Source organism: Hibiscus syriacus, unplaced genomic scaffold (genome assembly GCF_006381635.1).
Source record: "Hibiscus syriacus cultivar Baekdansim isolate YM2019G1 unplaced genomic scaffold, ASM638163v2 tig00112261_pilon, whole genome shotgun sequence".
Classification (NCBI taxonomy): Eukaryota; Viridiplantae; Streptophyta; class Magnoliopsida; order Malvales; family Malvaceae; genus Hibiscus; species Hibiscus syriacus.
Window position 1 is genome coordinate 1,494,540 of NW_024063289.1, and position 72,089 is coordinate 1,566,628.

A 72,089-nucleotide genomic window follows, 5' to 3' on the forward strand; every position below is an offset into this window, starting at 1 on the left:
AATAATTTTTCCTTAGTATATGAAACTTTGGACCCAAGTGTTTTGATTTGGGCTTGGGATGAGCCCAACTAGATTAAAAGGGGATGATTTTAATTATACATCAAATGGGGAATGACTAGGTGGGTAATTAACCCATTTTTCAAAGCAAATGTTGAATTCCCATTAAGAGGGATGATTTCACATATGCTTTTACTCTTCTCTTTTTCATACAAAGCTTGTCTTCTTTCTCTCTACTCTTTGTATCTTATCCTCTCCACTCTTTGTATCTTATCCTCTCCCGTAACCAAGTTAAAGTTGAGAACTTTAAGAGTTACAAGAACCCATTGTGAATTCTAAGGTAAGTTCACAATCTTCATCTTTCAATCTTTTATTCAAAACCATTTTTACAAGTTTTGGCTTAGCCTCCATGAAAATGGGTTTGTGTGGGGTTTTAAGAAACTTGTGGTTTTAATCTATTTTGGGATAGTTATGGGTTGTATGATTGTTTTTAACACCTTAATAAGATTTAAAATGAGTTAATAACTCATTTTATTTGTTAAGGGTGAGAGCTCTAAGGCAAGGGTGAAAGAAAAACTAACTCTTGGGTGAAGTTGGGACGTTTTTCAACAAGCTAGCACAAGGTAACACGTTTCTAACTTGGCCATACCATATGTAGGTCATTGTATGTGCATATTTGGTATGTTGAGTTCAAGAAAGCATGCTAGAGTTAATCCATGGCATATTTTGTATTTGTTATTTGTAAGCATGAAAGTTAGTACCTTTTGACCTCTAAGACATTAAATAAGACTTAAAAACATTTACTACTCTTATGGGAGTGAATACGTGAGATTTGGGTATGTTTTTGTGCTCAAAATAGAGAACTCTGGCCCATCAATATCGATACTAGAAAAAAATATCGATATTGTTCTTTTTGAGATGCCAAAATTAGATTGATTTATAAGGGAAATATTGATACTCCTGTAGGGAGTATCGATACTCGGGGTCTGGTATCGATACTCAGATGGCCCGTATCGATACCGAAGTATTTTTGAAAAAATTGAAGCAAATTTGGTATTGATACTCACGGGAGTATCAATATCCAAGTATTTTTCAAAACATCGAATCTGATTTTGGTATTGATACTCACCTGAGTATCGATAAACAAGTGGGGTGTATCGATACTGTTCGCCCAGTATCGATACCCACAGTGATTTTTGGGTAATTTTATTCAACTAGTATGGGTGATCAGGCTTAAGTGTTTTGATTTTGTATGAACTACAAGTATTCGATACAAGTGAAAACAATTATGATAACTCAATTCTCACATAAAAATCAAGCATGATAGGATGCCATAAGATTGACCTTGTATGATGCTCAGGAAATGGATAGGACACTCAAGTTACTCTAACATTACGATGATCGTCCTTTTTTTTAATATCAGGATATTGTTTATTCATACGTATCCGATGCACGTAAATTCTGGGTCATATCGGTACGATTTTTGATGCACCTAAATTATGGACCTCACCTAGACCTTTCGAGGATCTAAAATAGATTAAGGGATATAAGTTTCGATCCATGTAAATTCTAGTTCTTACCATGAAGCTATTCCGTTCTAAACAAGCTAGTATGTTATCCGAGATTCATGCAAATTCCTCGACCGCACCACTGGGCCTATCTCATCTTTGCTATATACTTATGCATGTTTATGACTTGCACATCACCAGGTTTATGTAATGAATCCATGTAGTATTGCGTAGTTATTTTTGTGCCACTGAGCTTGTGAGCTTAGTGTATGGAATGTGTTTATGTGTGCAGGTTAGTAGAGGATTACTGAAGGATCCTATCGCATCTGTCCATTCCAAACTCTATTTATAGAGGGCATGTATTCTATATGGACGTTATGTATTTGAGTGATAACTCTATTTTGATTTTAAACTATATGGTTGCATTGTACATATTTTTGGAGACTCCCGTATTTTGTAAACTTTATTTCAATTTTGCATATGATATGATGGATGATTTTGATAATTATAAACTATTTTAAAAAGAAATTTTTGGGTTGACCATTTTGGTGGTTCTGTGTGGCATTGTAATCCAAGGATCTTCGTGTGGGACGGGATTAGGGTGTTACATTTTGGGTCGGATAAATCTTGAATCTTTGGATCAATTCGAGTTGAGTTGAGTATGAGTCCGATCATATATATAATTATTTATATATTTGTGTTGAAAATAAGTCTTTTAATTTCTCAATCTTATCATTTAGACACAGTTTCATTCAAATTCAATTATCATTTAATGACGATAATTTAACTTAAATCTAACCTATAAGACGTGTTACAATTTAGGACCTTTTTCATATTAGTTGGTATGAAAATTTTATAATGTGATTTATTTGGTAAACATATATTATAAAATTTATTATCAATTAAAACTTTCAATGTTTAATTAATAATATAATATTTTCCTTGAATCACAACAACAAGTCCATGTGTGGTAGGTACATGGATCCTATTATGCCGCAAGCTTCATGCATGTTTAGAAGCTTCATGCATGTTTAGAAGCTTCATGAATGTTTAGATTCTAGGATTTCCTTATATATATATACCAATTTTATGAATTTATAATTTTATTTTATTTTTAGATTATACAATTTTAATTTATAAATTCCACTTCTATTATTATTATTATCATCACCATCATCTTTGATTTAGAATATATATACCTTCAATAATTTCAAATATAATTTCTATCAATTTGAAATTTCTCTTATTAATATTATTAAATAATATATTTCTTAAAAATAAATAAATAATTTGAGAGATAAATTTAACTCTATTTTTAGAAGAAACTGGTATTTAGAGGAAAATTATTTTTATTTATTTTATAAATAATGAATTTTCAAATCCTAATTATTTTGTGTAACCGTTTGAAATCATTACCCTAACCTTGGCTTTCTTCTTTCTTCGGGGAGGAAAAACACAAAACATTAATTTATATATATATATATATATATATATAATCTAATATGATCTATAGTTTATGATTTATTCTTGAGTTTTTTTTAGACAATCATGCATAAAAGTAAGAGAGTGAAAGCCATATCATTGACTTTGGCTCCATTCAAATGATAAAAACAATCAAAATCTAGTATGAATGATGAGTCAATGAACAATTAAGGTAAGGGAAACCATGATTTTATTTTATTTTTTACTGTTAATTTTAGTAATTTGACTGCTAATTTTAGATTTTTTGGGTAAGAAATAAAAAAATAGAATGATAACATGTTGATTATTGCTTGTGTATAGTGTGAACTTTAGGTTAGAGGGAAAAAGTAGTTTCATTATAAAGGATATGCAAAAATATATGTATTCAATAATGCTAAAGTCGTTTTCATAAACGAAAGGCCATAACAAAGGTTTGGTTAATTTTTCTAGTTAATTTTCCGGTTGCCAGGAGAATTTTAATTTCAGTTTTTTCTAGTTGATTTTTTGATAGTCAAATGGTGTTGTTTGACAGTTGAGAAAGTGAAGGATAAGTACAAAGTTCATGGTTCTAATTGGAAATTTTTCGTTTCCATGTTATGATATATTTATCAATTTGTTATCTTTCTAACACTTATTTACTATAATTTTGATAGGTTCAGAGAATGTTATTTCCAACTTGCAAAATATGCCAACCGAGACAACATCAATCGAGTCATTTGATAATGAAGGATGAAGATAAAGTACCTATGTTTCAAAAAAATTAAAGTTAGAATATTAATAACTATTACTTTTAAAATTTTTATTAATATAATTTTGTTTATACTCTTAAAATATTAAATTTGTATTAAATTTCTTTGTAGGATATATCTTTAGATGATCCACATACAAAAAATTAATAGATAAAATGATGGCAAGGAGTTTTACGATCTTTAAACACAAATGCCACATGTATTTTAAGAAGTTTACTTCTTCAGAAGAAGCACAAGCTAATCCTCCTAGCAATATGAAAATAGATTATTGGAAACATATGCTCAAGCATTTTGGAAGTGAAAAATTTCAAGTAAAATAGTTTCTTATGTTGATTAATATAACCCCCTCAGACCGATGCGGGTGACCAGATTCAATCTGATATGAGGTGTCACATTATGGTCACCGAAGCGACCCACCATAAAATCTCATAAAATTTAAAACTTTTATTAAAACATGTAAACTCATAAAATGATTTATGAATACAAAAGTAAAATTTATCAATATTCCAAAATAAAACAGATTTTCAGACTCGTATATATAACAAAATACAACCTACATGCCCCCGAATCACATGTACCAAACTCTGCAAGAAACGCCGGAGGAACTCTCTTACTCATGTCGATAGCTGCATGGTTCAATTCGATAGCTGCATGGTTCAATTCTCTTAACCTGAAAAGGTGAGTAACAGAGTGAGCTTTATGAAGCTCATTAATACAAAAATACCATATGACGTTGAAGAACATGTAGATAACAGATAAACATATGTTTCCTTATTGGTTCAGACATCTATAGATTTTTAGATTGAGTTGAGGTCCCACTGATATCTCTGGTAGTAACAGACAATAAGCTTTCAGTTCAAATGGAAATATTTCGAATGATTGGGTTCAGGAGATAAAGATAGCTTATCTAGTGTGTTCCCGTACAACCAGTGAAATGATATAATTCTTTTTTAAAACTGTAGCAGTTTAAAACGTATTTTTAAAAGCCATCGTAAAACCTCCAACCGAATGCCATATGATGTTCCCCAGAACTGCATAACCTAAGGGAGCACCTTGGGGCTTGAGAGCCTACTTAAGAAATATTCTTGGGGCCTCAGAGGCTACCCAAGGGTTGCCTTATGTCCATAAGGAATTATCAGTCGGTGCAAAACCTATAAAAGGAATTACCAATAGCGATTGAACCTACCAGAGTTTTAATACCAGATCCCATAGTACCCCAAATAAAACATTTTTAGTCAGTAACCAGAGATATCAAAAATCAGAGCAGAGATCAGAAAAAAATCAGAGAAAACATCCATGTGATAAGGGAACACACTAGAGGTTCCAGATATGGTTTAGAGATATTAGATAATCTTATCGGGCAGAGAAACACGTATCTTTAATATACCGATATAATGACGGAAGTTAGTATCACTATCGAAAGAGTTTATTAGCTGACATAATCATTAGTTATTCAGAACATGATTTATCAGGATCATATAGTATTCAAACATATTTCGGAGGCAATAAGTAATCAAAAGGGTATTCAGAATCCTTTGCATCTGAGTTACTCGTGTTTTCAGATATGACCAGAGTGACTCCATTATTTAGGAAAATCAGAAGCAATTTGGGTTTTAGATTATTGGAAATTTAAGTGATTTGAGTTGATAAGGGAGAAACAAAGATTTTTGAACATTTATAGTCTATGTCGATCGATTGGATTATCGAACAACTCGAGCTGAACAACTCCTAGAACTGATGCCTATCGAATAATCAATTCATTGCCCTTCCAAGGTACTCTTTCTTTAATACAAAAATTCTCATCCATAGATCATCTTTAGAATCGTCGCTGAATAGATCTTAAGGAGACTAACAAATATTCCAATTATCTTAATTTCATTTCCACATTGCAACACTATCAAGAATTGTCGACGTACTAAATTCGTGGTTCATGAGTCTTAAGAACAATACAACATCCATGTTTATTTGGATTCCTTAATTAATCCAAGACATTTACTTATTCTAGGCCATAAGGGTATTTTGGTGCTCAACGTTATTCCAATCATTTCATAGCTTGAGGATATCCAATCATTCCTGGGTTTGGTGATATTCTTAGGTCATTTGTATTCTAGGGGTATTTTGGTCATCTTATAGATCCAGGGTATTTCAACATTTTGTTCCATTTGATCTTATTTTTAATTCAAACTTATCATCTATTTCAGTCCTTTCAAACAATTCTGACAAAAGAACGCCCTTGATAAATTATTCTTCAGGTATTTACTCATAACTCGGAGATTTTTAGGTCAAGTTCCTTCTCAGATGTTACGAACGGATTATCAGGAATTTTCTGTACAAAAGCAAGATATTAATAATTAAATTAGTAATTTATCAGGTTAGGTATGAATTCTCAGGGTACTTTCTTATTCAGGGTCAACTCGGACTATTTTTACCTCTCAAGGGCATTTTCATAATTTATTAGCTAGGTAATTTCAGTATTAAAACTCTTACAAGGTTAAATAGAATTTATAGATCCTAGGGTTAATTGTTTTTCTGAATAATCTCATAACTTGAAATTTTTCCTTATCAAACTTCTACTTTCTTGTATAAGCCATCAAAATTTTATTCAGTTAGCGATTTTTTACCGCATTCAGATCAATTGTAGGAATTAATTAACTACCCAGATGAGACCAAACATTTTCATTCATGCATTTACAAATACCAACATGTTCCATATCGATCGACTAATTAATCTCCACTCAATCACTCTCAAATTTGAAATCAACTTCCAATAATTCCTTAGATACATATCAACAGAAATTTCATAAAAAATGGAGCTTAATTGCAAAAAAAATAAATTAAATCGGGTGGTTAATCAGTCAAAAATAACTTACCGGGTTCGAATTTAACGAAACAGACCTCAAAAATGCATTCAGGATGTTGAAAAAAATCAGAATAGGTGTACCCATAAAAAGTCAACTGCCGGTCAACAGTCAACGGCTCGGTCAACGGTGATCAACTTTCATTGGCTCGGTCTAGGCGCGGTTTGGTCTAGGCGGCTTGGTCGGCTCAGACTGATCCAGCCGGTTCAGATCTGTACAGCCAGTCAGCATGCTCCCTGGCTAGCAGACAACGCCCACGCACAGGGAGAGGCGCATACGGCGGCGCTGGTCGTCGATCCGGCACGAAATTTTCCAAATTACTAGATCGGGACCTCTTGATTCTAGTGTAAGTGTTATTTTTCAATGAAACGTAATGGATTGCATAATTTTAAAACGTACAAACTTCTCCAATGGTGGCCGGCGAGTGACGATGACAGGACAAAAATGACGTAACGATTTCAGTCATGTTTTGAGTGCACGATGACAGTGAGTCCAATGGTGCAGGCGATATGATGAACGTGTGGCAGGATCGACCAGAATCGACGAAAATTTGAGCATTGGGGAGGATTTTACCGCCCACTATAGAGCCAAAATTACGACGAACAACAGCGTTTCACGACACGATAAAACTTGGGTTTTGGTCGTCGGTCGACGACGAACACGATGATGATGGCGATGAGCTAAACGGTGGTCGGACGGTGGAGAATCTGGGCGATAAAGATGGACCGACGGGGTTGGGAATTTGAGAAAAATTGTGGGTTTTGCTTTGTTTCTTGTTTGAAACCAGAAACCAAACTATAAGTTATATTTATTTTTTCTCTGCCGACAAAAAATGGGAAAATTTAGGGCTAGATCCTTGAATTTCCTGCAACTTCTAAAATTGATTATAAGTTTCAAAAACTTATAATTTGACCCCTAAATTAGGGTGTGACAATTAATTATTTAATGTTTTATAAATTAAAATGATGGAAAAACATTATATATGCAAGGTCAAGGCAAAGAGAGTAAAAACAATATAGGAAAAAATGATGATACCACATATTTCAAGTTCAAAATCATTTATCCAACGAATTTATGAATTGGTATATTTTGAATTTATTTATTTATTTTATATTTTATTTATATGTAGTTAGTTAATAAATTATTTTTTTCATTAATTTTATATTTGAGTTTTTTTAATTCCCTAAATTTAGGATAATATCCAAGAAAACATATAAGAGAATTCATATTCTACAATTGCTTCAAAGATTTGGAGAAAATGCTTCTCATTGAATAATCATGGTAATGCTATAATTTAATTTTGAAAAAAATATATTTTTATATGCTATTTTTAAAATATTACAAACATAATATAATTTAACTTTTTTTGTATTTAAATGTAGGTGTGGAAAGATTTATGGATCGTCATAGTGAGTGTCAATTTGTTTTTATTTCTCGAGAGAAACTTTATGTTTTTAGCAAATTTTATTCTAAACGTTTTATTTTTATTTTTATCATATTTAATATTAATTTATTTATTCCCAATAACATATTAAATTTAGTCAAAACGAAAAAATATGTAAAATTTATTTAGTCACAATATATTCTCAAGGTAATAAATTATGAAAAAATTAATTTATTTATAATAATAATTTATAATAAATATTAATTTCTCAATATAAAATTTATGATAAATATTTTTTTTCATAATAATAAATTGTAACAAATTTATTTAGTAATAATAAAATATTAAATTCATTCAAAATAAAAAATTATTTCAAATTTATTTAGTCATAATAGTTTCTTGGAATAACAAATTATGACAACTTTATTTAATCATAATAACAATTTATAACAAATATTAATTTTCAATACAAAAAATTATGACAAATAATATTCTTTCACAATAACAAATTATAATAAAGTTATTTAGTCACAAAAAAACATTTTATAAGTAATATTTAGTTATGAAATAAAAGTAGTGAGAAATTAAACTTTGTTATAATATGTCTTTTGATCACCAAAACTGTTTTTATTCAATGTGATTAAATAAATATTTTATTTTAAGAACTATTTTATCTTTGAAAGTTACATTTACTGATGAAAAAATGGTGAGAAAATAATTTTTATTGTAATATGTATTTTTGTCACAAGCACCACTTAAATTTGATGCTAAAATACAAGTTAATTAAGAAAAAAAAATACCTCGTGACAGAATAGTTAATTGATTGTGAAAAATATTTTGACGTAATAAGTTAATTATAGTAACGAAATTTCGTTGTTACAATAAATAGTATAAAATAGTGATGCAGGGAGATCCGAGATAGATGATGCTGAGCTGTCAGATTGCACCTTGATGGCGCTGAGATACCATGAATTGGCAGATCAGCGCAAAGGCGAGAATTGATTGTGACATGTTCCTCATTGGGGTCGTTTTGAGTATGTTTCAGTCTTTTGGCCATAACTTTGGCTACAGGTGTCAGAATCGCGCATAAGACCCTAATCCAGAAAGCTCTTTTCAACGCGCACGCTGTCCACAATGCTCCATGTAGCTTTTTTTTCAACCTCAAATTCTGCCGTTTTCCCCTCCGAATCACTAGATTTAGATATTTTTTACTATTTATGATAATAATTCGATTGTCAATTAGGAAGTCAATTTAAATCCGATTTAGGCCGGATTTTTTGGAGATTGCTTATTTTATTTCGAATTTCAATTTAGAGTGATTTTCGGGATTTTGCTATTTTTGGCAAAATTCGAATAAAGACGATTTTTGGCTATAACAGTCTGGCTTGTGGACTGATTTTCGGGATTGTTTGATTTTATAATATTTTATTAAACCCTAGAGACTTTTTTCTCGGGTTTTTTTTGGTAAATTTTCTCTTGTGAATCATCTGTTGGAGCGCCTGCAAGATAATCATTATTCTGTCCGACGTGAAATAGTAATGTCAAAATTTTGTCACAATATACTTTACATGACGAGGTTCTTCTAACAAATATGATAATAAATTAAATTTGTAAAAAAAAAATATTGTGACAAATTTACTTAATTTTCAAATAATAATAGCAAAGGCATGCAATGGAATTAAAGTGAACAGAACTTTAGCCCAAAGTGAGCGTGACAGTATTAATCGCAAAGAGAAATCTGAATTATCGCATAACTTGTTTTATATACGAATTTTTAATTCCTAAATTATAAACCTTAAAAACAATTGATATTCAATGATTCAACATGACGAGGTGAAATCCTACCTGAATTAATCATGTCAAACCATCATGAATAAATTAATACTAGATTAGCGAAATCATACTTGAATTAATTTATATGTTGAAATCATTGAATCTTTCTTTGGTTGTGATCACTACTAAAAAAACCTCTTTAATGATGCGCATTGCGGTCATCTATGGGTGCAGATGACACACAAATACGCGTCATTGAAGCCATCGTCATAAATCTCAAATGACATGCAATTGTGTGTCATAAATCTATGACGCACATTTATGACAGGCATTTATTACACGCATTTATGACATGCATTTATGACGCGCATTTATGACCCGCATTGCGCGTCATTGAAGCCCCCGTCATAAATAACGATGACACATATTTGTGTGTCATAAATTTATGACACGCATTTATGACTTACATTGCGCGTCATTGAAGCACACGCTATTAAAAAAGATGACACACATTCGTGTGTCGTGATTGTATGTCGTAATATATATTGTAGATTGACAAATAATTAAACTAAATAACATTTAATGCTTCATAATACTAAATATATATATCATATTATATATAAGCAATCCATTTGCATACAATATATTAACATTAAGTTATAAAAAATATTGTAATCATATCGATTAGATCAAAACTCGAATCAAATGAACTCGACTCAAATTCTTAACTAGTCGAAACAAACTACTTGATACTCGACTCGAAAAGGTTGTGAGCTACTCAAAAAGATTAATATATTAGAATTTTAGATTTTTTAAATTAAATTATTAATAATATTAACATTTATATGTTATTTTTTTAAAAATAAAGTACAAGACTTTCATGTATTTAAGTTTCGGATTCAAGTTCGAGTTGAGTTTTAATTTGTTATTTTGAGTGGAGCTTGAAAATTTTAAGATCGTGGGCTTTCAAGTCGAGTCAAACTTTAATTTTGTATTGAGTTCGAGTCAAACTTGACAATTTTAAGCTCGTAAGTTTTACAATCGAGTCGAGCTTATTTTTAAAGTTTTTGAGTCGAGCTACATGCAACTCATTTATAGCCGTAATGAAGACATAATTCTTCTCTTAATCTCCCATTAACATCAAATGTTATGAAGAAAACATTAATGTGATCTAATAATTTTACATATAAGCTATATATTAAGTTTTCTGAAACTTAACCCAAGTCTGCACTACTCACCACTCCGCCCCACCCCGCTCCGATGTCAATCCCACCACCCCACTCCACCCAATTGTCAAACCCAAACAGAGAAACATCCAGACAAATTCATTCCGAAAAGAGACTGAAAAGTCTAATAAGGTAAACGATGATACTCTTAAAGCCTAAAAGTAGAGTAGCCACTTACACTAGAAGATCCTCCGTATCCGTCGTAGGTTTGGGACAAAAGGGAAGAAGTGTTGCTGCCCAACTGCGAAAAAGGGGACCTATAACTCGTTTCTTTGTAGTTGCTCCTTCTAATTGGATCTTGGTGAAAGCTTATGAACTCCTGCATTAAAAAAAAAAAAATCATCAGTCTTGGTATCTAAATAAATCCATCTTAATAACTCAAACTCGGGTAAGTGTCGTATACGAGTACGTTTAAATTTTCTCAAGATTTCCATGTATTCAGAAAGTTCTTAGATCACATATCCAAACCCATGTCCGGGTGTACATTAGACAAAGATGGCAAACACAAGTACTTTAATAAAAAATGAAGCCTAGGAGCCATATAGAAATCCATAAAGATCAAAAACCCATTAAAGGAATACAAACCAGGTAAGTTATAATTAAATTAAACAAATAAGGTTATTTCTTACTTGAATCAATTGTTGAGCAAACTGAACCTGCGTTGAGGTTCCTTTAATTTCGACAATTATTTCATCAAATAAGGCCCCACTTTCTTGCACGGTTATGACAGCCCCACTGGTGCGACGAATGTGAGCAATATTAACTCCTCCAATCCCAATGATGTCCTCAGCATAAGAAAATTTGCATAGTTTGAGCAATCTGGTTGATAAATGCAATAAGAGAAATGATGATACAGCAGCCAAGTATATACAATTATACATACATATACCAAAGTCTAGGCAAACATAAGAAAGTTCCACTTCAAAAGCCCAATTTAAACCAAAAAATATCATTGCCAAATCTCCAAGCCAACTTAAATGTATATAAGATGAGCATTGTCATAAAGATAAAAATTGCTATATTCAAACTTTTTGACCCAAGCAGCAGTGATGCAAACCATGCAGGGCACCAATGACCTACGATAAGGCTCGAAATGATTTTCTTCTCGCCTTTTCTAATTAACTAATAACTAAAATAATACTAATTTCATGGAGAATCACCACGGGGATTTATATTTTATGTATAGTTTTATGCTTGTGTATATAAATACATCATTCTCATTGGTTGCCTTCATTTCTCTCCCCTCTTATTCTATTTATGTTATGACCTCTAATTTTCAGTGATGTATTTATATACATGAGATTTCCCTCTCATTGGTCCCCTTCATCCATCCCTTCTTATTCCTATTTCTGCCTCTAATTTTTAATATTATCTACATATGCACCCTTTCTCTTCCTTGTTCGCCATCATAAACTCTAATTTCGCTTCACCATTTCTCATTTGGGAAGAGGAATTAAGAATAGTAATAATAAGTGCACACAAACAAACCTGAGTAACTATAGGAACAACAGATCGATGAAGCCCTGAACTAGAATGTACTATCGAATGTGGAAGATCCTGTCCATAGAATGGAATTCCAGAAGATGGGATTTGTGACTCAAACTGTTTTTCATGTTCAAGAAACAAAAAGTCTCTCCTCGCAGTAACAGGAAGATCGACTCCAATTCCACTTTGAGAAACAGTATGTAGAGATGACCTTTCAGCCCTTGTCTCTGCTTGAAGCTCTTGATTGACTACCGCATTGATATCACCGCTTAACATGAAACAATTGAAGGATACATAACAGCAGTTCATTAGAAAACAGACTTACTACTGTCTTTTCAAAGAGAGGAAGAACAATTTGATCAACGAAAAATTTCCTCAGGTGCCTCACCACAGCTTCAAAAGCTTTAAGAACCTTCAGGGCTTCCCCCTCCAACTCCACCATCCTCTCATCTGCTACCACATAAGGTGGAGTTTCCTCTGCAAAAACAGTACCACGTTCACCATAAACTTTACAGGATCCCTAAACCTATGATTTATAGGGCACTTTTTGAACAAAAAATAAGATACAAAAGCTTGGATTTATTGTAAGTTTATATAACTATGATTGTCAAAATAATCAAAGGAAGCAACAAAATTTATTTACTTTTAGTATTGCAAAGCATTATTTACAAGCAAGGAAAAAACGCTTCTGTATCCAGAACTATGCAATCACAACAGTTCGAGTTAAAACAGTAGCAAAATTCAGATGAACTATCAAAGCATTGAAGCAGACAATAACACCAATATTTTGAGTGTTTTATATTGCACCCTAAGGCATACACTTATTGATTCTTTAATGTGACAAAACTCAACATAAGATCAGCCATTTAGAATACATCTTATTTCACTCTCGGAAACGTGAATTTTAAGCTATGCAGATTCGAAAACTTTGTGCCCCATCAAGGAGGTAAGCCCTTAAATTTACAGGGATGGAAGCATGCACAAATAAAAGTTCTATTTCATAATTGACATGTAAAAGTTACCAAGAGAAGAGAGAATGCTTCAGTATTAAGGTACAAGCTTCCAAACTGACTTGTCAGAAAAGAAATGGACTTCCAAATTAAAAAACTATCAACCCCTAGCTCTTTTTGAAATAGAAGAAGAATAACCATAATACAACAAACAAAAGGCAGGTTTTCTAAGATTGCAAGTAAAAAAGAGGCACCCTTAAGTTCTCTATGTAATACCCCAAATTTTGGTTAGTGACCAAAATGTAACTTTTGAAAGTTTGATGGTGAAAGTATAAACTTGGAAAAATTTAGGGAATTAAGTGATAAATTTCCTAAAAAAGAATTCTATTTCATAAATATATAGTTTACTCTTTAGAGTGGGGTTTTATAGAAATCATATTTTTGGATTTGTAATTTTAGTAAAGAAAAATTAGAAAGGGTTAAAGTCCGGTAAGGAATCGGTAATTCAGATTGAATTGGAATTTTACAAAAATTTGAAAGATGTTATAAAATGGTTGGAAATATTATTTTAATATTTTATATCAGAGAAATTTGGTTTGGAAGTATGCAATTTTTCAGATTTAACTGAAACAGTGGAATTTAGTAACTAAAATGCAATTTTGAAAAAGCAAGGGAAATTTCGTAAATCAAAGTCAAAATAATTCATCTTTGACTTTGGAAGATGATTAGGATGAGTTTTCATGGTTTTATGGTGAATAGGAAGATTCATTAAGGGTGATTTGGTCTTATCTCAATTAAATGAATATTTTATTGATTTATAGTGAAATTCAATGTAAACTAATATGAAATGCACCCAACATTTCATCCAACTTGCTCATCTTCTTCTCCAAGCTGCCATGGGTTTCTCCAATGGTGAGAGAAAGCTTCAATTCCATTTTTAAGAAAATTCATTTGGATTTTGAGTATGCCGTAAAAAGAAAATTTCTATACACGAAAAACCCTATTATTTGGTACCAATATTGCATGATAATCTTGCAAGTGTTCAAAGATCCCAAATTCTAAAGTTTGTGTTCATATAAGGTATCATGAAATTAATGATGGATCTTGATGTTTGTGATATAATTGATTTATATTCAAGCATGTATGATGATTAGAACATGTTTAATCTTTCTAGAACTTGTTCTTTAAGTTTTGGTCATGGATTGTATGAGTGAGAAAAATTATGGAAAAATTATATATGGGTTCGAAATGATGAAGGAAGTATTCTACAAGTCTTAGAAAAATTTGAGGACCATTTTGTAATTTTTGAAAAGTTGGGGATCAATTTGATAAGTTTGGAAATTGATGGGTTGTTGTGTAGGTGTTATATAATTAATGTATTATGCTGGAAATTTGCTGTTTGGGAATTAAAATGAGTATTAGAATGTGAAAAATGACTATTTTGGAAGTTTGAAAAGATTGGTGATTTACAGTTGGGGTACTTAAATGTAATTATGCCTTTGCAAAAGCATTTGAATGGTAATAATTTCAATGTTGGAATTTTTGGTATTAAGAATATAAGTGATAAAATGGTGAAGGACCATTTTATATAAGTTGGTGACAAGATTACAAAGAAATAACAAGTGTTTAAATATTTGGTGGAAAATGAGTTTCAAGTATATATGGAGTTGTTATGGGTTATATTTATGTTAGTACAATACTAACATATGTATCGTTATAAATTTGTGATTTATATAGATCGTGATTGAATTGTGATCGAAGCAAGTCAAATAGAAAAGAGTTTATTGTGGACAATTAGTGAGGTATATATTTTGGATTATAAAGTGTCAAGATGAGTGCAATACTTGTATGACATTTACATGAATGTTTTATACATCATCAGGAAGACTTGTGATAAGTTGACCTTGTTTATATCAGCATGATATTATGTCATTTTTTTTTTATAAATTGACATGATATTGATATGTCACAGTATGAAAGTATAAAGCATTAATTATGGAAAATGTGATATTTTACCATGAATGTTTTTTGTATGAATTGCCCAATGTTAAATTATGATAATATACTTTGCCATGGACGGATCAAATAAAATAGATTATATGCCCAAGTAAGTCATTGAGGGACAGGATATAGTTGCATGCCATAGAGTATAGCAACTGCAGGTTTATAATACACTTTGGTGTATATGGTGGGCACGACCTTATGTGTAATACACTTTGGTGTATATGGTGGGCATGACCTTATGTGTAATACACTTCGGTGTATATGGTGGGCACGACCTTATGTGTAATACACTTCGGTGTATATGGTGGGCATGACCTTATGTATAGCACTACGGTGCAAATATTACTCGAATATCCAGGTCCTCAGGGTTTTATACTTGGCAGTTGTCTATGGTTTATAGATTATTGGTAAATAAATGGTAAGCATGAAAATAAGCTTACGAGCTTATGGAATAAATAACAAGTATATTGGTAAGAAATTTTATATTCAGTTATATTATTTTGATCATGGTAAAATATTGGATATGCTCTTTACATGATTTTATGGCATTTGATTTTGACATTGAAATTCTTGCATAGATTGTATTGCACTGTTTATTGTTTTGAATTGCCTCACTAAGTATATACTTAGCGTGTGATGATTTTCACGCGTAGGTAAAAAGCTAATAGTGGAATAAAGATTTCAAAGTGACATCAAGCATCGAGGAGTATATTTCAATATCAGTAAGACATCCTATGATGTAATGTTGACTTTATTAGTGGCATGTACTTATTAATGTTTTAATTGTTTTGTTGAACAAACTTGGAAACAAAAATGGAAATTTTATAGTGTTGAAAGGTTAAGTTTTTATGAGTTATATATATATATATATTTTGTTGAATAGTAATGAACAGTACCCACGTTTAAAAATTTTCAAAATGCTATAGGGGTACTAATACCCTGCTACAGGTACCGATACCTTAACTGTTTACTATTCACTGTTCATGGTACTATTCATAAAAATCTTTTGAATTAAATTTGGTATAACGAAACATAATTTATATGATATGATATTTTTATAATATCAGTTACCATTTTAAGAAAATAAATTTTAAATCGCTTTTGAATTGGAAAATGGTTTTAGAAATTCAGGAGACATCTATAATCTGTATAGGTATAATTATACGGGTTATGGGTGTTACACTCTAAATCTTTATTAATTTTTTGAAAGGGGCACATTCAGAGGAGTTTAATAATAATCTCTTCCAAAAAAGATCCCCAGCCTAAGCACGTAAAATATCCCCAAAATAAAAAAAATAAAGTATGCAAATATTGCGCATAGATGTGCACACATGAAATAATCAAGAAAGAAGCACATAATTTCAATATTTTATCCATTTACTGAACAGAGCCATGCAGAAATTAACCACAACTTCATTGGTTTGTGGTTCATTTCATGCATAGCATAAGCATGGAGAGGATAACTTCTAATGTAATGTCCATATTTATAAAAAAATGTGCCTTTTAATTTGGGGATCATAGAAAAATCAGTTAGATTTATCCACTATATAAATAGGATTAAAGGACCCTATGGAAAGGTAGAAAGGATGCATAATCCCATAAGAAAAAGTTACATAAAATGGGATTAGAGCATTAAAGTTACAAAATGAAGACATTTCATCCATCAATTCAAATTCCTGTGCACCAACCGAAACCTAAATACATAAATGAGCAATAAGGGAACCCGACCTCTCATGAATAAACCAATATTCTAAAATGTAAAAAAATATCGCTTGACAATACCCTGACAGATGCACCAGTGCTCTCTTGTAATGACTTGATCAAGGAGCCTTGCTTTCCAATTAACCTGATTGCTTGAGTAGATGCCGCCAACAACCGGATAGAATAAAATGTAGCTCCAGCTGCTTTAGCATCAGCATCATTTTCCTACAATCCATGTACACGTTTGAAAACTCTTATAGCATCATCCATTGCAGGGGAAAGAGGTGCCTCTGGTTCTTATTTTCCAGATATTAGTACCTACAAGAAAACCCAATTAATTCAAGGAACCAGTAAAGGGCAATCATAAAACTATAACTTAACTCCAAAAATAAAAGAATAATCAGTAGGAAAAACTCCAAATTTGTGGACCAGACATATCTATTGACAGTAATTTGCTTAAGTCCCCCTTATTTTTCTTTCGAAAACACAGGAACAAAGTATTTGTCATTTGATCAGAAGTCAAAACTTTGACTAATATACAACAGGTGTTACTAAATTTATATAAATCTCGTAATGGACAAATATCAAATTTAACTCGGTTGTTACTTTTAAAGCATTCTTTGTGTAAGGTATGGCTCATAAATATACCGGTATACGGTACAAGGTTAATTTTGTAATTATGTACCAGGGTTTTCTATTATAAATAGAGATGTAACCTAAACCTGTGAGAATTGAATAAAATTTTCTAGCGCCGCCTAGGCACCGAGGACGTAAGCACATTGCCGAACCTTGTTAAAATTCTTGTGTTCTTTCGTTTACTTTGCCCGATTTATCAACAATTGGTATCAGATGTCAGGAGCAAAATTCGAAGTCGCGAAATTCGATGGTCTGGGTAACTTCGGATTATGGCAAACGAGGGTGAAGGATCTGTTGGCGCAGCAGGGGATCTTGAAGGCTTTGCGACCTACAAAGCCGACATCGATGGAGGAGGAAGATTGGGAAGAATTACAACAACGAGCGGCAGGAACCATACGATTATGCTAGGCGGACGAGGTTATGTATCACATCATGCATCTATCGTCCCCAGACGAAATTTGGAGGAAGTTGGAAAGTCAGTTTATGTCCAAATCCTTAACGACAAAACTGTATCTAAAGCAGCGGCTGTATGGGCTGAAGATGCAGGACGATCATGATTTGGCGCAACACGTGAATGTCTTCAATCAAATCGTTTCTGATTTGGCTCGGCTTGATGTAAAAATTGAGGATGAAGACAGAGCGATGATTTTGTTGTGCTCGTTTCCTCCCTCTTAAGAACACATGGTGACTACTCTTACATATGGGAAAGAGACTATCAACGTTGAGGAGATTACTGCAGCCTTGTTGGCTCACAACCAACGGAAGCAGAATGTAGGGGAAAACTCTCAAGCCGATAGCTTATATGTCAAGGGTAATCGAGACCGTGGACGGAAGCCAGAGAAGGTAGGGTCTGGCAAGCAGAATTCCAGATCCAAATCTAGGGATAAGAAGATAATTCACTGTTACAAGTGCAAGGAGGCGGGACATATGAAGCGAGACTGTCCGAAGTTGAAAAAGCATACTGATGAGAAGCGTGATGTTTCATCCAAGTCTGTGAACGTGGTCGAGGATGAAAATTCTGATTGCAGTGAGGGTGATATGTTTTCTATTTTAACGACTCAATTGACGGATGCGTGGATTCTTGATTCTGGATGTTCTTATCACATCACGCCAAATAGGAAATGGTTTTTGACATACAGGTCGGTTAATTCTGGTTCTGTTTATTTGGGTATCGACGTTGCAATATTGTTGGTATTGGTGATGTCAGAATTTAGATGTATGATGGCTCTGATCGGACATTGAGTGGTGTTCGACATATCCCAGATTTGAAGAAGAATTTGATTTCTTTGGGCACTTTGCACAAGAATGGTTTTATCCCTAAGGCTGATGAGGATAGGGAAACCATTCGGATTGTTAAAGGTGCTTTGACTGTGATGAAAGGAAAGATGACTGCAGGAAATATTTATAGATTGTTAGGGAGTACCGTTGCAGGTGGAGTTCATTCTGTTGAGTCCTGTGATGATACTACAAAACTGTGGCATATGCGTCTTGCTCAACTTAGTGAACGTGGTATGACAGAATTACACAAAAGAATTTTTTTGCATGGTGTCAAAAGCTGTAAGCTCGATTTTTGCAAGTATTGTGTTCTTGGTAAATAGACTAAAGTCCGTTTCAAGACTGCGAGGCACACAACTCAAGGGATTCTTGATTATGTGCATTCTGATGTATAGGGGCCTTCCACGACATCGTCTTTAGGTGGATCTAGGTATTATGTTACTTTTATTGATGATTTTTCACGGAAAGTTTGGGTGTATTTTTTGAAACAGAAATCTGAAGTTTTTGAGAAGTTCAAGCTGTGGAAAGCTGAGGTAGAAAACCAAACAGGATGAAAAATCAAGTGTTTGTGATCTGACAATGGTACGGAGTACACAAATTCATAGTTCTTACACTTCTGTAAGGAGCACGGGATTAAGAGACATTTTACAGTGCGCAAGACACCACAACAGAATGGTGTTGCGGAACGGATGAACAGGTCGTTGAATGAAAGAGACAGATGTTTGCAGTTGAATGCGGGGCTTCCCAAACACTTATGGGCCGAGGCTATTAACATGACGTGTTATCTTATCAACAGATCGCCAAGGGCATCATTGGCTGGGAAAGTTGCAGAAGAGGTATGAACTGGTCATGATGTTAGTTTTGATAACTTACGGATTTTTGGTTGTCCTGCTTATGTGCATGTACCTGCTGATGAGAGATCCAAACTTGATCCAAAATCGAAGGAGTGCATTTTTCTGGGTTACAAGAAAGGTGTCAAAGGATTCAAGTTCTGGGATCCAGTTGCGAAGAAAATTGTGATCAGTAGAGATGTTGTTTTTGATGAACAATCCATGTTGCAACAGAAGAAAGACACGACAGTGGTGGATTTCGAGCAGTTTCCAGTTGAGAAACCAGAAACTTCTCAACCAACTTCTAGTGGTTCCACTACGGATGATTTGCAGGATTATAGTCTCGCCAGAGATAGGGTGAGACGGACTAATATAAAGCCTCAGAGTAGATTGGGTTTTGAAGACTTGGTCTCTTTTGCACTTATTGTTAGCAGTGATGATCCGATTAATTTTCATGATGCTGTTACTAGTCAGGAAAACGACAAGTGGATGGCAGCCATGGTTGAGGAGATGGAGTTTTTGAATCACAATCGTACATGGAGTTGGTTCGCCTTCCTAAGGGTAAAAAGCCGATTGGTTGCAAATGGGTGTATAAGAAGAAACCAACAGTAACAGAAAAAGAGGGGGAGAAGTTCAAGTTCAAGGCTCGTTTGGTAGCAAAGGGTTTTTCACAGCAGAAAGGAGTTGATTATGATGAAATTTTTCTCCTGTGGTCAGGCACACTTTAATCCGAGCAGTACTTGCATTGGTGGCCAGTTGGGATTTGCATTTAGAGCAGATGGATGTTAAAACTGCTTTTTTGCATGGTGATTTAGAGGAGCAGATCTACATGCGGCAACCTGAAGGTTTCACTCAACCTAGAAACGAGCATTTAGTTTGCAGATTGAAGAAATCTTTGTACGGGTTGAAACAGTCTCCGAGACAGTGGTATAAATGGTTTGACTCCTATATGATCAAGATTGGCTACAACCGATGTGAGTATGATTGTTGTGTCTATGTTAAGAGCATTGATGATGGTTCTTTTATTTTTCTATTACTGTATGTTGATGATATGTTGATTGCTGCGAAGAACATGGATGATGTTATCGGTTTGAAAACTTTATTGAGTCAGGAATTTGATATGAAAGATTTAGTGGCTGCAAAGAAAATTCTTGGAATGGAAATTTGCAGGGACAGAGACTCAAGGAGACTGTGGCTATCTCAACGGGGCTATGTTGAAAAAATGCTAGAAAGGTTTGCGATGAGCAGCGCAAAACCAGTTAGCACTCCTTTGGCGAACCACTTTAAGCTCTCATCAGAAAAGTGCCCTAAGACAGATAAGGAAGCTGAAGATATGGCAAAGGTTCCGTATTCTAATGCCGTTGGCTACTTGATGTATACAATGGTATGTACTCGTCCTGATTTAGCTCATGTTGTTAGTCAAGTTTGTAAGTACATGTCTAAACCTAGTAAGCAACATTGGGAAGCAGTCAAGTGAATCTTTCAATACTTAAAGGGTACTGTGGGACATGGAATTGTTTTTGGTAGTCAACGAGATAATCCTTTGGTTGTAGGATATGTGGATTCAGACTATGCAGGTGACTTGGATAATAGAAGATCTACGACAAGGTATGTTTTTACTCTCGGTGGAGGACCTATTTGTTGGAAGTCTACTGTTCAATCTGTAGTGGCACTATCTACAACTGAAGCTGAGTACATGGCAGCAGCTGAAGCTATAAAAGAAGCTTTATGGCTCACTGGTTTAGTGAAGGAGTTGGGTGTTCAGCAAGGTGGAGTTCAGCTGCTTTGTGACAATCAAAGTGCTATTCACTTAGCTAAGAATCAGGTATATCGTGCTAGAACTAAGCACATTGATGTACGTTTTCACAAGATCAGAGAGTTGGTTGCATCTGAAGAGATTTTGTTTCAGAAGGTACACACTGATGAGAATCTCGCTGATATGTTCACCAAGCCAATTACGACAGACAAGTACAAGCATTGCTTGGACTTGTTGAATGTTTCAATTTGTTAAAGAACTAAGGTAACCTAACCCACATTGAATGTTTCCTAAGGGGCAGGATATTCGCCAAGGTGGAGATTTGTAAGGTATGGCTCATAAATATACCGGTAAAGAGGACAGGGGATGGACAAATATCAAATTTAACTCGGTTTTTACTTTTAAAGCATTCTTTGTGTAAGGTATGGCTCATAAATATACCGGTATACGGTACAGGGTTAATTTTGTAATTATGTACCAGGGTTTTCTATTATAAATAGAGATGTAACCTAAACCTATGAGAATTGAATAAAATTTTCAAGCGCCGCCTAGGCACCGAGGACGTAAGAACATTGCCGAACCTCGTTAAAATTCTTATGTTCTTTCGTTTACTTTGCCCGATTTATCAACACTTTGTTTGAAAATGAAATCCCTTGAATCAAAAGATGCATGATTTACATCGATATAAATTAATTAAAGTTAAAATTTATCGTATTTTACTATTTATTCTTCTTCTTCTTCTTCTTTCCAGAGCAAATATCAACTAAAGAAAGAAAATGCCAGACGCAAAGAATCGACAACTGTGAAATTATTAACTCAAAAAGAAAATAAGGGTTTAGAGTTACAATGCGATCGAGAGTCCCAACAGCACCATCAAGAACGCGGATACGGGCGACGGTTTCCTCGCACATCTTCTTGATGAGTTCACCTTTCTGGCCAATTATGCTGTCGACTTTCATAACAGGGACGATGGAACAAACCCAAATTGAATGGTGGAATAGAGAACGAGGAATACCTATGGAAACCCTTGAATTTTGACTCCCTTCGTCTGCGTTGTGGTAAATGGCGAAACCAGTGGACTAATGCAAAGAGAAAAAGGGAAAAAGAGAAAAAGGGAAAAAGAGAAAAATGGGGGAAGCATGCGTGCTGAACTGATTATCGAGGAAGCCAGGACTAGAAGCGGGAAATGATGAAAATAATGGGGGGAAATTAAAAGACGACTTTTAGAGATGACACACAATTTAAAGTGTACTCCGTGTGTTTGCTAATTTTTTTGGATTATGACTATTAAATATGACACACATTATTGTAAGTGATAAATTGTTCAGATTTAAAAAACATGACATTTTTTTTTATGACACACATTTTTTGCAAGTCATAAATTAGCGTGTGTTCTCGTTTGTGTGTTATTAAAGGTGTATTTTCTTGTAGTGGATCTTCCAAGAAGTTATAGTTTGTTGAACCACATTTTATAATATTTTGATATAACAAATTAATGCAAAATGTTTTTGTACTTGATTGAATTTGTTCATAGTATTAAAAAATAATTCAAAGTCCATTAAACTATAATTTGAGCACAAAACAGTTTTCTAGGTACATAGTACATATAATGTTCTTACAGTATCGAGACTACATGAATTGTATTGCTACTATTCGTGTGGTACCAAAGGTAAGAGAAGTATCGATACTCTCTAAGTAGTATCGATACTACCAGTTGTTTTCCAAATTGCTCAAATTTCATAATGCAAAATAGGTACCGATATTACTTTACACAGTGGTATCGATACCATGAAGCATAATATCGATAATGGTCAAGCCCAATAGTCCTCAATGGCTAGTTTATTTAAATATTACAAAGGTAGTACTAATACTCAATAAAGGAGTATCGGTACTCCCTGTCCTGGGCAGTTTTTTTTGCAGAAAATTAATCCCAAATGGTTCCAAAACATCCCCAATGGATAGAAACGACCACAAACACATTCCAACATATAAAAAAAAGTTGAGGACACTTGAAGAACGTTACAACATACTCTTTATTTTCATTTTCTCTTGTACATATGCATTTGAGCTCATTGTAAATCTTTTAATTATTTTCTTGTGAGCTTAAATCTTGTAAACACCCTACCTTTGAGAAGTTTTATTGTTTACATATTTTAACCTTGTAAAAAGGGAGTGATTTTAGTTTAGCCATTAAAAAATTAAGTGTTTTGTAAAGGTTACTCTTAAGACTAGAAAAAGAAAGAACAAATTAATGAATTTGTTATAAAATCCTTAGTGTGGAGCTAAGGTAGTGGATGTAGACTTGGTTTAGAAGTCGAACCACTATAAATCTTTGTGCAAATTTTCCTATCATTTCTCCCCCATGCCCAAAAAGTTTAAATTGGCTAATTCTCATGCTATTGGCAATTATTCGGTTGTTCAATTGAGCTTTATTGAATCAAAATAATTTGTATTAGAGTTTGACTCATTAGATGGTTTAACAACCTTTAGATGATCCTTGAAGAAGTTCTACCAATTCTCGATACAACCGAGAATATGACTTCAACCTCCGGCTCCTACTACATTGAAGACTCTCGAGCGGTCAACAAGCCACCTTATTTGAATGGAGCAAATTATACCTATTGGAAGAATAGGATGACGCTCTTCATTCAAGCCAACGATCTATGAGCTTGGAACTCAATTATGAAGTGATACTCCATTCCAACCGATGAGATGGATGATTGGAGTGATGGAGATAAGAATAAGTTCCAACTCAATGCAAAGGCTATGAACATTCTATTTTGTGCATTAGGCCCGGATGAATATGGAAGAGTATATTCTTGTTATAATGCTAAGGAGATTTGGGACAAGCTCTAAGTCACTCATGAAGGAACCAATGAAGTAAGGGAAACCAAAATTAGTCTTCTCAATCATAGCTATGAGAATTTCAAGATGAAACTGAATGAAGACATCAAAGCTATGACAAATAGATTTTTCAGGATTGTCAACGTTCTCAAGGAATTTAGAGAAGTTATCCATAATGAGAAGCATATGAGGAAGATAATTTATTCTCTTCCAAAGTCTTGGCAATCGAAGAAGACAATGATCATCGAAGCTAAAAATCTAATGTCTTTCACTCTTGATGAGCTTATTGGTTCTCTTCTCACTCATTAGTTGATAGTAAAGGAGGAGGAAGAAGAAGTAGACATTGCCTTAAAATCCACAAATGAGAGAAATAAAGACTAAAGTGAAGAGTTGAATGATGATGAAGAAGAAGAGATGGCCATGCTTTTCAAAAGATTCAAGAGATTCATGACTTATAAGGAAGTGTCCTCCGGTGTGCTTCGAATGTAAAAGAATGGGGCATGTCAAATATGATTATCTCATCCTAAAGAAGAAGGAATCAAGTAATAAGAAGGCATTTGTGGTGGCTTGGAGTGATGAAGATGACTCCAATGATGAAGATGAAGTAGCTAACTTATGCCTTATAGCCATCGACGAAGATTCAATAATAACTTCTAACTCTAGTGAATCAAATTCTTATTCTTTTAATTAGTTACAAGTTGCCTATGATGAATTATATTTAGAATTAGAGACCATGAATTCCAAATATAAGAAATTGATTTCAAAATTGAAAGTGGAAAATGATTTTCTTTTAAAAGAAAAAATTAGATTTTGAAAAGCAAAATGAAATTTTGAAATATGATTTTGAGCTTAAAAAAACCAGAATTGAACATTTGGAAAACGAAAATATTGAATTGAAATTTAAACTTGAATGCTTAACAAAAGAAAAAAATCATTTATAAAAACAATTCATCTATGTTAAAAATGGAAAAATGCTCACATTGTCATTTTCATGGTCACAATGTACATACTTGTCCTATATAGAAATGAAAATCTTTTAAAATTAGACAAGTATGGGTTCCTTTGGGAACTAAAGACATTGACACTAACATTCTAGGACCCAAAGCAATTTGGGTACCAAAAAAATGCAAATGAATGTCTCTTGTAGGTGTGTTGGAGCAATGGTGATAAAGGTAAATGATCTCAATTGCTCTTGTCACACAAAAAAACAATGGGTAACCTCTAACCTTAAAGCTTTTTGATTTTGTAAATTGGTTTCCTATTGATTTTTTATGCATGCATGAGTATTGAACATGAATGATAACTTGTTATTTTCTATCTCATGTATGTTGAAAATATGTTATGATGAACATTTATTTTTAAAATGATTTTTATAAAATTTGAGTTCATCATAATGTTTGTTTTTGGTCATGTTGTGTTTAATTTTTTTAATTTTTTTCTTGACCTTAATTTGTTTTAAATGTGTGTTCATGTGTTCTTCATTGTCTATGATATCCCTCTAACAATTGATATCTATGTTGAATACGTAACACTTGAGAATGCTTTATGCTTATGAGTTATACTGTCTTATTTGTTGATATTGCTTAAAGTATGTTTGACTTAGATTTATTGAATTTCATGTACTACTAATGTGTTTTCTTTCCCATCTCATTGAAATTCAATATTGTTTTAAGTGTTAATCTTTTGTGTCAAAAGTTTTCTTGGAATGCTTTTATTGAGAGGGAGCTTTGATTTTTCAAATGATTTTACGCTTACTCTCCATTGTTGTTTTGAACCATTAAATTTAAATTATTTTTGATATAACAAAAATGGGGAGAAGTATAGGTTTGAAAAAATCAATTTTAATAATGAAAAAGGGGGAATTTTAATATTTTCCAAATATTTATCTTTTTCATGAAATATTTTATTAAGGCGGAGTTTTGCCAAAGAAAATTTTCAAATGTTTTGTTATATCAAAAAGTGGGAGATTGTTGAACCATGTTTTATAATATTTTGATATAAGAAATTAAGCCATAATGTTTTTGGCCTTGATTGAATGTGTTCAAAGTTTTCAAAAATAATTCAAAGTCTATTAAACTAGAATTTGAGCACAAAACAATTTTCTAGGTATGTAGTATCGATACTGTTCATGTGGTACCAATACCAAAGTTAAATGAAGTATTGATACTCTCTAAGTAGTATCGATACTACCAGTTTTTTTCCAAATTGCTCTAATTCCAGAATTCAAAATAGGTACTGATACTCAAGGGGTATCGATACTACTTTACACAGTGGTATCGATACCATGAAGCATAATATCAATACTGGTCAAGCCCAATGGTCTGCAACGACTAGTTTATTTAAATATTACAAAGGTAGTACCGATACTCGTTAAAGTATTACCAATACTCCCTTTCCTGGGTAGTTTATTTTGCAGAAAATTAATCCCCAATGGCTCCAAAACATCCCAAATGGCTAGAAACGACCACAAAATCATTTCAACATATAAAACCAAGTTGAGGACGCTTGAAGAAGGTTACAACACCTATCCAAGCAATAGAGATCAAGAGAAAAGCTCTTTCACTCTTTATTTTTCCTCTCTTGTACATATGTGTTTGAGCTCATTGCAAATCTTTTAATTATTTTATTGTGAGCTTTAATATTGTAAACACCCTACGTTTGAGAGGTTTTCTTGTTCACTTCTTTTAACCTTGTAAAAAAAGGAGTGGTTTTAGTTTAGCCATTGAAAAAACTAAGGGTTTTATAAAGGTTACTCTTGAGCCTAAAAAAAGAAGAACAAATTAGTGAATTTGTTAGAAAATCTTAGTGTGGAGCTAAGGTAGTGGATGTAGACTTGGTTTAGAAGTCGAAAATACTATAAATCTTTGTGTAAATTTTCTTATCCTTTCTCCTCCATACCCAAAATTTTTCAATTGGCCAATGACCCCCTCTTGGAAATTATTTAGTTGTTTAATTGAGCTTCATTGAATCACAATAAAGTTCCCTTAAGTATAAAATCTATGATGGGGATAATAGTAAATATGAGAATATCTATTTCTTAGGGACCATAACCCCTTTATATAGCTAATTTAAGAATAAGTTATTGTCTATACTTATTACTATGCTCTGCATCGAATTATAAATACAACTTTAATAGTATCTACACTTTTATTTCCATGAAACTTCTAATACCGTATGACTATAACATATTTGGTCACTTAAACTATGTCATATTTTATGATAACAATATACATTATAAATATGTGCACATAATTATGGATTTTAATCCAACAATTTAGACTTGAAATTACTTCATACACTATTTTGGTCACTTTTTTCTTAAATTTGTTACTTTATATTTGTATTAAGTTCTATATAGCATTGTTGGTAATGTGTAAAAACACTATCCCACACGAGTAGGAAATACGGCTTGGGTATTTATATTGTTAATTTTTCCCTGCCTTATTGAGTGATAGATAACAAGGGGTAATCTCACACGCCGTCACCGTCGTCACCCATCTATATCGCCTCGGCTTGTGCTCTTTCTCGTGGACATGGTCTTGCTCATGAAATATTTATAGGCTACACATTGATATGTTAATTTATATTTTCAGAGAGTAACAACTAATTAATTGGTTGTCTGAAAATTAAAATTGAAATAGTCAGTTTCTAAAATTAAACTTGTGTAACGTTGGATGTATCTGAACTATTTTACAAATCTATTAAAATGGATTTAACAGTTGATTATTGAACCAATTACAAGTACAATTATATGAGTTAGAAAAGTAATTATGTGAGTTACAAATGGCTGAAAAATGAATGCTCGAATCTCGATTGTTTTTTAGGACAGATTCATGTGTGAATTGCAAATAGTTTTCAGAAAAAGTTAAATTCAGAATTAAATCAGATTTATATCTGATTTTTGTTGGACATTTTTGTCCCTGAAGCTCGGCCAATAAATAGAGAGGCTTTGTAAGCTTCTCAACTCACTCTCAAACTCAAAAATCTCTCAACACTCAAAAGCTTCCTAAGCTTTATTGTATTTTCTCTGGTGATTCAGAAAAGTAGTACCATTTCAGTTCACTCCAGTTTTGGGCGTACGAATTCTCAGAGCTACCATGTTAACCTCGGGGGATGATCTATCTATTGCATCGATTAGACACACCGGGCAAATTTGTTTCTAAGGCAATGGTTTTCACCATAACACGATTTTAGTTATTCAATTGATTCGATTATATTTTTATTTGTCTTGTTAGTGATAATGCCTCGTTTTGTATTGTATATTTCCAAAAATTTAGAAACAAATTATTTATGCAAAATGTTGACACTATTGAGGTAGTTGATCCCTAATCTTTCCAAACTTAATGCACTCGATGGTTCACATTACCGAAGGTGGTCTCAACAAATTCTGATTTTCTTTGAGCAGCTTGATCTCGATTACATTCTATGAAGCCACCACCACCTACTCCGATGACTACTTCAGCTGCAAATACTATTATTTGTGATGAGACCCAACCTGATGTCGTTACCATTTTTACCACTACTGATATTACTGTCACTACTGTCGAGAAGTACGAAAAGGATAATAAGATAGTACGAGGTCATATTCTAAACACCAAGGTCATATGGGATACACTCGAGAAAAAATATGGTGTTGATGTCACGAGTATCAAGAAATACATCGTTAGCGAGTGGATGAGATTCCAAAAGACCGATGACAAGTCGATTATGGATCAAGTCCATGATTATAAAAATATGGTTTTCAAAATCCTTGCTGAAGGAATGCAAATGTGTGAAATGTTGCAAGACAACGTCCTGATCGAAAAGCTGCACAAGTCTTGGTCTTACTACCATAATTCTCTCAAACACAAGGAGTGGCATTTCACTTGAGGAGTTGTTGGGCCATATGAAGATAAATGAGGATAACTGTTTGAAAGATAAGTTTTCTAAATCTATTAGTCAATTGTATTTCAAAGCTAACTTGGTTGAGTCTGGTGGTGCCTCAGAGTCTAAATTCAAAAATATCATAAAAAGATGGAATCAAAATAATAAGATGTTGAAAACATTTTGATATTTTGATATACCAACAGAATGCCAAAATGGTATCGATACCATACGCAGTATCGATACCAAGTAATATAGTTGTACTGATACTATGGTTGTAGTACCAATAATACTCTTTTTGTTTTAACTAAATGGTATCAATACTATTGTCTGGTATCGATTCTTCGGGACGATATCAATATCGTTGCTTTCCAATGGTCAAAATATTTGAATTTTATGCAGGTAGTATCGATATCATTGAGTGTGGTACCGATACCATGACGCTCCTAACAGCAAATTGAGTGGAAAACTTCACCCCAATGACTCTTTTGACTCCCACAACCTCTCCAACTTTCATAATTGATCAAAGGAGTATATAAACAAGGTTTCAAGCCATTGGTGATTAAGATAAACAAGAAAATAGAAGAGATACAATAGAGAAAGCCTTAAACATAAAGTTTAAGCAAAATCAAGCCAACATTCATCAATATTCACTTTGCTTTCTAAAGAACACTTCTTGTGATTACTTGTATTCATTTCTCAAGTGTTTTTATTTGTTCTTGAATTGTGCAAATATTTTCCTTGTGAGGTTTCTTATAAGTTTTCAAATTTGTAATTTTCTCTTTGAGAGAGTGTCTCAAGAATTTGGTGTATAATTCTTGAGGGAGTTGTAAGGTTACGCCTTGTCCTCAAAGGTATATACAAATTAGTGATTTTGTGGAAATCCTTAGTGTGGATAACTAAGGTAGTGGACGTAGACTTTGATTGAGAAATTCGAACCACTCTAAATCACTGTGCAATTTATTTGAATTTTTCTTACAATCTTCCACAAAATTTTATTTTCCAATTCACCCCCTCTTGGCTATTTCATCCTATCAATTGACTCAACAATTGGTTTCAGAGCTAGACTAATTTGAAGGTTTTACCACCTCTTCAGAAGATCCTAGAAGAGTTTAATCGTCATCAAAGTCATCCATGGCCTCTACATCAAATTTCGAGATTGTTCTTGACTCTCAACCCATCAACAAGCCTCCATAGTTCAATGGAGCCAACTACGCCTATTGGAAAAATAGGATGAAGTTCTTCATTCAAGCAAGTGATTTGGGAGCATGGAGTATAGTGATGAAAGGTCACTCTACTTCAACCCGATATATAGAGACGTGGAGTGAATAAGAGAGGAGACAGTTCCAGCTCAATACAAAGGCAATGCATATTTTATTTTGTGCACTTGGACCTGATGAATATGGGAGACTATCATCATGTTCAAATGCTAATGAGATATGGGATAAGCTCCAAGTCACACATGAAGGAACCGATGAGGTAAGAGAAACTAAGATAAGTCTTCTCAACCACAACTACGAGAATTTCAAGAAGAAACCCGATGAAGATATCAAAGCTATGACGGATAGATTTTCCGTAATTATCAACGGTCTCAAGGGATTTTGAGAAATAATCCCTAATGAGAAACTTGTGAGGAAGATGATTTATTCTTTTCCAATATCTTGGGAATCGAAGAATGCGACAATTATCGAAGCTAAAGACCTAAAGTCTTTAACTCTCGATGATCTAATTGGTTCTCTTCTTACTCATGAAATGATGGTTAAAGATGAGGATGATGAAAAGAAGAAAGATGATATAAAGAAAGAAATGGAGAAGAAGAAAAATATTGGTGTTGCTCTAAAATCCACAAAAGATGAGAGTGACTCTGATGACGATGATAAGGATGAAGAAATTGCAATGTTTACCAAAAGATTAAGAATATTCATGAAGTCAAACAAAGGAAGAATATTCCAAAGAAATGAAGGCTTCAAAAATAAATCCAAGGAGAATGATCCTCTAATATGTTATGAATGCAAAAAGCCTGGGCATATTAAATTTGATTGCCCACAATTAAAGAATAAGGGTCTCTCCAATAAGAAGCACCAAGCACACATAGCTACATGGAGTGATGATGAATTATCCGATGAAGAGGAATATGAAGTAGTTAACTTGTGTCTAATGACCATCGAGGAGGAATCTCAGGTAACCTCTAACTCATCTACGTCAAATGATTATTCTTTTGATGAGTTACAATAGGCTTATGATGAGTTGGCCTCGGAATATGAGATATTATTTTCAAAATACAAGAAAAATATTTCAAAATTAAAAATTGAAAATGATCTCTTATCCAAGACCAACAATGGACTTGAAAGTAAAGTAAATGATATGCAAGTCAAACTAAAAGAGTTTGAAAAGAAAATTTATGACTTGCACAATTTACTTTCAAGAGTTCATGATGATCATCAAAAGAAACTTGATGATCTTAAAAAGAAACTTGATGATCTTAAAGCTTCTTTCAATAAAGTTGGAACAAAACAATTTGAAAAAAGAAAACAAATTCAAATTCCAACTATGTTAGAAAGAACTTTAGACCTTACAATCATATAGGTCCCCAAAGAACCTCAAATGAGAAAGTCATTAGAAGTATATGGGTCCCTAAAGGACTCACAACTACTAAAGACAAGGATATCCTAAGTAAATGGATACCTAAGGGGACTAAGCTATTAGGGACTAATGCCTATGGGCCCAAAACAATTTGGGTACCAAAAATAAAAAATTAATCTATGTTGTAGGTGAAGGAACATTGATACAAGGCAAAAAACACTAGCTCAAATTCATGGTACATTGATAGTGGATGCTCAAGACATATGACCAGTGATAAGAGCCAGTTTTCTAAACTTAAAGCAAAAAATGGAGGAGTAGTAACCTTTGGTGACAACTCAAAAGGTCACATAGAAGGTATAGGTTCCATTGGTAATAACTCTTCCATACTTATAGAAAATGTTTTTTTATGTTAATGGGTTAAAGCATAATTCTTAACTATTAGTCAATTATGTGACAAAGGATACAATGTATTATTTGAGTCAAATGGCTGTAAAATTGTTCACATAACATCAAATAGGATTATGCTTGTTGGTCATAGAATAGGGAACATTTACATGGTGCATCTATATAACATCAACATGACTAATATATGTTTAGTTACTAAATATGAGCATGATTGTTGGTTGTGACATAGGAAACTTGGACATACTAGTATGAGTGTTTTCCAAACACTTGTTCAAGGCAATTTAGTAAGCAGTTTTCCAAAATTGAAATTTAATCATGATAAAATTTGTGATACATGTGCAAAAGGAAAACATAAAAGAACTTCATTTAAACCTATTAATGATGTATAATCTAGTAGAGTATTACAATTGATCCATATATATCTTTTTGGGCGTATAAAAACTACTAGCTTGGGTGGAAAACAATATGCTTTTGTCTTGGTATATGACTACTCTAGGTTTACTTGGGTTCTTTTCTTAAGTACTAAAGATGATGATTTAGAAAATATCATTACTTTTTCAAAAATAATCCAAAATGAAAAAGGTTCCTCTATTTTAAGCGTTACGAGTGATCATGAAACTGAATTTGAAAATCTTGGATTTGGTGATTTTTGTAATTCAAATGAAATTAGCCATAATTTTTCATCCCCTGTAACCCCTCATCAAAATGGAGTTATTGAGAGGAAAAATATAAATTTAGAGGAAATTGCAAGAACAATGCTTTGTGAAAACAATTTGCCAAAATACTTTTGGGAAGCTACGAATATCGCTTGTTATGTGATTAATCAAGTAATGATTAGGCATGTTTTAAAGAAAACTCCATGTGAACTTTTTGAAAATAAAAAGCCTAACATTAGTTATTTTCATCCTTTTGGATGTAAGTATTTTGTTTTAAACAACGTAAAAGATAATATTGGCAAATTTGATGCTAAAAGTGATAAAGGAATTTTTCTAGGTTATTTCTTAAATTCTAAAAAATATCGAGTGTTCAATAAAAGAACTTTGGTAGTATAAGAGTCTATACATGTTGTTTTCGATGATAATTCCCTTCCGAGGAAGGATTATTGTGTTGATGATGATGTATGTATTGATCGCTTGTAAATGTATATGTTAAGGCAAGCAAATCTGTGCGAGTATACAGAATCGATTCGAGTAATATAGGGTAAGTGAGTATCGTCTCCACATGGAATGGTCGAGAAATATATTTTCACCACAACTAGAACTAGTGTCACAAACTAATTCCTGCTAAGTGTCATCTTAAGAAATAATATTAATAAAATGAAGAAGTGCTTTAATGATTGCAGAAAAGTTTGGTCGAGGCAAAATAAGTATGCAGAATGCTGAAATAAAATAAGACAAGTGTTGGTTTAAATATAATGTAAACCTCTTATATTCAGACGTATCACAGAGCACTTATGCTAAACTTTTGTTTTGCCAACAATTATTCTAAGTCTAGAATGACTTATCATGACTTGCTAAAGCTGCTTGACAGGATTACTGGTATTCTTAGATGGTTGCTATGACAATACTCCTCAACGTTAACTACAACCCTTGGTCTGTCAAACTGTTGTTATAGCAATACCTTTTAGCATAAACTATAGGTGTTGTCTATCCTACTCTAGTGTCTACCCCTTTTAGTCGTTGGAACTCACTCTTTATCTTTAAGGAAAACAAGTTAGAACTTCACCATCCCGGATTCATTCCATTGCTCACGTAGATCTTTCCTAATTCTCTCGAATCTAAGAATCACTATCTAGATAAAGGGCTATCTCTCGATGCTCTTACATTGCCAAGACATGTTTTACCAAAACCCCAGGCGATCTCTCGATGCTCTTACAGCATAAGGTAAAATATTTAAACGATGAGCAAAACAGTTATAAACAAAACATAATTCATCATTCATAAAACATAAAAATATTGTTCAAGCAAAATAAAGTTTAACACCAAGTAAGACAGTCATGGTGCTATCAAAGATCATCCAAGATTCAATGTTAAATACAACCCCAAATAGATAAAGAGTTAAAAACAAAGGAAGAACGACTACCAAAACTGGGGGTGCTATTGCGACAATTCTGATAGCACCGTGCCTGGCTTGGTGATCAACCTCTCTCAAGACCTGATCACCACTCTGATAAAATATGGTTATGGAGGACACCAAGGAAGGTTGGTCGATTGACGGTGGGAAAGTACTGTAGTTGCTCGTTCACGCCTTGGATAAAGCTCTTCTCTCTTCTTCCTTGCCTCTTTCTTTGGCGGCTACGGCTGGTTATTTATAAGGAAAGATATCTTAGGGTTTACATGCTTTTTGAGTTTCCTTAAATAATCGTTATTAAATGCCCGGACTTAAAAAAGAAAGGTGGCTGGCGGCTACCAAAATAATTAATACTTGCTTGCACGTAAAGTGGGTCATCCAACTGGCATGTGACATAGGCAATTTCGTCACACCTGCTTCAGACTCTTTAGATAAACCTTGCCTTGGCGAGATAAATCTGCTCCTCACGTTCTCATATGTTTTGTAAATTTATGTTGTCACAACTGAAATGTTCTTCCTCTGTAGTTTTCCTGCACAAGCACAATCCAAACAACCCTTTTTCTTTAGCAGCATTAATCAAACCCAATAAATCTTGCCTAACCAAAACTTATCCACCACAAGCTGACATAGCCTATATGCAACTAAATACAACTAAAATATTGTGCATACTTTGTTTAGATGAGGAATAACTTAAGTGAAAAGACTGGGAATTGAGTCTTTTTATGGAGTTATCACACCCCCAAACTTAAGCTATTGCTTATCCTAAAGCAATGTACAATAGCTAGAAGAAAACCACAATTATCATGGCAAAATAGTGTTAAGAAAATCATATAGTTTGAGATTTCATCCCTCGGCAAAAAAATATTATTGGCCTCAACATGTTCGACAGTCATATCAGTCAAGTCCCTCCCCTAGTCATGATTCCTTGTTATTGTGTGTCCGTGATTGCAACCAGTCTATGCATAAAGGTAATTAGAAAACTTAAAGTAAGCACTTCTGGATTGTCAAGGCATCAAATTATTTGTCAGGCTTAGTTTATACTCCTAGTTATTTATCAACTTTTTATTCTTTTTTTATAGGGGGTCAGGTCATCACACCTACTGTCCCACACTCTAGGTGAAAGAGAGCATACCTTTCAACCCCAAGATAGTCAGGCAGAGTAATCCTGTGACTACTTTCATTCACTCATATGCCTTGGCTACTCTTAATTTCTTATGGAGTTTTTCTGTTTATGCATTTGCACATAGGAGTGTCCCTTTTTTTATTTTTCAAGTTTTTAAACACTAGAGAGTTTTCACTTTACCCTTAAAATATTTTTTAAGTCTCGGCAAGAACAAAGTTATTTTCCAAAAATTTTACAGATTACCTGAAGCAAAGACAGCCTAGAATCGTGTTTATGAATTTAAAAGAATCAGATCTAAGGTTGGTTATCTTCTTTAGACACTCTTAACAATAATTATGGCCTATGCAATCAATTTATGCATTTATCATTGGGCATCCCTAATTCATTCCTAACAATAATCTTAACCTGCTTATGTCATGACAACCAAAATTTTCAACCCATTATCATCAACTGCATTTTAACAAAGTATAACAAAATATGGTACAATACCTCCCCCAAACTTGAGGGATGCATTGTCCTCAATGCATGAAGACTAAAACTGCATGAAACTATATGCAGATGCAAAAATAAAACTGTGGTGGGGTGACTTGACTGAATGCCCTCGTTCGGTGTCTTTTGGGCAGAGAGAGACTCTCAGATCCTGAGTCTACTGCTGCTATCGTTGAGGGAGACAGTTGAAGTATATGACCTACTGTTTTCATATAGCGCTTCTTGCTGGTCGAGGCTCGTGCTGGAGTTAACTGCTGTACAGTAGGTGTCGGTTGTGCTGGAAGTGGTGCTGGATTAGGAACTACTGCTGGGACTGGTGTTGATTGACGAACTGGGGACAAAATGGCATCTTGCTCGGGTTGCCTCGGTGCTGGAGTGAAATCTTTATCGGAGAATAAGTTGGGTGGGATATCTTGAGTGTTATCGGATGTGGAAAAGGAAGAGGAGATGAGGAACTCTTCTGTGTCACATTGGCTTCCTCTGGTATGGGTGGGACATGGGTTACCAGTGGTGGCACATCAGTGGGCACTCTTGGGGGAACTTCTGAAGGGACATGCGATGTCGAGGCATATAATGTGCTACCACCCGCAGTGTATTTGAGGATGACACTGGGGAAGGTCTGCAGTCTGGTGTTAGTGTTCGGGAGTAACTCCTTGAAGAAGGCATTGAGTTACGTGTCCCTAACCTTGACATACTCGAAGTAGATCTCCATGTGATCCTCCAGGCGCCCGATCTTTTCACACGTTTCTCGAGTGTGCGTGACCATAGCAGCCATTCTAGCCGCGTCAACCGATTTTGCTCCCCGTTCCAAACCTTCATGCGAGGAGTTGTCATCGAAACTCATCAAATCGGGTACCTTTTTCTTGGTGATACCCTCCATGGATTTAATGAAATCCTCAAAGGGCTCCTCAGGGACTTTTTTTTCCTACATAGTACGGTAGTCAAGTTGGGAAATAATAGATTGCCCCGGTTTCGCTTGGCATACTCGTGGAGTTGCTGAAAGATGAGTTATCCAACGTCGATCTTCATTCTGTATATGATCGAGTGAAAAAGCATCAATCTTTTCACGAGGACAGTGGTATTGTGAGATGTTGGCATCAGCTTGCCTTTGAGAAAATGGTTCCACAACTTCACGTTTGGTTTTAGGGCTCGGTGATCTACTCTTTTCTTCGTTGGGGCATTCCCTTCGAACTTGGCCCACCCGAAGCATAAATCTTCCAGCACTCTGTTGTATGTTTCTTGATCCCCCTCAGCCACAAATCGCTTGTGCTACTCCTCCAATTTCCCCAACTTAAAGTATCTGTTAAGTCATGAAGGGGAAAATCGAAGGAGCTTCCCTCGGACATACACTGTGTGGTTGGACGGGTTTTCGAGGTAGGTGTAGAACTCCCTTACTATCGTCGGTGCTACGGCTTTGGGATTGCAAACATACTTCTCCCAGTTATTTTTCTTTATCACGTCCATCACCTCTGGTCTAAACGGTTCCTCATCCTCGGCTGGGAAGGATTTTGTAGCGTGCTTCTGCTTCGGCTGTTTGGAAATGTTTAAAACTCTATGTTGAGGCTGAGGCTTTCCTTGATCTCACCATTGTACTTGGTTGGTGTGGAGAAATTAGTGGTGGCGATGGGGAGGAATTTGTTGAGAGAAAGAAAGTTTTTCTTGTTTGGTAGAGAGAGAATGAGTCGTGATGAAGATAAAGAGGTTCGGTAGTTTTTTCTTTGGAAATTAATGGGCAGTTTCGAGGTAGTTTTATCCTTACACGAAGGGAAAATATTTTTGCATTTAATGAGAAATATATGATTGGACATAAAGTGGGGGAGAATATCTCTTTCCGTCTTTATTTTGCCGCCAAAATCATGCACCCTATTCTTGTTCTTTTCGTGCATGCTCCAACTCCCCATGCAGCCACTTGTGATTTGTATGCCTAAAAAAAGAAATAAAATTAAACGAATAACGAAAGCAGAAAATAACTTAATTTATTTATGTACAAAATTAAATTTTTCTTTGCCTAGGCAACGAATTTTTTTCAAGTAAATAAAGCAAAACTCTTGGGCATCATGTGCCAACGATGTTGATTTGTCGCGCATGAATGGGGTTCCTTTGTTCTCCTTGAGTCTCTTCCCGTTCACCTTGAAGATTGAACCATTGTTTTGGTTCTGAATTACAATTGCTCCATTGTCATGGACTTGGTGTACGATGAAGGGTCACGACCATAGTGATTTTAACTTGCCTAGGAATAACTTAAGACGTGAATTGTAGAGAACTACATGTTGTCCATAATAAAATTGCCTCGGCAATATTTTTTTGTCGTGCCATCGTTTTATTTCTTCTTGTATAGACAAGCATACTAGCATGCGTATGCTCTGAATTCATCCATCTCGTTCAGTTCCAAGAGTATTCTTTCTCCAACAAGCTGGGCATCCATGTTTAACCTTTTGATGGCCCAATAGGCTCTATGTTCTAGTTCAACAGGCAGATGACATTCTTTTCCATAGACCAGTTTGAATGATGACATTCCCAACGGTGTCTTGAATGCTGTGCTATAAGCCCATAGTGCATCATCTAACTTCGGCGACTAGTCCTTTCGACTTGGGTTGATCACTTTCTCAAGGATCTGTTTAATTTATCGGTTAGACGCTTCGGCTTGTCCATTCTTTTGAGGGTGATATGCCATAGAAATCCTATGTCGTACTTTATATCGCTTTAGTTCCTTGGTAATTAATTTGTTGTCCAAATGTGTGCCTTCATCGCTAATGATAGCTCGTGGTGTTTCAAAGTGGGTGAATATATTTTTGTGCAAAACTTTTAACACCGTTTTGGAATCATTTTTAGGTGTTGCGATGGCCTCAACCCACTTTGATACATAATCCACTGCCAAGAGAATGTACAAATCTCCAAATAATGTGGGAAAGGTCTCATTAAGTCTATTCCCCATACGTCAAAGAGTTCGATTTCCAGAATATTTTTCCATGGCATCTTATGCCGTTTAGATATGTTTCTTGTTCATTGGCATCTATCACATGACTTATAGAATTTAGGCGCATCTTTGAACAAGGTTGCCCAATAAAATCCAGACTGAAGCACTTTAGGTGATGTTCTCATTCCACCAAAATGCCCTCCATATGGTGACGAGTGGCAATGGTGTAAAATATCTTTCTGTTCTTCTTCTGGAATGCATCTTCGGATTATTTGGTCTCCGCATTTCTTTAATAAAAATGGTTCATCCTAGTAGTAATGTCGCACATCTTGTCAAAACTTCTTTCGACCCTGGCTAGATAAATCAGGAGGAATAATACCACTAACAAGAAAAGTAACTATGTCAACATACCACGGCGCAACCGTGACAAATAATATTTTCTCATTAGGGAAATCCTCTTTAATTTATGTGATGTCAGGACAATCAGGTTTGTTATCTAGCCTAGAAAAATGGTATGCCACTTGATTTTCTATACCTTTTCTATCATTGATCTCTAAATCAAGCTCTTGTAGTAATAATATCCACCGAATTAGTCTAGACTTTGCATCTTTTTTATTAATCAGATATTTAATGGTAGAGTGATCTGTATGCACAATTACCTTAGTACCTATTAGGTACGGCCTAAACTTATCGAATACAAATACTACTGCTAAGAGTTCTTTTTTCAGTGGTGGTATAGTTTACTTCTGCATCATTAAGAGTACGGCTCACATAGTATATGACATGAAAGATTTTTCTTTTTTGTTGCCCCAGCACTGCTCCGACTGCATAGTCACTAGCGTCGTACATGAGCTCGAAAGGTTCATTCCAGTCTGGTGGGATAACGATTGGTGCTACTGAAAGCTTTTTCTTTAAATCTGTGAAGGCATTAAAAAATCATTTGTAAATTCAAATGGATGATTTTGTTGAAGCAAAAGACATAAGGGTTTAGAGATTTGAGCAAAATCTTTTATGAACCACCTGTAGAAGTCTGCATATCTAAGAAAACTACGTACACCTTGCACATTGGTGGGTGAGGGAAGGTTTGTAATCACGTCCACCTTAGCTTTATAAACTTCGATGCCTCGACTTGAACTTCCCCAACACTATTCCTTGGGTTACCATAAAATGGCATTTTTCCCAATTCATCACTAGATTGGCTTTTTAACATCATTTCAGTACCTTGGATAGATTATTGAGACATTGGTCAAAATCATCAGCCGAGACAGAGAAATCATCCATAAATATTTCCATACATTCTTCCACCATATCTAAAAAGATTGCCATCATGCATATTTGGAATGTAGCTGGAGCGTTACACAGTCCAAATAAAATTCGTCTAAATGCATAGGTACTATATGGGCATGTGAAAGTGGTTTTCTCTTTATCCCTCTGTTCTATGGCTATTTGGTTATACCCTGAGTATCCATCGAGGAAGCAGTAAAATGCTTTTCCCATTAACCTATCAAGCATTTGGTCAATGAACGGGAGGGGAAAGTGGTATTTCTTTGTGGCTTTGTTGAGCTTCTTGTAATCCATGCATATATGTCAGCTCGTGAATGTTCTTGTAGTGAGGAGTTCGTCATGTTCGCTTTTAATCACAGTCACACCACCCTTCTTTGGCACACAATGCACTGGGCTGACCCATGAACTATCGAATATAGGATAAATTACTCCCACGTCCAATCATTTTATTATTTCTTTCATGACTACCTTCTTTATGATTGGATTGAGCCTTCTTTGGGGTTCCACCAAAGTGTTATGGCTATCTTCGAGATTGATTTTGTGCATGCATATGGTCGGACTGATTCCCTTCAAGTATGCCATTGTCTATCCTAGAGCTTTTCTGTGCTGTGACAAAATGTTCAATAAACTATTCTCCTGTTCGGAGGTTAGGTTGGCAGAAATTATCACTAGTAGAGTTCATCAACTTCTAGATAAGCATATTTCAAATGTGATGGCAATGTTTTAAGTTCCAGTTTCGGTGCATGCTGCAAGGAAGACTCTTAAAACTTAACTTCATCATAATCCAAGGGCGTTCATTGTTTAGATTTTCGTTGTCAGGACCATGATTTTCAGAATCATCTTCTGAAAAAAATTCACTTGGGCCAAAAGTGTCTTGTTCGTGCATCTCAGTTGTAGGGTCATGATACAAAGCACTGTATTCATCAAGTCTTAGAGATTCACCTCGTCCTAGGATTGTCTTCTCCTCTACTTCTCTAATGCATTGTCACTGTTCTGGATCATCCACATATTTCATGGAGTTGAATACATTGATAGTGAGTCTTTGCTCTCCTACTCGCATTGTGAACTCTCCCTTTACACAATCTATTAGGATTCTCCCAGTGGCTAAGAAGGGTCATCCCAGAACGATTGATGCATTTTCATCGGCTTCGTAATCCCGGATGAGGAAATCAACTGGAAATACGAATTTATCCACCTTTATTATGACCTCCTTTATTATGCCCTTTGGCCGCACATATGACCGATCGACTAGCTGTAAGATGACTGAGGTTGGACAGGCATGATACCCACTAGTTTCATAAATATGGACTTTGGTATCAAATTACACTTGATCCCAAATCAACAAGAGCTCGTCCTATGAAGTCATTGCCAATTGATCATGGTATTATAAAGCTGCCAGGGTCTTTTTGCTTTGGTGGGAGTTTGCTCACTGCTGAACAGATTTCTTGTGCCATGGAACCACGCTCTACCTTCCGTTTCTTTTTAACAATGTCCTTATGAAACTTGGCATTGGAAGGCATTTTCTCGATGGCTTCTAGTAAGGGTATACTAATACACAATTGTTCTAGGACATCAACGAATTTCTTGAACTGTATGTCATCGTCATGCTTCTTTAACCGTTGAGGGAATTGTGGTGGAGGTCTCACATTGTTTGTTGTTGTTGCTGAAGAATCTCTGGCCATGGCCATGAATTTCTCATTGTTTGAGCGATGCCTTTCTTAGCCTTCATTTCTTTCCTTCTCTTCAGGCGCTTCATCTCGTTCAACATTTTTAGTTCGATCCTCTAGTTAGAAATAAGTGGCTTGTATTTTAGGTGACACTATGCCTGGATTGAGGTCATCGAGAATCGGGTTCAAATGATATCGTATTGCTCTTGACCTTGCAACTTGAAGATTGATAGTTGCATCATGTCCTAAATCTCCCATGTTGTCTTGCATTTGGAGTTGATTTAAATGTTCTCTAGTTCTTTGTGAGCGCAATCTTTGTCTGAACGATTGCTCAACTTCAGGGTCAAATGGTTCCAAAGGCTTACCAGCATATCTCAAGGTCATGCAGTAATAAAAACCTACAAAAGAAAATAATAAACTACGTTAGACTAAATAAATATAATGTGACACAAAAAAATGAACTTGTTATGGCTAAAAATTTCGTCAGTTGCCAATCCCTGAAAAGGACGCCAAAAACTTGATCGCTTGTAAATGTATATGTTAAGGAAAGCAAAATTGTGCAAGTTTACACAATCGATTCAAGTAATATAGGTAAGTGAGTATCATTTCCAGAGGGATTGGTCGAGAAATATATTTTCACCACAACTAGAACTAGTGTCATGAACTAATTCCTACTAAGTGTCATCTTAAGAACTAATATTAATAAAACGAAGAAGTACTTTGATGATTACAGAAAAGTTTGGTCGAGGCAAAATAAGTATGCAGAATGCTGAAATAAAATAAGGCAAGTGTTGGTTTAAATATAATGCAAACAACCTCTCCTATTCATACTATCACAGAGCACTTATGCTAAACTTTTATTTTGACAACAATTATTCTAAGTCTAGAATGACTTATTATGACTTGCTAAAGCTGTTCAACAAGATTACTAGGTATTCTTAGATGGTTTCTATGGCAATACTCCTCAGCGTTAACTACAACCCTTGGTTTGTCAAACTGTTTTTGTAGTAATACCTCTCAGCGTAAACTATAGGCGTTGTCTATCCTACTCTAGTGTCTACCCATTTTAGTCGTTGAAACTCACTCCTTATCTCTAAGGAAAACAAGTTAGAACTTCACCATCTCGGATTCATTCCATTGTTCACCTGAATCTATCTTAATTCTCTCGAACCTAAGTATCATTATCTAAACAAAGGGCTATCTCTTGATGCTCTTACATTGCCAAGACATGTTTTACCAAAACCCCAGGCGATCTCTCAATATTTTTATAGTGTAAGGTAAAATATTTAAACGATGAGCAAAACAGTCATAAACAAAACATAATTCATCATTCATAAAATATAAAAATATTGTTCAAGAAAAATAAAGTTTAACACCAAGTAAGACAGTAATGGTGCTATCAAAGATCATCCAAGATTCAACGTTAAATACAACCCCACATAGATAAAGAGTTAAAAACAAAGGAAGAATGACTCCCAAAACCGGGGGCTCTGTCGCGATAATTCTGATAGCACCGGGCCTGCCTTGGTGATCATTCTTTCTCGAGACCTGATCACCGCTCTGCTAAAGTCTGGTTATGGAGGACACCAAGAAAGGTTGGTCGGTTGACGGTGGGAAAGCACTGCAGTTGCTCACTCATGCCTTGGATAAAGCTCTTCTCTATTCTTCCTTGCCTCTTTCTTTGGCAACTACGACTGGTTATTTATAAGGAAAGATCTCCTAGGGCTTGCATGCTTTTGGAGTTTCCTTAAATAACCATTATTAAATGCATAGTCTTAAAAAGAAAAGGTGGTTGCTGGCTTTCAGAATAATTAAGGCTTGCTAGCACGTGAAGCAGGTCATCCAACTGGCGTGTGACATAGGCAGTTTCGTCACACCTACTTCAGACTTCTTTAGATAAAGCTTACCTCGACGAGATAAATCTGTTCCTCAAGTTCTCATATGTTCCGTTAGCCTTTGCAAATTTACGTTGTCATGACCGAAATGTTCTTCCTCTCTAGGTTTTCTGCACAAGCACAATCCAAACAACCCTTTCTCCTCAGAAGCATCAGTAAAACCAAATAAATCTTGCCTAAGCAAAACTTATCCACCACAAGCTAATATAACCTATATGCAACTAAATGCAACTAAAATGTTGTTCATACTTAGTTTAGACGAGCAATAACTTAAGTGAAAAGACTGGGAATTGAGTCTTTTTACGGAGTTATCAGGTATCCAAGGGAATCTAACCATAGAGGAAAGGGAAGTCACATATCCAAGGGAGTACAACTATGCCAAGGATGGTGAGATTTTAGGTGATCCATCCAAAGGGGTAACCACTAGATATTCTCTTAAAAACATTTGTAATTATGTTGCATTTATCTCATGCATAGAGCTTAAGAATGTCAAAGAAGCATTAAATTATGAGCATTGGATTATGGCTATGCAAGATGAGTTAAATCAATTTGAGAGAAGTCAAGTACGAACATTAGTTAAGCGACCTAGTAATAAGTCTACTATAGGTACTAAATGGGTATTTAGGAATTAACTAGATGAAAGTGGTAATATAGTGAGAAACAAGGCTAGACTTGTTGCTCAAGGGTATACTAAAAAAGAAGGAATATATTTTGATGAAATGTATGCTCCCGTAGCTAGGATGGAAGCAATTACAGTGTTATTGGCATTTACATGTTTTCATGAATTTAAGTTATACCAAATGGATGTTAAAAGTACATTTTAATGGTTTTATAAAAGAAGAAGTGTATGTGGAACAACCTCCAGGTTTTGAGAATTCAAAATTTCCAAATCATGTTTTCAAATTGAAAAAGGCTTTATATGGTTTAAAATAAGCTCCTAGAACTTGTTATGAAAGATTTTCAAATTTTCTTATTGAAAAAGGTTTTCCAAAATGGAAGGTTGACACTACATTGTTTATAAAGTGTAAAGGTAAAGATTTATTAGTAGTAAAAATTCATGTTTACGATAGAATATTTAGTTCTACTAATGATGTTCTTTGTTAAGAATTTGCTAAGTTAATTTGAGATGAGCATGATGAGAGAGCTTTCTTTTTTTCTCGGGGATCCAAATTAAGCAAAGAAAAGATGACATCTTCATCAATCAAGCAAAGTACATCAAAGATATGCTCAAGATGTTTGGATTGTAAAATGTGAAACCCCAAGCCACTCCTATAAGACCGTCTACTAAGCTTGATAGAGATGAAGAAGGTAGATGTGTAGATGTTAAATTTTATAGGTCTACGATTGTCTTTTTGCTTTATCTAACAGCAAGTAGACTGGACATTATGTTTAGTGTTTGCTTATGTCTTAGATTTCAATCATCTCCTAAGGAATCTCATTTACAAGGTGTTAAAAGAATATTTAGATACCTTAAAGACACTCATAGTATAGGACTTTGGTATTCTAGAGACTCTAGCTTAAGCTTGCATGCCTTCTCGGATGCGGATTATGGAGGATGCAAATTAGATAGGAAAAGAACCTCTGGTACTTGTCAATTCCTAGGAAATATGTTAATTTCTTGGTTTTCAAAGAAACAAAATAGTGTTGCATTATCTACCACTGAAGCATAATATATTTCATCCGGTAGTTGTTGTACACAAGTTTTATGGATGAAACAACAACTTTTAGACTATGGAATTGAAGTAGGTACCATTCCTATCAAGTGTGAAAATACTAGTGCTATTTGTCTCACTAAAAAATCCCATCAAACACTCTAGAACTATGCACATTGAAATTAGACATCATTTCATTAAAGATCATGTCTTAAAAGAATATATAATTCTAGAATATGTAGACACTTTGCACCAATTAGCAGATATTTTTACAAAACCTTTAGATAAAGAAAAATTTTGGACACTTAGGAGAGAATTAGGTTTAACCAACCTACCTTTATTTTGTGTTTAAAATAACTTTAGCACTTTTATAAAGAAAAATGCATGAAAAAATGACATATTTAATGTCTTCTATGCTAATAGTTAGGGGGAGTTTATGATTTTTCATGAAAATTAAAATTATGTTCAAATTATGCTTAATTGTATGTTTGATTGATTTAACATAATTATTTTTCTCAATTAGAGTTTCCAATACCACTACACTTGTTAAATATTACATGATATGCGTTTAATTACAAATTTTTGACCATTTTGTGCACTTGGTATCGATACTACTCACATATTATCGATATTACTGTCGCTTGGTATCGATACTACCCGCCTAGTATCGATATTGTTCTTAGTTAGTATCGATATTGTTCATCTAGTACCAATACTACTTGATAGGGTGTTGATACCATGATATTGATAATACTCAAAACATGCCTTGAAGTATCGATACTCCTTGATGAGTACCGATACTACTATACGGGTTTAGGCTATAAATCCCTAAAAATAACATTTTCCCCAAATCATAAACCCTAAACACTATCAACCATTCTCTATTTGTCTCAAACCCCAAATCTACATTACTTCAATCCAACACTTTCAAGTCGGATTTTTATTATTCATCAACTCATAAACCTACTAGAATCATTAAATTCGTGCATTCAATATCAAAATCTATTCTCAATACATCTTTCAAGGTAACTTTTTTTTCAAAATCTAGGACTAGTTTTAGTTTAAATTAGTAAATGTGCTTTACTTATTTTGTAGTTTTGCACTAGATTCTATAATTGTTTTTTACAAAATCATCAATTTTTTTTTATTTCAAAAATTAAAAAATGTTTAGTTTAATTATATATGTATAATATTGTTTTTTACAAAACTATACTATTTTTTTTATAAAATTGTCTTTCACAAATTTTTTATATCTTAGTAGCCCATTATAAATTAGTTATAGGATACCTTGAATTAAGGACTCATATTGAGTTTTGGGATTAATTGTTTGCATATATATGTTGTTTATTTGTAAGTGTATAATTTCGATTTTAGTAACATATCTCATAAATGCACTAGGTCTTCCTCTAGTCATGCCAATCAACCTCCAAACCACCTCCAAATCCTCCTCCCAATCGAACCGATATAACTATCCTAAACTCATGTTTTAACGAACCTAGTAATAGAAACCTCTATTCTAGGTACATTAATCACTTTAAATCTTATTCTATTAGGGATGAGCGTCTCCCCTCGCTTAAGGCGATGCAACAAATGAACTTTAAATATCTACCTATTCTAAAAGCTTGGAAATTTAACAACACCTTCAAAGTCAAACCCGTTGTCTACTAACAGTTTATCCGCATTTTCTACTCTAATGTGCTGTGTGTCCAAAATGAATCTAGTACTTAAACTGAAAGTATTCGTTCATATCTCGTGGGAGAATACATCACCATTGATTTATATTCTATTGTACATGCTTTTGATTTGGAAAATATAGGAATAGATAACGAGCGATTACCATGAGCAATTCCTACACTTAATAATCTCTTGGGGGTTTCGACCATCCGAAGGTAAATATTCTACTTTTCGTAGTATTGATATATGGTTGATACATTGTCTTCAAAACAATAAACGAATAAATCTTCCTCAAATTATCTTTGGAGAGCTAGCAGAAACCGTTAATAACATACCTTCTAAAAGAATCGAATCGTTAGTTTATGGTTGTCTACTTAGCAATATTTTCATAAAAGCCAGTCTTAAAGTGGACCTAGATGTTGCCATCCCTCTTAGTACACAAATATACTTTACTTCTCTTAGAAAATCCGGATAGACTGGGGACAACACAACTTGGACACGATCAACCAATAAGACTCCCGATGAAAGTTCTTCACGAGAAGCTCCTACTCAGGCTCGGTTCCTCAACTCAACGACATTTTACAGGATGCCGATGATCCTTTAAATCGTGTTCCCGATGACTAGCCTCCTATTGAAAGTAGTGCAATGCCTCCATACTTTTAATTGCTTATGAAGACATTGGATTTACGGTTCACATCCATGGAGTCCCATTTTACTGCTATTGGAACTCAGTTGTTTGAGCTTCAACGGAATACTCGAGCTAGATTTGACGTAATGGATGATAGAATTAATGTAGTGGATGATAGGCTCGACGCGCTTACTCGAGATGTTGCATCCTTTAGAGCACATCGATCCGATCCTGATCGACCTACATATGATTGAACTTACCAATTTTCTAGTTGTTCTTAGGTTGATTTATTTTTGTGACCCTTGAATGTTATTTGATTTTTTAATACTTTGGATTTGGATGAATATTTATGTTTTTGGATGATTTATTTTATTTATTAGACTCTCCATTTCTTATTCATTATTTTGCATCATAGTATATTTATGACCATGCCCAAATACATATTGAATATTGTTAATGTTGACTAACCTCTTTTGGTTATCTTGATCACAACTATATTATATATATTTTTTTATACCAAATGAGTCTTTTTGATTTAACAAAAAGGGAGAGAAATGTTAGAGTAAGGGGGAGTAATTTTTCAAAGAAAATTTCCAAAGAAAATCTTAAAATTTCTATTTTTTTTGTTATATCAAAAAGAGAGAGATTGTTGAAAACATTTTGATATTTTGATATACCAAACAAATTTGTTAATTATTTTTTATAAATTTTAAGATTATATTCGATTCAATTATTCAAATATATACAATTATTACTCAAAGTTTCAAACTTTAATATAGTCAAAAATCAATTTTAATATGGTAGTACCGATTCTGCCTTAGCAGTATCGATACCATGCCCACAGAATGCCAAAATGGTACTGATACTATGCACGGTATCGATACCAAGTAATATAGTAGTACTGATACTAAAGTTGTAGTATCGATACTACTCTTTTGGTTTTGACTCTAATATTTTCCAGAATCTCAAAATGGTACCGATACCATTGTCTGGCATCGATACTACTATATAGTAATATCGATACTCCTCGACACGGTATCGATACCGTTTCTTTCCAGCAGTCAAAATATTTGAATTTTATGCAGGTAGTATCGATACCATTTAGTGTGGTACTGATACAACGACGCTCCTAGCAGGAAATTGAGTGGAAAACTTCAGCCCCAATGACTCTTTTGAGTCCCACAACATCTACAACGTTCAGAATTGATCAAAGGAGTATGTAAATAAGGTTGCAAGCCATTGGTGATTAAGAGAAACAAGAAAATAGAAGAGATACAATATAGAAAGTCTTAAACATAAAGTTTAAGCAAAATCAAGCCAAAATTCATCAATATTAATTTTTCTTTCTAAAGAACACTACTTCTGCCTACTTGTATTCATTTCTCAAGTGTTCTTATTTGTTCTTGAATTATGCAATTCCTTGTGAGGTTTCTTATAAGTTTGCAAATTTGTAATTTTCTCTTTGAGAGAGTGTCTCCAGAATTAGGGGTATAATTCTTGAGGGAGTTTTAAGGTTACGCCTTGTCCTCAAAGGTAAATACAAATTAGTGAATTTGTGGAAATCCTTAGTGTGGATAGCTAAGGTAGTGGACGTAGACTTTGGTTGAGAAAGTTAAACCACTCTAAATCACTGTGCAATTTGTTTTAATTTTTCCTTTCAAGTTTCCACAAAATCTTAATTGCCAACCCACCCCCTCTTGGCTATTTCATCCTCTCGATTGACTCAACAGAAGATCAAACCTCAGAAGGGCACTAATTTCAAAAAACTAGTCAAGCCCAAAGCTGAAGGAAAATCCATCAAGTGTTATGTGTGTGGTCAATTCAGCCACAAAGTTTACCACTGGCAACATATTTCTAACTGCCAGAATGCCAATAAATAACAACTGAACGTTGCGGAGAACAATGCTGATATTGTCATCGCAACTGTGGTTTCAAAGATTAATCTAGTAGAGAACAATGATGAGTGGATCACAGAAACTGATGCTTCCAAACAATTCTTGGCAATGAGGGAGTTTGTCACTGAGTTCGAGGATGTGGAAAAAGGTGAACGTGAGTACATGGGGAACTCTAGCAGCTCTAAAGTTCTAGGTAAAGACAAGGTTTTACTCAAGCTAACTTCTGATAAAACATTAGCCTTAAATAATGTTTTATATGTACCTGACTCTGGTAGAAATTGATAAGATGCATACATTTGACTGAAGTAGGCATTAAGTTAGTTTTTGAGGCAAATAATTTTGTATTTTCTCGAAATGGTGATTATGTTGGGAAAGGATTTTTTAAATGAGGGGTTTATTTGTCATAGAATTTAAAGTTAATAAGAATAAAACTACCACTTATACTTACACCATTGAAAATGTTGATATGTGGCATGCTAGATTAGGACATGTGAATATTCACTCTTTAAAGAAACTGATAAAAATGAATATTCTACCTAAACTAGACATAACTAGCTTTAACAAATGTGAGATTTGTGTAGAAGCCAAGCATGCTAAACCTCACTTTAAGATTGTTTCTAAGAAGAAAAATGAACTATTAGATATTATACATACTAATCTCGCAGACTTTAGAAAGACTGAGAGTAAAGGAGGAAAACACTATTATATTACTTTTGTGGATGATTATTTGAGATACACAGAAGTATATCTCCTAAGAACTAAAGATGAAGCTAAGATCTTTTTCCTTATTTATAAGGAAGAAGTTGAAAATCAGTTAGATAGGATAAATAAATGAGTTAGATCCGATAGAAGTGGTGAATATGGATCAAATTTCTTAAAAGATGTGTGTAAGAAGAATGACATAATTCACGAAACGTTTACTCCCTATTTTCCTCAACATAATGATATAGTCAATAAGAAAAATACAACTTTAAAAGAGATGATGAACTCATTGTTGATAAGTTCTGGGTTGTCTAACAACATGTGGGGGAAGCTAGTCATTCTATCGTGAGATCATATTTTAAACCCGAGTACCTCACAAGAAATTAGATTCTACTCCATACGAATTGTGGAAAGGCTACACTCCAAATCTGTAATTCCTGAAAGTGTGGGGCTGTTTGGATAAAGTGGGCTTGCTAGACTTTAAGAAGCCACCATCGTACCTAAAATCGTTGATGCAGTGTTTATAGGGTATGCTACAAACAGTGCACATACATGTTCATGTACTTACAAAAGTATTTTATTTGTATATTTAGGGATGTTTTCTTTGAAGATATCTTTCCAATAAAAAAATAGATTAAATGAGGAAACACAAATAGAAATATTACCATCCACTTCTTCTAGTATATCTGCTAGGTCTTCTCAAGAGATTGAATTTGAGCATAGAATAAGTAAAAGAAAAAGAACAGAAACTTTTTTGGACCAGACTTTATAACTTCCTTTTTTTAGATAAATGATTTAGACTCCTTATCTGATTCTATAGCTTAAAAAATTTCTATTAGATTAGGATCTTAATACTTATGAGGAAGCTATAAGATCGATCGATGCTAGTTTTTGGAAAAGTGCTATCAACGATGAACTAGAATAAATAATGCATAATCATCATTGGAAATAGGTTTACTTGCCTATAGGATTTAAAACTATCAGTAATAAATGAGTCTTCTGGAAGAAACTCAGACCAGATGGTTCTAACCAAATGGACAAGGCAAGGCTAGTTGACAAAGGGTTCACTCAAACATTCGGTATAAACTTCTAAAAATTAAAATAGAAATTGTATGTTTATGAAATTAAACATGTGTAACGTTGGATATATATGAACTATTTTATATCTCTATTCAAAGGGAATGAACATCTGATTATTAGACCAGTTAGAAGTATAATTAGATGAGTTACAAAAGTAATTATATAGTTACAAACTGCTGAAAATGAATGCTCGAATCTAGACTATTTTTGAGGCCATATTCGTCTCTGAATTGCAACCGTTTTAAGACAAAGTTTAAATTTGAAATTAAATCAGATTTATATCAGATTTTCGTTGGACATTTTTATCCATGAAGCTCAACCTATAAATAGAGAGGCTTTGTAAGTTTCTCAACTCACTCTTAAACTCAAAAATTCTCTCAACACTCAAAAGCTTCCTAAGCTTTCTTGTATTCTCTCTGGTGATTTAGAAAAGTAGTACCATTGCATTTCACTCTGGTTAAGAGTGTACAAATTCTCAGAGCAACCAATTTAACCTCAGGGGACGATCCACCTTTTTCAGTGATTACACACATCAGGGTGAATTTGTTTCTAAGGCAATGGTTTTCACCACAACACAGTTTCAGTTGTTAGGTTGATTCAATTATATTTTATTTTTCTATCAGCGCTAACGCCTTGTTTTTCAGTTTATATTTCCAACAAGTATTATTATATTTTACATATATTAAAAAAAGCTAAGGTGAAAATTTTGGCGAGCTTAACGAGAAATCAGTCGAGTTACAACAAATTTCTTTAATGAACACGAGTTGAACAAAAAATTATCTAGCTTATCGAGTATAGATTCAATTCGAGTGCGAGTTGAACAATTTTTGAATCGAGTCAAACACTTCTTAGCTCATGAACGAAGCCCTTACTCAAAATCAATTAGGTTTTGCAATGAGATTCTCAAAGCTCTATATGTTTAGATATGAATTTTTTCAAGCGATTAAATATAACTTTTTAAACATCCACTTATTGAGTGACGGAAGATAAGGCATATACATACAAGCTTCCATTGTTTGTTCGGTCAACTTATACAAGTTCTCGTTCTCGTGCAATTACGTATCTCTAGCATGGTACCGTACATGTCTCATTTTTAGATAAATTGTTTATATTATTATTATTATTATTAATTTTAAACTTATTATTTTTTAATTTTGTCTTGAATGTTGTTAACATTGGAATCTGTGTCTGATAATAAATACCGTTTTTGGAGAGGGCGTTTTGTAGTTTATTTAAATTTGCACCCACTTTGATATAGTATATGCATGATTGGTAACCGGAACTAAAGCAAGGAACTCAATACTCTTTTGAAGATCAATATTTGCACTTGGATGCAAGGATGGATTGAGGGGTGTTTGGGGTGCAGTCGCACCCATCGAAATTTTAAATTCTCTTATATTTTATGTAATTTCTTTATCTGTTTATTGATTATTTAATTTTGCACCCATGGTATTTTAGAATTTCACATCTTTTGAATCTTTAGTATAATTTCTTAAATTTACACTCCTAACATAAATTCATACGCTTTTTCCTTTTTACAGTGTGAACATTCCAAAGAAGTGTTACATGCCAAATACATGACAAGTTGGCCCATCGTCGGATCCATACTTTAAAAGTACTAGAGTTTAGTGTTAGGGATGAGAAATCATATAACCGTTCAGGTTCTAGTCGAATCCTGTCAGGTCAGGTCAAATCGGATACAAGTTGTGTCAAGTAATTTAATGGTTTGACACGAATTAGGTCAAATCAGTTCGGGTCATTTTCAAGTTGATTTGAAATAAAATTTAGTTCGGGTTTGGGTTGATGTCTATTAATGTCTAAACAATTCATGCCCGAATCATTTAAATACCAGGTTAATTTAACTTCAAATGAAATTTAGGTCGGATCTCTTTCAGATCGAGTCACATCATTGACATAAAAAATTAGATCATATCTTACTAGGTATGGATTGACTTTAAATCGGGTCATTTTTAGTTTAATTGCTTTTCACCTTTCACGAACGACGAATTGTAATTTGTAATTATATATGATTTAGAGTAAATTACAAAAAAAATATAAATAATTATGAGTCAATTTTGATAAAAAATATAATTTTAAAGACTAAATTGAACAAACTTTAATTAAAAACTGAAATTTAAATAAATTAAATAACATGCATGCATGAGGTATCAAATCGAAATAATTATAAAATGTGAAGTTGAAATTAATATAAAAATGGACTAAATTGCATCCATTTAAAAAATTGGTGAATAAAAGTTTATAGAGTTTAGAGATTATGATATAATTTATTGAATTTGAAATGAAGTTTATTATGTGATTATATGGTTTGAAGTAAAATATAAAAATATAAATAAGTATGATTCAATTTCAGATGCTAATATATTTTTAAGAACTAAATTTAGCAAATATGAAATAACAAATTAAATTTTAAATAAATTAAACAACGCGCATGGATCAAATCGAAATAATTGTAAAATGTGAAGCTGAAATTATTAAAAAATGGACTAAATTGCATTTATTGCATAAGTTGTGGACCAAAAGATTATAAGGTTTGGATTTTTAAGGACTAAAATAAATAAACATGAAATTAAAAATTGTAGTTTAAATAAATTAAACAACATACAAGGATCAAATTAAAATAATTATTATTATATATATAATATGTATAATGAATGTTATGATATATATATAATGTACATTATTCTTATGCATCCATTATATAATATATATATAGAGAGAAAGAGAGAGTTAGGGCCATGGCTCCTCTAAAATTTTAAAAAAATTAATGTAGACTCTTAAATTTTCAAAAAATTTAATCTGCCTCTCAATTTTTTTTTGAAATTCTCATTAAATATTAATTTTTTTGAATATTCTCGATTAAACTTCTTCCTATAATTTTTAAAATTCTCATGACGCCTCTCAAAATTGTAAAAGTTTAGTTAGCCCTAACATTTTTTTAGGAAAAATGTAAACAAAACCCTTAAAATTTAATTTAAACCTATGAATTCTTTAAAATTTTAAATTGACCTTGCCAAACTCTATAACCAAGATATGCCACTGTATATATATATACTTATGCATATGTATAATATATATACTTATATATAAGTATATATGCCTTGTCAAACTGTTGCTACAAGATCTGAGAGCTTAAATTTTAACATGAATTTATTTAGTTAATTTTATTAAAAATTATGTGTATTAAACTGTAATAATTTTTTTAAATTGATAAAGTGCAATAAAAATATAAATAAGTATGAGTCAATTTCAGATACTAATATTTTTAAGAAATAAATTTAGCAAATATGAAATAACAAATTAAATTTTAAATAAATTAAACAACGCGCATGGATCAAATCGAAATAATTGTAAAATATGAAGATGAAATTATTATAAAAATGGACTAAATTGCATATATTGCATAAGTTGCGGATCAAAAGATTATAAGGTTTGGATTTTGAAGGACTAAAATAAATAAACATAAAATTACAAATTGTAGTTTAAATAAATTAAACAACATACAAGGATCAAATTAAAATAATTATTATTATATATATAGTATGTATAATGAATGTTATGATATATATATAATGTACATTATTCTTATGCATCCATTATATAATATATATATATATAGAGAGAGTGTGTGTGTAGTAGAAGACAAGTAGGGCTAATGGGGCCATGGCTCCTCTAAAATTTAAAAAAAATTAATGTAGACTCTTAAAATTTTCAAAAAATTTAATCTGCTCCTCAATTTTTTTTTGGAAATTCTCATTAAATATTAAATTTTTGAATATTCTTGATTAAACTTCTTCCTATAATTTTTAAAATTCTCATGACGCCTCTCAAAATTGTAAAAGTTTAGTTAGACCCTAACATTCTTTTAGAAAAAATGTAAACAAAACCCTTCAAAAAAATTAATTTAAACCTATGAATTCTTTAAAATTTTAAATTGACTTTGCCAAACTCTATAACCAAGATCTGCCACTACATATATATATATATATACTTATGCATATGTATAATATATATACTTATATATAAGGATATATGCCTTGTCAAACTGTTGCTACAAGATCTGAGAGATTAAATTTTAACATAAATTTATTTAGTTAATTTTATTATAAATTTAGTGTATTAAAGTGTAATAATTATTTTAATTGATAAAGTGCAATAAAAATTTAGTTTTTCATTTTAAAATTGTTAGTTTTAATATTTGTTAGGAAGATTCTCCAAGCTCGACGAATAACGATGAGCACCGATAAATTAATTTATAAAACATTAAAATTATAAAGTACTCAACGTATAATTATAAATTAGTTAAAAATTTAATGGTAAATTATTTAAGGGTAAACTATACCATTGATCGCTCAACTATTTAGCCCTTTTTTTACTTTTATTATCGATATTTCAATTTTGTCAATCAAACTACTTCACTATTTAATTATATTCAATTAAGCCACCTACCGTTAATATTTAAAAAAAAGAACTGATGTGGCAGTTAATAAAATTGGTATAATTTTATATTTAGTCCTCAATACTTTTGTATTCTATCAATTTGGTCTTATTTTAATTTAATTTAATTTAATAAATTTAATCTTTTAATCAAATTGTGACATGTGTCAACATCTTATTGAATATTTTTTAGAATTTAAATGCAATTTAATTATTTTCTACCACTCCGATGGTGACACATGTCAGCATCTGGTTGGATTGAAAAAGAAATAGAAAAGCTCAAGCAATGTTGACAAGAGTTAAGGTAATCAAAGCAAAGTTCACAAAAATTTATTTTAAAAATTAAAAATATTTAGTTCAAAATTATTTATATAATCATTGAATTATAAATGCAATAAATTATTAAATTTATATTAAAAATATACAAATCTTAAATTTATTTTTTAATATTGTATCAACAAAGTTTTTAAAAATATATATAAAATCTATCCAATAATTGACAAAATTTAGGATCTACTTTAATGGTTTGATACTCTTAAGATTTTTAGTATAGTATTAATATATATATATATATATATATATTATTGTGTACTTTAAAACGCAAATGATACAGTTTGTTCATTGGGAAAGGCTTGCATGCTATATCCACTGCACCCAGGTTTGACTCCCATAAACTTTTCTATACACTACTTTACTATCTTAATTGTTTTTCCCTCCAATCAGATGGTGACACGAGTGAGTTAAAAAATAATTAAATTAAATAAACTTAAATTATAAAATAAATCCTTCACTAAAATATTGACACATGTAAAAATGATTAGATGATTAAATTTGTTAAATTAAATTAAAATTACGAGCAAATTGATAGAATATATAACTATTGAGGACTAAACCTGGAATTTTTTCAATTTTATTAACTGTCACATCAACACTTTCATCATATATTAACATAAGGTGGTTTGGTTGACAACAATTAAATTGCCTAAATAATTTACCTTTAAATTTTTAACTAATTTATAATTATACATTGAGCCCTTTAGAGTTTTAAATTTTTATAAATCAAATTAATGGAGCTTATCATCAGTGGTGCTCATCGGTGCTCGTCGAGCGTTGTAGAATTTTCCTATTTGTTATGTTATTCAAATTTTCAATCGCAAGTAAATTCATATATATATATATATTTCAATTTTATTTTAAAATATATTCAAATCATTAAAAAATTATTACATAGAAAATAAATTAAACTTATAAATATTTAAATTAATTTTATATAATATAATAAAGAGAAAATAACCTCAGTGACCAAAAATGCCTTATAATATACGATTTTAACCAACTTTTTTTGGATTTGCCAAAATGACCAACAAAATCGTAATGCGAAATAAAAATCGCAACGCGATCTCCAGAATCGCAAATCAGTTCCCAGAATCGCAATTCGATAGTACAAATTTGCATTGCGATTTTCCATAATCGCAACGCGAATATGAAAATCACAACGCGAACATATAAATCGCAACGCGATTCTGATTATCGCAACGAGTATCCGTAAAATCGCAACGCCCGTAAATCGCAACGAGAATACGTAAATCGTAACGCGTATCTGTAAATCGCAACGAGAATACGTAAATCGCAATGTGTATCCGTAAATCACAACGACAATACGTAAAATCGCAACTTGTATCCATAAATCGCAACGCGATTTTTAAAGCGCCATTATAATCGCTACGCGTATTTTATTTTCAAATTCCAAACACGAATATTAATTATCGGAACACTGAACCGTCCACAGTATATCCCGTAATCGCAACTCATAACCTAAAACCTAAAAAAATCACAACTCAGTCTCATCTCCATCTCTCACTCTCTACGGCGAAATCCGTCCCCATCTCTGAAGATTTTCGTCCCCATCTCCGGCGAAATCCCTCACAACCATTCACGGTCAGAAATCCCTCACAATCAATCAGAAATGGAAAATCAACCTCCGAGGGTTAGTTTTTTAATTATTTTTATTTTGAAAATTTTGCATTATTTTAGGTTTTTTATATTGAAATTGATGATAAGTTTACTGGTAATTTCAATAATAAATTAACCATTTCACTTAGATTTCTTATTAAATTCATTCGATTGCTGCCAATACTGCTAAACTGTTTAGTCTTTAACCCTGTGAAGTTAGTATTTGTCTTTGTTTTGTCTTTTGGTTGAAGTAATGCCATCCATTAAAGTTTCAATTTGCAGAAGAAGAATAGTTTCTAAACTTAAAATCGCAACATGAAAATGAAAATCGCAACACGAAAATGACTATCGCAACGAGAGAAATAAAAATCGGAACGAGAGAATCGCAACGCGAAATGAAAATCGCAACGCGAAACCAAAATCGCACATTTCGCGTTGCGATTCTCTCATTGCGATAGTCATTTCCGCGTTTCGATTTTCATTCTCTCGTTGCAATTTTCATTTCAACCAAAAGACAAAACAGTGTTGCAAAGTTTAGTTTCAAGAATAAACTACTACTCTTTATGTTTATTATTTTTGGTATATCTTCACAGTGTAGTTTTTGGTATATCTAACTTGGTATGTTTATTGTTTTTGTAGAAATTTTTTTTGGCTTCATTGACATTAAGGAATAAAGTTAGCCTAGCCACTACAATTGCTTCGAAACTTTCACCTGCACATAGAAAATTGTTTGAGGAAATCTGCTTCAGGCCATGGCTGAGAGTACAACATCCAGGTGGAGATGCTAATTTGACCCATTTGTGGCTTCAGACCATTACTAGCGATCTACCCGACAGTATACAACGTGGTGAGGAAGAGATATGGTTTCATTTTCCACCGGTGTATACTTGTTTTAGGCGGAAGGAGTTCTGCTTAATCGCTGGTCTACGATTCGGACACGATGATGTAGGGCAGTACACTCGTCATATCACCCGTCCATCATGGTTATCTCGGGTTTTTCCTGATGAGTCAATAGAGAAGCCGAACTTACACGTCGAAGACCTGAAGAAATTTTTTAATAATAAAGATGGTTTTACTCGGATGAATGACGTCGATGTTGTCCGAGTATGCCTTCTAGTACTTTTGTATGCCGGCTTTTTAGGCAGAGAGGCCAGACAACCTATTCCTCAGGAGCTAATATTATTGGTAGAGGACCTAAATGCATGGAATCTGTTTCCGTGGGGTTCGTATATATGGAAAGCTACCTGGACTAAGTTATCGTCTGCCTTTGATGACCGCAAAAGTTTGCGTGGCGATGGGTCGAAATACACTTTGTCAGGCTTTGTTTGGGCCTTTAAGGTAAGAATTTCTATATAATGTTTTCAAAATTATAATTAACAATTACTAATGTTTGTTATTATATTGTTTGTAGATTTGAATATTCGAAAGCTTTCCCCAGCATGCGGATATATGCATTAAAAACTTCAAATGATATTCCTAGGGCTTTTTCCTGGAAGAGGAAACGTCTGTTGGATTGGGAAGACTTAATACCATATGCGACAATAAATAATGTAAGTTAACACAAATACTATCATATATAAACAAGTTATTAATAGTAGACGTTTAACTTTGTTTGAGTTTTTATATTTTTAGGAGGCCAACACTCTATTACAGAGACTGACACCCACGGAGGCTGAGCTTCCCACTGATTGGTGGCAAGCTAGTCAGCATTTTTTTGATGGCACGAATGATGAGCAGCCTCCACTTCCTCCACTTCGAGAGCCATCACCTCACCCAAAGCCATCACCTGATCGACCCGACTATACACCTCTACAACGAGAGCCATCACCTATCCCGTCACATCATTGAGCCTCTTCTCCACCATATATCACCTCATGATAGGCGATCGGCAAAGATGCCACAACTTCTATCTCCCTGTTCTCTACCTCCACCTCCACGGGATGAGTCAAGGGAGTTACGTGATGAGGTCAATGCCTTGCGTGAGGAGATTGGTACTCTACGCGATAACGATGGTGCATGGCGTGTGGAGGTGTCTACTTTACGTGGTGAGGTTGCCGCTCTACGTGAGATAGTAGTATCATTGTAGAATGAGGTTCATACTCTAGGCAACGAGGTAAGTTTAAGATTTTCCATATTTAACTTGATGATAAATTTACTCGTAATTTCACTTAGATTAACCATTTCACTTAGATTGCTTAGTAAATTTATTCGGTTGCTGCCAATACTGCTAAACTATTTATTCTTTAACACTGTGAAGTTAGTATTTGTCTTTATTTTCACTATTTAAATATCATGTATGTTTATTTACTAATTTTTGTATTTAATTATTTAGCGGTCCGATAAGGTGGATGCTTTACGTCGGGTTTTTCTTGCACGACGAAGTTCACGCATCAGACGGTGTGCACGTGCTATTAAGTCTCCGTACACCCTAATAGTGCGAAGACACTGTAAGAAGAAGCCCGAATCGCCTGTCATCCCTCAAGAGTCCACTCCTATCGTTGAAGAGGCCCCTATCATTCCTCGAGAGTCCCCTCTCACCGTTCAAGAGGCCACTGTCATCGTTGAAGAGGTCCCTCCCACCATTCAAGAGCCCGATTCACATAGCGTCATATGTAAGATTCTTGAGAAACCCTCTGATGTGCCAGACATGATGGATGAGAGTTGGCTCTCGTATGAGTTACCGGCCAGTACCATTCAGGTATCTTAAGTGGAGAGGAGACAACTACCGGACACAATTCTGGATAACACCCTTTGGGTTAAGACCGCAGTTGATTTTTATCTACATGAGTGGAGCCAGGGGTGTTTCACTGACATATGCAAGCTCAACGATGATATCTATTTGTTGCTTTATCGGTCTTGGTGGGGCATATTATTAGGGGTCGGAGACAATGGCTATTTCGATGGAGGGGTAAGTCTTATATTTTTCTTATATTTCAATTTGATTATTTTTTTTTAAATTTATGTAAGTCACTAATATATGTCTTTTTTTGTAAAACATCATATCGATGCGTGGGTGTCACATCTTCTAATAATTAGGAAACTTAAGAAAAATAAAAGAAATACATGATATACAATTATGCCGACGTCTTTTAACGCCGTTCACTTGAAGAATCAACGAGATGAATCATTTGCGTTGGGCAATGGACAAGCTAAACTTTATCCTGCATGGTGGGAGGTTGATAAGGTTAGTATTTATTTTAGATTGAGTTTAAAGGTATTCATAAATAAGTGCGTAGATGAATGAATTATTACTTATGATTACAGGTGTTTATCCCTGTTTTGGAAAGTAAACATTGGCTTCTCGTCGAGCTTCAGCTCCCATCCCTTAAGGCAATAGTATATGACAGCATGATAAATTACATATCATTGGCTGATTTAAGAGATATTATTAAGGGATGGAGCTCTCATTTGGCTAAATTCTTGGATGCGATAAATTATTGGACTCGTTCTGGAAACAAGAAGCCAAAGAAGCTCAATATTACAGTTAGCAGAGACGAGACCGCACCACAACAAACGAAGGAAGCCAGAGGGGACTGTGGTCCTCTCGTATGGATGTGTTGGAGCGTTTGACGACAGGAAGTACACATTTTCTACCTCCCACCGATTTCAGCATTCTATGGCTAGAGCGATATATGCGAGACGCTGCCTACCTGCATCCGCGTTATGAAAGTGTCCATAAACAATTGGTAAGTTTATAGGCTTTTGGTTTGAAAATGTTTGGTTAAGTACCTAGAATTCAATAATTTTCTGTTTGTAGGTTTTAGATGTGTAGAAAGTATTGTTTGAGCAAATGTTTGGTTTCTGCAGGTTAATCTCAGAAGTGAGCTGCGTGAAAATGATGTATGGCTGCAAAATTTGATTCAATAGTAGATGAGGAAATAAGAATTATTGCTTATTTTTTGATTGTTTAATTGTTTTGTAAAAGATGATTTGTAAAAGTTGATTTGTTTAATTGATGTGAACATAATTCTTATTTGTGCTTGTTTAATTGATTGAAATGTAATGGTTGATTTTGTTGATTTCAATCTACATTATGTTGGAGGCAAAAATAACTATCGCAATGCGAAATGAAAATCGCAACGAGAGAATCGCAATGCAAAATTAAAATCACAACGAAAAAATCGCAACGCGAAACTAAAATCGCAACGTGAAACTAAATTCGAGTTGCGATTTTCATTTCGCATTGCGATTCCCTCGTTGCAATTTTCATTTCGCATTGCGATTCTCTCGTTGCGATTTTCATTTCGCATTGCGATAGTCATTTCCGCGTTGCGATTTTCATTTCGCATTGCGATTCTCTCGTTGCGATAGTAATTTCCGCGTTGCGATAGACATTAAGATGATTGCGAACGTCATTTCCGTGTTGCAATAGTCAAATGAATGCCTAATAAGTGATAACAACTGAACAGATCATAGCAATTTTCAAACTCAAGTTACTAATACATGCCTAACTGAAAATGTTAAAAGTTCACACATAAAATCCACATAATACAACGTTTGCATTTAAAAATCACCTAAGTTAACAGTCCCAAAAGGTGAAGTCGGTTGTGATTGGGATTTTAAATATGATTGCGATTTTGATTGCCTTTTGCTTGACACCATATGAGCTTTGGATTTTGATGAGGATCCATATTTTGGTAGAGGAAAAGATGATTGTGATGGCACTGGTGATCCATATGTCAACCTTGTATGACCACTTTCCTTGCACCGACTACATGTCGATCTCTTATTCTCTTCACCCTTAGACGGTATACGATCGTGACTTTTTGGTCGGCCAGGTAGCCTTCTGTCCATGGCTGGTGGCAAAACTGTTTGTAAGTCATATGGTATGTCTCACTCAGAAGGATGTGGAATAGGGTAGACAATCTCGCCATAAGTCTGTCGATATACTTCTGTAGTGTAGCAATCCATAGCGTATGCGCTTGAATCATCTTGGTTTAGATGAAGAGAAACTTTTATAACATGGCCACACGGATAACCAGATGTTTGCCATTTCATACAACTACACGTTTTTGCATTTAGATCGACAAGCCCATTTAATGTATTATCCAGTACTTCAAACAAAGTGTTTGAACATGGTTCAACTCTCCATGACGTTGACTTCACAACACGTTTCGTTATCTTTTTTTCTGTCCATGGTATAACACGATGTTCCATTGTTCCTGTAAATTTAAATAAATAATACTTAGTAAAATATATGATAAGTTACGAATTTAAAGAAATAATACCTGCATGGTTTCTTTTCTTGTAGTACCACTGTTGAATAGAGGCTCGAAAAAACTCCATTAACATAGTAATGGGTAATTTCCGGGAATAACGACTTAGAGCGTTGATTGATTCTGCACTATTAGACGTCATGAAACCATATCTTGCTCCAAGTTGATGTATTCTTGACCATCTTTCAAACCCGACATCTTCTAGTGTTTGAGCACACTGAGGAAAAACACGTCTTAAACAATTTATATGCTTATTAAAATCCACTTCTCGATAAGCTTTTACAGCCTTCCAGTATGTCCATTTGTGATTTTTTATACCAGCAGACCTTGATTTTAGATTTCTATACAAATGAACACCACAAAGTCCATGAAAAGCATCTGGGAAACACCTTCTAACAACGTTGTCAATTGCGTTTGCCCTATCGGATATGATTGTCAGATTGCTAATAGGACCTATGCCATCCCTAAGATGCCCCATAAACCATGTCCATGAATCAGAGGTTTCAGATTTGCCAACCCCGTAAGCTATTGACAGTATCCCATTGTTAGCATCCATGGCTACTGCTAATAAGTTTACTCCAAGGTATCGACCTTTTAAATATGCTCCATCAACTATAAAAACTGGGCGCATGCAATTAATAAACGAACGAATCTACAAAATCATATACACAAGAAATATAATCATTTAAATGTGAAATGCATGTAACTAACAAAAATGAGTCAACACAATTATATTGATTTACTAACCGCAGCACCAATGGCGATAAACAGTAACTCAAAGCATCCATCTCTATTTGTTTTGATATAAGTTACCGACCCAGGGATTTTCAGCTTTAAATTGTGACAATAAGCCGGCAGTTGGTAAACGATGCTTCTGGCGACCCCCTAAACAATTCCAAGACATAACATTTGGCTTTCCAAGCTTGAGAATATGAGATACTAATCTTGAACCGAGCATTCATGTCAGTCATAATTTCATGTCCCCTATATACCCTACCATTCAAAAACATTAACTCAGCCAGAAAACCACCCAACACCTTTTTGTTTGCCTGTCTATGGTGAGGAAAAACTTGGGTTCTTGAACATGTATGTTTATCAATAAAAGTCCTAACTTGAAACATTTCGCAATCTTTTATCCTCTTTGCAATCATACGCCACATACAGTTTTTGTCAATCATACACCTTGTTTCGAAACGATCTTTGTTTGATTTGTTAACTTTTAGTTGATAGCCATCTTCCACACATTTCGTATACAAAGCTATCTTCAAGTCTTCCTTTGTATCAAAACAATCATCTTTCTTGATACGAATAATTTTTGTGTAACAATCAACTGCTATCTTTACCAACTCTTCTTCCGGTATCTGAAGTAATTCTGGCATATTCCAGTTATACTCCCGTGGCATTTTCTTCGGGGACTTTTCTTTGGGGATTTCTTCTTCTTCTTTTTATTCTTCAGTGTTATATGAATTACAGAATGGATGTTCAACATGTTCAATTACAGTCGTAACTTCCTCCTCATTATCATCAACAACATCTTCCTCGGCAATGGCTGTTTCATCATCAAAATTCGGGTATTGACCAATATCAAAATCATTACACGCAAGGTCTGTTTCTTCTTCTGAAAAATCATCAAAATCCGAGTATTGACCAAGATTAAAGTCCGGGTATTGACCAAGATCAAATTTCGAATACTGACTAGTACTCACAATTTTTTCTGTTGGCTCATCATCGTCTAACTGGTCAATACAAAAACCGGAATTTGGTGCTGAAAGTTGATTGGGATTTGGATTAGGGAAAGGTTGTGGGTTTTGAGATTGTGTTTGGTATTGGAAATGTGGTGAAACAATATTTGCTTGGTGATGAAATCATGGTGGAACCATTAAATTTTGAGCACCATAAACTGGGGTTGAAAAACTTAGTTGATTACTACCGCTACTGACCCAACTTCACTACTTCTAGGTTCAACAACATACAATGTAACATCATCACTTGAAACACTAATGTAAACAATGAATCGTTCAACATCTTCATTGTCAGTTAACAAATAAACTTTACCATTTCTCTGATAAGATAACCTAAATCCACTTAGGGGCTCTAAATTTAATTTATTTTCAACACATAACATTAGAGTTTCATAAGTTAACTATTTTAATTACAGTTTTAGTTGAAGATTCATGGGTAAAGGCATATATTTTAAAACACCATGAAAATTCTCCCATGACCCTCCAAAACACAAATCTATCCAAACATGATCAAATTAGATGATTTCATTATTGTAAATTAATTTACTAAACAAACGAGCTGCGAAACTAAAACCTGTTGCCGTATGGGGAAGGATGTCGTTGGATATAGGAACGGATGTCGCCAGAGAGAGTGATAGATGGAGATGGAATGAGTTGCGATTTAGGGATTTAGGTTATGAGTTGCTGCTGCTGCGTAGTTATATACCCAAAACATTTGTGTTGCGAAATTAAAACCTGTTACGAATTCAAAAATCGAGTTGCGAATTTGAAATTCAGTATTGCGATAGTCAGAATCTCGTTGCGATTTACAGATTCGCATTGTGATTTACGTATTCGCATTGCGATTTACGTATTCGCATTGCGATTTACGGATACGCATTGCGATTTATGTATTCTCGTTGCGATTTATAGATACGCGTTGCGATTTACAGATACGCGTTGCGATTTACGTATTCTCGTTGCGATTTACGGATACGCGTTGCGATTTTACGTATTTTCGGTGCGATTTACGGATACGCGTTGCGATTTTACGGATGCTCGTTGCGATAGTCAGAATCGCGTTGCGATTTATATGTTCGCGTTGCGATTTTCATATTCGCGTTGCGATTCTGGAAAATCACAATGCGAATTTGTACTATCGCATTGCGATTCTTCATAATCGCGTTACGATTCTGGGAACGGATTTGCGATTCTGGAGATCGCGTTGCGATTTTTATTTCGCATTGTGATTTTGTTAGTCATTTTGGCAAATCCAAAAAAAGTTGGTTAAAATCGTATATTATAAGGCATTTTTTGTCACTGAGGTTATTTACTCTATAATAAAATCATGTTTAATAAATAAAATATTTAATAAATTTAATTTAATGATATATTTAAGGTTTATAATATAGGGACTATAATTAATATAAAAAGTATTTATTATTTTAATTATCATAACTAACAATTTATTTTAAAATTTAAAAACAATCATATTAATTATCATATGTCATTATAAATTCAAATTCTCACAACTTTATTATTTATAACTTATAAATCAAGTAAATATCACGTCAGGTAAATACCATATCAGTTCAATAAGTAGTCGGATCATTTACATGTTGAGTCAATTATTGGTCAAATTGATAACAGGTAAAGTAATACCATTTATTTACTAGGTTAATCTCAGGTTCGAGTTCATATCAATTGAATACAAGCCAAGTTCAGTTATCATATTACCAATTCAATTCGAGTTTAGGTCGTTCTTAGATCAGGTGCGGTTTGGGTTCAGGTCCGTAATTTCCAATTCCAATTTAGGTCCAGGTCAACACCAATTCAGACTCGAATCGATTTCGAATTACGACCAACTCAAGTCACAAATAGTTTTGATTTAAATCGATTTCAGTCTGTTTTACAGGTCAAATCAATTTTTTACATCCCTATTTATAGTATATTCGAAGTTGAAAGCAAATTACTCATTTGATTTATGTACATGAATTATTGTTACACAATCCGAGATGAAAATAAAATAAAAATAAAAATCAAATTTTTATTAATCAAATAGAAGAAACAATTTAGAATAGAGAACACGAATATTGACAGAATATTGAACTTGAAGCTGGTTGGAGGCCTGCAAGTATGTAGTTTCCTTAAGACAAATTTTCGTTAACTCCTTGGTGCTCGAGATGTCTTCGTCATCTGTCTTCGTCATCTGTCTCCGAGGATACAACAACGACATGATCAGTTCACAGTAGCATAACTTTTGGTATCATAGAGAATATCATTGAAAATAGAGGAAAATAAAAGATTTTGAGTTGTGTAAAACCTAGTAGGTTTACATTGTATTTATAGTGGTTTCACATGGGAAAAGAATTGGAAACAATATATTCTAAAAAAAAGCAATTAAATTATTATCCAATTAAAATTGGAAATAATTAATTAATACCGCCTTAATCAGAATATATTCATGAACTGTAAATCATACCATATTAATATTCTAATTAAAATGAAATCATGTAATATCCTTTTTATTTCAGAATATTCAAAAATATATGCTACATTTAAGGAAAATATTTAATTCCTAGTGGCTAAAATATATGTAGGCCGCCAAAGGGCCCGACCGATCTAAACATTCATGTTGCCCACGTCATGCAGGTGTGCCCCAACCTCGATGGGTTCGATAGGCTTGGATTTGTACCCCTTGTAGTTGTGCGCAAGGCACATGTAACACCCATAACCCGTATAATTATACCTATACAGATTATGGATGTTATCCAAATTTCTAAAACCATTTGCAATCCAAAAATCGATTTAAGAATTTATTTTCTTAAAATGGTAACACCCGTGCACAGTGTACAGTGGCAATGAACAGTGGGGAATCGATTCCCTGTAGGGGGTATCGGTACCCCAAAATCATATAAATTTCATTTTGTTTCCAAATTTAATTCAACAAAACAAATTTAACATTATCAAATTACATGCCACTATCTAAATCAAAATCCATCGTATGATGTCTTACTGATATTGAATTATACCTCTTGATGCTTGATGTCGTTCTGAACACTTTATTCTACTACTGGCTTTTTACCTACGCGTGAAAATCATCACATGCTAAGTATATACTTAGTGAGGATATTAAAACAATAACAGTGCAATACAATTCATACATGATTTTCAATGTCAAAATCAAAATGCCATTTTATCATGTTATTAGCATATCCAATATATTTGTCATTTATCCCATATACTTACCATTTATTACCATAAGCTTGTAAGCTTATTTTACCAATATACTTACCATTTATTCCATAAGCTCGTAAGCTTATTTTACCAATATACTTACCATTTATTCCATAAGCTCATAAGCTTATTTTACAAATATACTTACCATTTATTCCATAAGCCTGTAAGCTTATTTTACCAATATACTTGCCATTATTCTATAAGCTCGTAAGCTTATTTGCTAGTTTTTCATTTATTAACAAATAAACCATAAATCATAGCCCATAGTATAACTGTATGAGAAACCCGTTATAGGAGTCAAATATTGCACCGAAGTGCTGAGGTCGAGCTTTGCTCACCTAATAATGCACCGTAGTGCTGAGGTTGGGATTTACCCACCTAGTACACCGTAGTGTTTTTACCATGTCTTCACTAGACACTAAGGCCTGCACTATGTGCCTTCTCTAGACACTCTAGTGCTACCTAATATGAATCTGCTAGACTCTATGTCATGCCATTAATACCACTGAACCTCAATAACATACTTGGGCATATAGTCAATTTTATTCGATTCATCCATGGCAAAGTATATCAATACCATTTAACATTGGGTAGTTCATACCCGCAATATCATTCATGATAAAAATCATATATGTTCATGATAACATCCTATGCAAAATTAGTGATCAATGCATTTTATATTCAACCTTTGACATATTTAGAACATGTCAAATATATGATAAATGACATAATATCATGTTGTTATAAGCAAGGTTGACTTACCGCAAGTCTTCCTGATGATGTATAAAACATCCATGTATAATTTCATGCATGTATTGCACTCACCTTGACACTTTATATCTTTCAAAATATTTGTGCCTCACTATTGTCCACAATATACCCTTTTTATACTTGACTTGCTTCAATTGCAAATCAACCTTGATCTGTATAAATCACAAATTTATAACAATACATATGTTAGTATTGTACTGAAATAACCATATCCCAAAAATAATTCCATAGCATACTTCAAACTCATTTCCACCAAATAATTCAGTACTTATTAATTCCTTTTAACATTGGAACCCACTTTTCCAATTTACTCAAAGTGGTCCTTCACCATTTTATCACTTAGATTCTTAATACCAAAAATTTGAGTATTGAAGATATTATAAACCAAGTACCCATACAAAGGAATAATTACAATAAACACTCCCAAAAATTCAAAATTTGTATTACAATCACCAAACTTTCTAAAATTTCAATATTCTGACAACTTGCACTGCCTTTAAAGAATCAGTATTATGTATTGATATACACACTGGAATTTAATTCCATTTCTTCATTTGAAAACTAGACTCAAATAAGAATCCATCCATATAATGAACTCCTTCTAATTCATTATGTACAATTTATAGTTAATTTTCAAAGTTGACCAACATAATCTGTTTTGCAGAATCTGCTGTCCGAATTTTCTGACCTTTCCTTGGTTAAAATTTCATATATTTTTGTATACACCTTGAAATTGATCCCCGTTTGTTTTAAACGATACTAGATCGATATATGAACACAAATATATAAAAATAACCTCGAAAGTTTTTTATATAATTTCTGGTGAATTTTCAAACCTACTGACAGATTCAAAATCCAAACTGTTTTCTTTACTTAATTCTTAGGTTCTTCATCAATTCTTACAACCAATTCTTTAAAATCACTTAACTCTTCAAAACCAATAAAACACAATAATCAACATCCCCTTCATCAACTCAAGATGAACTTGAACATGAACCCTAGTAATATTCATGTCAAAACGTAGAGAATTGAACGTAGAATATTTTACCTAATCACACCTAAGTGTAATTCTCAACAAGATTGCTTCAAAATTGAAAACAAAAATACCTACCTTGCAAGCTTGGAGGTGTCGGTCTTGGATGAAGAAGAAGCCTGAAGATGCTCCACCATATTTGATATTCTAATCCTATAATAGATCTAACACATGCTTAATAATATATCATATATATTTTTTATTCAACACCATAGGAAATTCCATTTTTGCCCTTAATGAATCTTCTAATCACCATAAAACCATCCCATCTGATCCTTATCATATTGCAAAGTCAAATATGAATTATTTTGACTTTTATTTCCGAAATTCCCCTTGAATTTTCAAATATTGCGTTTTGGTCACTAAATTTCACTGTTTCGGTTAAATCTGAACAATTGCACAATTCCAAGCCAAATTTCTCTGATCCAAAATATTAAAATAATATTTTCAACCATTTTATAACATCCTTCAAATTTTTGTAAAATTCCAATTCAATCGGAATTATCGATTCCTTATCGGACTTTAACCCTTTCTAGTTTTTCTTTACTAAAAATCCAATTCCAAAAATATAATTTCCATAAAACTCCACTCTCAAGAGTAAACTATCTATTTCTGGAATAAAATTCTTTTTAGGAAATTATCACTTAATTCCCTAAATTTTTTCCAAATTTTCTACATTGACCATCAAGCTTTCCAAGTTTTCATTTTGGTCATTATCTAAATTTTTGGGGTATTACAGCACAGTTTCAACCCAAGTTATTCAATGACTAGCAAGTGGGTTTGTGTATATAAATCATTTCTTTGCTTCATATCTGACCATTGTGGGATATGGGTTTTCCCATTTTCCCTTACACAATAGAATTCACATGTACCCTAGTTTGAGCATCAAGTTTGCATTCATCACTCAACCATTTTAAGCATATAAGATACCACTGTAAAAATATCACGGAGTAGAATATGAATCAGTAATTTCATTATTTGATTCTCTATCTTTACACTTAGAAAATATACCTCAAAGTCCCCAATTTGTCATATTTTTTCTTACAAACCCCACTTGAATGAAATTGATGATTTTATCAATACATTTTGATAAGATGTGATGATAGACCCTAAAAACACTAGTTGCATGGGATAGGTAGGTGTTCTCCTTTGAAAATACTCTTGTAAGAGTATATTTACTTTACTGGCTAATCAGTAGATGTGATGTCATTGAAATATTTTTCCATTTGTGTGCATGATGATATACTTTACACAACTGTATTTCAGACAAGTATATTAGTTCACATGGTATATCTATATAACTATGAACATCACCTGGTTCTACAACAGTTTGAGAGAACTATGCCTTATAGTCTTCTTGAAGTGGCCCTACTTCACTCTCCCATAGGTGACTTATGTTGCTCGACTCATCGATGCACACAATGGTCATTAAAAGCCTTGCTTAGCCTGTATCAATTTGATCACCATTTACATCATATGAATGACTTGGGATAAGAAACCCCTACAGTGTCCGCACATGGTTTATGTAATTAGGTTATCCCTTTAAACTTAGATTTAGGGATCTATGTCAACAAGGTAGGGTTTTCCTTAACATAACACCTTTAATTTTCATGGGCTTTAGTCCTATTCATTTAGATGTTTTCTTAACTTAATCTAAATTTAATCCTTTTATTAGTGGATCTGTGATGTTATTTTTTGACCTTACAAAATCAATAGAGATAGCTCCATTTAAGACTAGTTGTCTAACAGTATTGTTCGATGACACATATGTCTCAGTTTATTGTTATACATGAAATTTCATACTCTAGCAGTTGTTGCTTGGTTGTTCAGTAAATGCATACTGTGGGCACATGTTTTGGACATTAAGGTATATCCTCAAGAAAATGCCGAAGCCATTCTGCTTCTTCTCTAGATTTATCTAGAGCTACAAACTCAAATTCCATTATGGATCTAGTTATAACCATTTATCTTAAGGATTTTCATGACACAACTCCTCCTCCTAAAGTGAATACATATCCACTTGTACCTTCGGTATCTTGAATATCCGAGGAGTATCATTCTAGGATGGCAGGTTCTTTGGAATAATGTAATCCATAGTCTCGAGTATATCTGTGATATCTCAATATCCTTGTTATCATTTTATAGTGGACTTTTCCTGGATTGCTTGTAAATCTGCTTAACTTGCTCAAAGTAAAAGCGATGTCTAGTCTAGTGCATCTCATAAGACACATTAGATTTCCTATAATCCTTGCATATTCCACTTGATGAGCACCTTCACCATGACTTTTAGACAAATGTGAAAAAAAATCTATTAAAGTTTTGGCTATACCAGTATC

At 33.6% G+C, this 72,089-nt stretch overlaps 1 pseudogene; it reads right to left on the bottom strand.

Annotated features, from left to right (window-relative positions):
- Positions 1 to 11,018: 11,018 nt before the first annotated feature.
- On the bottom strand, positions 11,019 to 28,948 carry LOC120176943 (annotated as a pseudogene).
- Positions 28,949 to 72,089: the final 43,141 nt, after the last annotated feature.